The sequence below is a fragment of the Camellia sinensis genome, chromosome 2 (genome assembly GCF_055761805.1).
Source record: "Camellia sinensis isolate YWXY chromosome 2, ASM5576180v1, whole genome shotgun sequence".
Lineage (NCBI taxonomy): Eukaryota > Viridiplantae > Streptophyta > Magnoliopsida > Ericales > Theaceae > Camellia > Camellia sinensis.
Window position 1 is genome coordinate 198,787,126 of NC_138962.1, and position 60,948 is coordinate 198,848,073.

General features: G+C 35.3%; 1 protein-coding gene and 2 long non-coding RNA genes across 7 annotated transcripts; 1 reads left to right on the forward strand and 2 right to left on the reverse strand.

Annotated features, from left to right (window-relative positions):
• Nucleotides 1–33,003: 33,003 nt before the first annotated feature.
• Nucleotides 33,004–37,987, forward strand: LOC114261476 (uncharacterized). 4 transcript variants are annotated; one of them, XR_014362273.1, is made up of 3 exons: nucleotides 33,036–35,806; nucleotides 36,240–37,509; nucleotides 37,703–37,987. It is a non-coding gene; the product is annotated as an uncharacterized LOC114261476 (long non-coding RNA). The 4 variants fall into 4 exon arrangements; XR_014362271.1 differs by having other exon boundaries at nucleotides 33,036–33,414; nucleotides 35,765–37,509; XR_014362272.1 differs by having other exon boundaries at nucleotides 33,004–37,509; nucleotides 37,689–37,987.
• A 4,907-nt stretch (nucleotides 37,988–42,894) lies between these two features.
• On the reverse strand, nucleotides 42,895–56,807 carry LOC114276465 (transcription initiation factor TFIID subunit 1). Of its 2 annotated transcripts, none has more exons than XM_082916555.1 (5): nucleotides 56,346–56,807; nucleotides 48,178–48,513; nucleotides 47,429–47,521; nucleotides 45,837–46,043; nucleotides 42,895–43,151 (listed from the first exon to the last, which is right to left on the reverse strand). In XM_082916555.1, exons 2-5 carry the CDS (start codon nucleotides 48,295–48,297, stop codon nucleotides 43,137–43,139), a joined length of 435 nt encoding a protein of 144 aa, XP_082772681.1. In that variant the 5' UTR covers nucleotides 48,298–48,513; nucleotides 56,346–56,807; the 3' UTR covers nucleotides 42,895–43,136. The 2 variants fall into 2 exon arrangements, with proteins under 2 accessions (XP_082772681.1, XP_082772682.1); XM_082916556.1 differs by having other exon boundaries at nucleotides 47,429–47,589; nucleotides 56,346–56,801.
• On the reverse strand, nucleotides 50,251–56,270 carry LOC145819785 (uncharacterized). Its single transcript, XR_014360559.1, has 7 exons — nucleotides 55,392–56,270; nucleotides 54,983–55,070; nucleotides 54,783–54,897; nucleotides 53,843–54,679; nucleotides 53,655–53,737; nucleotides 53,072–53,198; nucleotides 50,251–50,575 (listed from the first exon to the last, which is right to left on the reverse strand). It is a non-coding gene; the product is annotated as an uncharacterized LOC145819785 (long non-coding RNA).
• Nucleotides 56,808–60,948: the final 4,141 nt, after the last annotated feature.

A 60,948-nucleotide genomic window follows, 5' to 3' on the forward strand; every position in this document is an offset into this window, starting at 1 on the left:
CGAGTCGTGCAATTCGACTCCTCGGCCATCATGCATCGAGATACGTGATTGGTGGCACGAGGATCGAGGACTACACTCCCTGAAGAGTAGTCATGCATACATATATGAAAATACTTTGCTGTGCCCCTTTCTTGCTCGCTGTTACAGCAAATCAGAAATCAGCAGCTTTCTAAAGCCTTGCACAGCATTCCGGCATTAATTGCAAACAGAGGCGAATCGGGGCATCGCAATGGATTTCCGCGCAAGGCAACTCGAACATGCATCATTCATCATTCGGAACAGAGCTGAGGCGGTCCATAGCTTGCATGCTAATTTATCCGCTTTCCTAGTTAAGTTGTTAATTAATTATGATTTTGTACTTATTCAGACTGTAATTATTTATTCGGACCCTCCGAGCGAGGGCACAACTGTAATAAGTGTGTGTGCGTGTGATGTATGTCTTCCAACCCCACGTCTTTCTCCCTTTTATTTGCCAGCTTATGATAGTTAGATTAGGGCATGTTTCAATTAGCATGCTTATGCTTGCATGTTTGCATCATTCATCTATTTTGCATGCACTAGGCTCGGCGCATCATACTAACTGCATTTGTATCTCAATTCCGAGTTGAATACTTGTTAGCTGTAGTATTTCACATGTCATTTTAGAATAGCGGAGCCTATTGTAGTTGCATTTTTGCATGTGTTGCATTTGGCATTTCTGTATAGTTAGGATTCATGCATGATTTCCAATCAGCTTCTGTTTTAGCTTGGAGTACTCGGTAAGTTTTATGCTTTAGCGTCCTTGCATGTGTATGAGTGACTGCCATGATAGCATGCTTACCATGAGGCTATTTGCTTATGTACCTGCCTGAATGCCTGTGGGTGAAGGTTGGATTATCTGAATTGGAATAATGCATTGACTGTGAGTTTTAAGACCACTAGATAGTGGCAAAACCATGTTTTCTAAGCCCACCCAAGGGTGGCAAAATCTGCATATTAAGCCTACTTGCGAGTAGCAAACCACTTTCAAAAATAAACATGAAATGTTTTATTCCAATTCAGGCGATCCGGTCTATACTTGTATGCTGTGAGCATCACATAGTAAATCTAGGCTAATAACTAGTTTAAGAACGCATAATGTTTTCAAAACTAGATATCATGGTTAGTAGAGGCCGATCTTTGATCGGGCGAGCGGGGGTGCTCATGAAGTGACCTTCCCCAATCGTACCCAAGTTCCTGAGCCGAGGCAACTTTGGTGATGACGGACACGTGGCCTCGGGCAACGAGTCAGGGTTTCCTAAATTTTCCAAAAAATAAAATATTTAGGTGGTGACTCTGTATCTGGCAAAGCAATCCATGTTTGGCACTTCTTTCAAAAAAATCTGTTTTCAAAAACAATTTGCCGGATTTGGACTCGTTGATGATTCATCGGTCTTGCATTGCACTCCGCGAGATTAGATACAGGATCGTGACACAAATTGAGTCCGAACTGTAGTGAGGCCCAAGGGCGCGTCTACACTCTTTTCTTTTTCTATGTTTCTATTGCTTTTGTGTCATTTACTCTTGATTTGATACTCAGAAATGTTGGCACTTAGTTTGCTATTAACTAGTCTTCCAGTATAATTGCATGAAATATGTTGATGGGTGTGCTTAACCAAAAGTGACACACAGGAAACAAAATAGTTGATAATTTTGTTAGTGCTTATGTTCCGATGGATTGCAATTCAATTCTATATCTATGGATTTTAATTTGAAACTTCAGTTAGGTACTAATTTGATGGTGAAGTTAGGGTATGTTTGGTTATCTTACAAAAATATTGTACATTGTATATTGCATCTGGACATGCAAAATCATCTTGTAAATGGGGTGTTATCGGAAATTGGAGCCATCACCACAAGTGATGATACAAAATGGATTTATCATGAAATGCAACCTTCAAAACTACGATTTTCTATTGCGGCCTCCCTTTATGATGAGTATTTTGTATTATGTAAATTGTGCATAAATCGCAATGAGGGCAAGTTGTGGTTGGACAAATAGGAAAACCAAAGGAACCTTTGCTTTTCATATGCTTTCAGTCTGCTTTTGGATCTCTGTTTCATAATAATTTTATTAAAAAGGGGAATATAAATAAAAAAAAATGGAAAGTGGAGAAAATAATTGCAAATTAGAGTTTGTTTCTTTTGCAAAGTCAACTTGCAAATTATCTATAAAGATACTCACATATTTACTTCCTTTGCTTTGACAATATCATCCTGGTCAATATAATCAGGCCACGTCAATTCTGAAGCCATTTTTTTTTTATCAGCAAAGAAAATAAACTTTATTGATGAAGAGGAAAATCTAATACATCAATAAAGGAGAAAAAGGAAAAAGATGATGAGTACAAAGAGCATCATAGCGAGCCAAATCAATCCCAACTAAGTTGGCACCAATAAGACTGCCCAATCATATGCTAGCACACCATCAAGGTTGGTGAGAAACCAACCACAAACACCCAAAACAACCTCACCAGACAAACCAAAACTGGCAAACAACACTACAACAGTATAATACAAATCAAAAAAAAAAATACCCAGCATCAAACAATACCCAGCAGCAGCACTCAACAAACTGAATATCAGTTCAGTCCAGCAGCATCTGCAACATCTCCATATCTGTATCCACTACTGCAAACTGCACCAGCTCCTCTGCAGCCGAAAACTACCAACAGTAAGACAACCAGCAACTACACAACGTTCTGTAGACCTGAGCACCATTCAGCAGACCTCAAAGACAACCTGCAGCCACTCAACCATACAGCACCCCAGATCAGTGGAAGCGCATACACCTACACAGCAAACCAGTGCCCAAGGCATCTCCAAATCAATGACGCTCCAACTACAACAACATATATCAACAGCATACAATATGCAGTCCATTATGATCTCCAAATCCACCCTAATGAACCTGGAGTCCAACACCCACTAACCCAATTATCTTCCAAACTACTGCACAATAAACACCAACTCATGCACTGAGTAAAGCAATCTACAAACTCTGTTTAACCCCAGACTACAACTCTTCACAATATCAATACACTCAAACTCTACCAACCTAGAGCACATTCCATAAAACACACACACAAACCTGAACCACCATATAGGCCAATACATCCACAACCCCAATACAGCTGTTTCAAACCAACACACATGCTAACATTTAAACCAAACCAACAACAGCAGCATCAACAACACCAACACAGCAACAACATGGGAGCACACACCAATAACACACCACTACCAGATAACAACATTTCTCCAAACACATACCACCCAAAATCAACACTCCACATACTGCTACATACACTGATAAAACCAACCAAAACCAACAGTAAAGGGAACCACTACCAGCAGCAAGCCTTAGCATCACAAACCATCAGGCAACTACGGATCAAACCCAAATTGGAGATGAAATCATGAAATGAATACATGCTGCCAATATGATGATTCTTAACCCAATATGCCACTCTGACTTTGATTAATTCAGATATAGCCTCCAAATTTGGATGAGCTCCCCTAAATAAACACTCATTCCTAAGACTCCATAAAGACCACACCACAGCAATAGGGATGGCATTCTAGATCCTAGGTTCCTTCTTCCTGAACTTGAACCCAAACCACCAATAAAGCAACTCAATAACAGAACCAAAGGAAACGCATTGAGTTCCCCACCAAGCAATAACATCAGACCAAACCTTCCAAGCAAAATGACAGAGCAACAAGATATGATTAATATTTTCAGGGGCAAAATTACAAAACAGACACAAGGGAATAGAATTACCTCTCAGCACACCAATTCTATGGAGGAAATCAGCAGTCTTAAGTCTACATTTCCACACCAGCCAAAATAGAAATTTGGCTTTTGAATGAGCAATATTATTCCAAATAAATTTTGATAACTCCACAACATGACCCTCATCAGCTTGAAGCCACCTATACAAAGATTTGACTTGAAAAATCCCAGAAGGAGAAACCAATCATCTGATCTGATCCTTACTGTTTGCCCTCAGTTCAGGACCCTCACCTAGAATCTATGTCATTCTAAACAATTCCACCTCTTCCCAAGCACGAAAGGGTCTTCTGAAATTCAAGATCCATCTACCATTGGCAACCTTTTCATCAACATACCACTTTAAAGATCCAAGAGGCTCAATAGAATTGATCCAAGAGGCTCAATTCTGAAGCCATTGATCTAAGATCAAGCATTGTTTAACTTCTATCTTACTAAAATGAGGGAAAACTTGTCTTGAAATTGTTCCATTATGCTTAGATATACTTGGAGTTCTCTTTTATAATCCTTATATAACAGTTCATGGAAAGCACAAAATATGAGTCAACTGTCGATTGTGGATGCCGGATTTTCTGTCATATTTTTCGATCAAGCGTCAAAGTCTCTATAACGGCGGTTGATCTAGTATACGAGTGACCTAAGCAATGTAAGATCTTACTTCAAAAAAAAAATTCCTTTTAGTGTTTCCAGAGTTGGCTAATCTTTCCAAGGATTATTTCTTCATTTTTGATACTCATGAAGTATGCTATGCAGTGGGGCTAACCTGTTCCTTCAGTAACTTTGCCTGATCATATATTTTAAATGCAGGGTTTTGATGAAAGTAGTCAGCAAACTAATGCTGGTATGCTTTTCTTTTTCCCCACAACGTCTATTTCTTTTTGTCGTATTCTATAGGATTTCAACAACACAAAATTAGCATTTTGTCAATGTTATTATGGTTAAGTTTTGTTGACTTTTATTTAGTGGCACCTAACTTTCTGTTTTTAGCTGTTTTACTGCCTCTCCTTACTCTGATACCAATAGTTGGAGCATGGAATGTCTTTTCAAAAGCTAACCCAAGGATTTAGACTAATGCCTTTCTTTCTCCCCTCCGGTTTAATCTAGAAAATGAACAATAAGTAATTGAGATACTATTTTACAAGTGTATACTTATGTATTTTATGTATAAAAATAATTTGTATAATCATGCGTAAATGAGCAAAAAATAAAATTTCACCCTATTAATCCTTTTTATTATTAATTACTACAGATTAAGAAGTGGAATGAGCAATGGGAGAATGAGATTTTCGCAAGGCCTCTTTAATCGAACATCTTCACTTAGCATGGAGTTTTTCAAATAGTATTTTGTGCTTTGTTTGAAGCTAGTTATTTGGTTTTATTTGAAGTTTAATGGATTAATAAGGCTCCTGAGACTCCTCTTAAACATTGACACTAAATTATTGTTTGTGAATGTTACGTTGTTATGTTTCTTGTTGATGCTTAATAGATAGTGTTTTAGCCATTGATATTTCCAGAGTGCTTAACATTACACTTTTATGTTTATTACTTCTTCTTTTTTTAATTTTTTGCGACAGTAATAAGATGGTCGCTAATACATGTATGAAAAATAAGCTTTTACTACATCAGATCAAGAGTGTTATACGATATTAAGATTCCTATTAGATTGAAGGGACAATTTTGTGGGATTGTTACTAGGCTTGTTATGATGTATATTGTATTGAATATTGGTAGTTAAGAAATAACAGGTTTAGTAAACGAAATAAGCTGAAATGAGAATGTTTGGATGGATGAATGGTGTGACAAGAAATGATTCCTCAAGAAATATTTTTATCCCTGAGTCGTTAGTTTTTGTACTTATGTGAAATTTCATTTGTCATGCAGACAAGAAATGCAACAGGGTTAGTTGCTCCAACTATTGCTGCGGGTTTAGGTGCCTTAACACATATATTGGACACCCTCGTCCCTATGATATGAGCAAGTGGATTTGCTACAGCTGCAGCAGCAACTGCTATAGGAACTGTTGTCGGTAGTTTTAGATAATCTCTTAATATAATAGTTGTTGATATGTTTAGAAAGTTAGATATGTATAGTTTTAGATGGTTTAAACTTTTTGTACAGTTTAGAATTTAAAGATATAGTTTTCGAATGTTTAGAATGTATAGACAATTGTTGAATGTTTATAATTTATAGATATAGTTTCTTTTTGATGTTTTAAATAATATTTTGGTGGTTGATTGATGTTTTGTGAATGCTTGTTTGTAATATTTGTTAAATTGTACAAAATTGGTCAAATAGAACCTGCTGAATTAAAAATTAAAAAAAATTGCATATTCTACGGCAGATATAATAAGTCGCTATATTACATATTTTACGACGCGCAATCAACGTCGTTATTTGTCTCACTAATTAACGGCATGCAAAAGTAGTCGTAAAAAAAGTAACAATGACGTACAAAATTTGCCGTTAAATAGATTTTAACGGCGTGCTATAGCATGTCGTAGAAAAAGTAATAACGACGCACGAAATCTGTCGTTAAATAGCTTTTAACGGCGTACGAAGCAAGTCGTTAAAAGTGAATGACTTTCCATGACTGGTCATAATATAACGCGCGCTGCACATCGTAGAAGGGTTTTTACGACATGCATTGCGCACCGTAAAAACGCCTTTTTGTTGTAATGACATTGTAGGCATTTTTTAAAACTTTTTTGCTACAGCAAAATATCAATCGCCATAAGTAGGTTAGGCGGTCCCAAATAGTTTGTGACTATTGTTTTACGGTCCCAAAAAGTATTTTGCCACGACCACATTCGCGACCCTCATTTGTCGTCACATGGGCAATTGCAAAAGGTCTTTTATGACTGTATTTCTATTATTTGTGACAGTTTGTAGCAGTCGCAAAAATACTTTTTTTAGTAGTGTAAATTTTGTTTACCATGAATTATATTTCCACATGTATTACAGGCATGAATACTTTAGGAACATGGTTATTTATTTATTTATTCTGGAGTAAATTACATTGATCTCTCTCAATATTTAAATATATATATATATATATAGTAAGTCTCACAACTTTAACATAATTACACTCTTAAAGTTTTAATTCACATAACACTTGACTCTCTTTTATCAATAATATGTTAGTCGTATGGATAAAAAAAATGATATTGTCATCTTTTTTACACTGAAATATGTATTTTTACTTGTTCATTCTTGTGGCTAATATCATTTTTATTAGTTCTAATCCATTTAGCCTTACTAAAATGAATATTACTCTAATTATATTAAAACTTTATTTTATTTTTACTAAACCTCGAGGGGAGGTTAGTGCAATTTAGCCCTTTTTTTCTTCTATAACATGCTAATTTTTCAAGAACTTGATGCAGATGTAGTTGCCACCGAGTACTTTGATCAATTGTATCGTTGGTGACAGAATGAAATATGTGTTTTGGCCCAACTTTGATGGATTGGACTGGAAAGGTTGATATTTGATTAAAAACGACCCAATGTTTAGGCCCATGTTGGATCAGGTGAATTTTTTGGCAAATTCCTTGATTTAGGTCTCTGAATTCACAATTTTATAAATTCACATTTGCGAGACAAATCCATATCAATTGTGGTGTAGTACTTGAAATATATCAAGGGATATATATTGAGAATCAGGTGATGATATAGTGAACTTCTAAAATCATCAACTACAAAAAGAGTTTAATAATTGTTGAAATCGATTTTATTACTGTGACCTAACAAGCTACATCAGTTGTGAATCAAATCATAAATTAACTTTGATCTAATATATAACTAAATCAGCTAATATTTTCATTTTCATTGATATATCAGGTGTACAAACATCAAGTGACAAAAATCAAGAATGTAGAGTGTCTCTAGTTGTCCACCTCTGTAAATTGGACGATTTAGTTGGACGCATAAGGCTAGCACAACCCCACTTCAATAATCCTATATTTTCATTTAGTACACCTCCATATTAGATCGTTTATGAAATATATCAAATTAATCTAATGATTTCACTAACAATTTTTGCATTAATTTTTTTTTTCAAAAAAAAAAATAGATGGTGAATATAATTTTAGGAATATTTTTTAAAAACCAAATATACTGAAATAGTGTGGCTATAATTAACAAATCAAACCATTTTTTTTATCTGATATTTTATTGAAGGATGTAGAAGAATGAATTGAAGGTGGGGAATATGTGGACTGGACGTCTGTAATTAATAGCCTATTTTGGAAAGGGGCAATGGTAGAGGGCCACAATTTTTGTGGCTCAAATGGCTCAAAATTGTCAAAACGATGTTGTTTTGAGCACAAAACATGTCAAAACGACGTCGTTTTGACAGTTTTGAGCCATTTGAGCCACACAAATTGTGGCTCTCAAACATTATTCTTTGGAAAGTAAGAAAGAAGTTGAATTTTTTTTTTTTTTTAATTTTTTTAAAAATATATATATACAAAAAAAAAATAAAAATATGATGTAAATTAAATAAATCAATAAATTGACTTTTTTTTCTTAATTAACTAAAATAGGCCTAAATATCCTTAATGCCATAATTCGATAGAGAAGTGATTAGTAGCTCGAATTTGAGCCCCCGAATCCCCCTGAATTCAAAAACGACGTCATTTCCGTCATTTTTTATTTTTATTTTTTTTCAGAAGAAGAAAATCAGAAGAATAGAAGACGTCGTTTTCGTCATTTTTGATTTTTTTTTTTTTCAAAAGAATAGAAGGAAGGAGGAGGAAGAAAAGAAGGAGAAAGAAGAAGAACTGGACTAGAGGGGCCATCAAAATCGGGCTGGAGGCGGAGACGGGGCGGAGGCAGAGGCAGGGGGCAGAGGTAGAGGCTACGAGGCAAAAGCGGAGGCGACGGCGAGACTGCGACGAGCTAAGACGAGACAACGGCGGGGCGACGATCGGGCGAAGGCGACGGCGGGCGGAGGGGCTGCCATCTCTTCCCCTCTCTTCCTCCTCTTTCCCTCTCTTCTCTTTTTCTCTTCTCTTCTATCTGATTCGAGGGATGGGGGGGTTCAAATTCGAAAAAAAAAAACATTTTTCAATTAGATACTAATGGACATAATGAAATAGTGTGATTATAAAAACATAAAATATTGTTTAAAAAATTTTAAAAAAAAAGTTAACCCCAACTGCTAGCAATATAGTTATTTTAAAACTGTCTAATTAAAATGACATTTGCCCAAGTTTTTCCCATCACCTCCTTCGTCTTTCGGATGCGTCTGGATCCTCTAGAGTCATTTTCTGAAGTGATCCTCTACAGTGATCTTTTATGGCTCGACACGTGTCCCATTAATGGAACCAATGGCTGAGATAATCCTCGCAAAAACGACGTCGTTTTGGTGGTCAACCCAAAAAAAATTTTTTTTTTTTTTGGCAATTTGCAGGTCGAAAGGGAGGAGGGGAGAGAGCTGAGGAAATAAGATTTTGCAAAGATTGATTTTTTTTTTTTTTTTTGCAGAGATATAATTTTTTGAAATCTCTATGCCCTTTAGTTTTTTTTTTTATCTCTATTCTTCAAAACACTCACTTTAATCTCTATTCTTCAAGAAGGTTCAAGGACATAGAGATTTTGCAGAGATTTTGATGGTTGAGAGATGAAGAAGAAAATAGGTGGATTTGCAGAGAAACCCACATGAAAATGGATTTGGTGTCATCCATGGCCATAAACTTTCTGAGAAGAACTAATTTCATCTGAAATTTTTCACCAAACTTCCTGAGAAGAATATCTCCATCTCCTCCACGGTGTAGAATATCTCAGATGAAAAAAAAAATTCACCAAACTAATTTCATCTGAAATTTTTCACCAAACTTCCTGAAAAAAATTTCAGATGAAAAAACTTCCTGAGAAGAACTTCCTGAAGGTGTCATCCATGGCCATGAACTTCAAATGAAGAACATAAAGAAGAAGAAAAAGAAGATGAGAGTGAAGAGAGGAAGGAGGAGAGAAGGGGGCGACAGTGGGTGGTGTGGGTTTGAGCGATGGAAATCTGAAACTCATCCCTTTTCTCTCTCTCTCTCTTTCTCTTTGAAATGCTTCATATCAGATCTACTGAAATTTTGAATTAAAGTTTTTTTTGTTTTTTTTGAAATTACTAACCAAAACGATGTCATTTTGGTTAGTTTTATTTTGAGCCGTTGGATCACTCACTTCAGAAATCACTTCAGGAAATCCAACTCTAGAAGATCCTGATACCTTTCGGATCCCCATGCTGTCAGTACACCTGCAAACTGTAAGCCCCTTTTTTTTAATTTCTTTTAATTGTAAATAAATAGGATAGTTTTTAAACAATTAAAATATAATTAAATTTTTTTTACAACTAACACACATAAAATAGTTGTACCATACAAAAAGGATACAAAGTACAAACTGCCATAAAAATAAAAAATTAATTTTTTACTATATAGTTGAAATGTGATTTTTTTTTTTTTTTTTTTTTTTTTTTTTTTTTTTTTGTGGAGGGAGGGAGAATTATCATTCAATGTACCTTCAAAAAAACGATTACATATTCATTAAAAAATTATAATTATAATTATTAATATTAATAAAATTTATTACTTATTTATAATTAATTCTTTAAAAATACATTGTTGTGTAAGAAAAATTAAAAAAATTACAAATATACAGGACAGTCACAAAATAATTACACTATAAATGAGATTTTTTTTTTTTTATGTTCAACTTTGACACATAAAAAAAGTTATACTATTATGTACACAGGAGAACTGCACTATCATAAAAATATAAGCTCCGTTTGGTAAAACTTTTTAACTATGATTTGAAAATATTAGTTGTATTTTGAGTTTTTGTATTTTGAAATTATGATTTGAGTGTAGAAAATTTGTTTTGTTACGATTTTTTAATAGAGTGTTGAATTGAGTTTTAAATTCAGTGTGGAATTGAGTTTTGAAAGTTTGATTTGACATGTGAAGTAAGAAAATTTGTTTGGTTATGAGTTTTGAAAAAAAATTTCAAAATTTAATTCAAATTGTTATAACTCATAACAAAATACACTACTTTCGTACTATTGAAAATTCTGATCAACACTTATAACCAAACTCTTTTTAAAATTTAATTAAAAAAATTTATTATTAACAGAAAATAACATTAATCAATTTTTTAATTGAAAATACTACAAAAGAAATATTATTTTTTCAAAATAAATATTCAAAAAATTTAAATCATAAATATTTAAATAATTTAAATAATCTAAAAAATTTAATTAGTAAAAAATTAAAATAAATATTCAAAAAAATTAAATCCTAAAAATTTAAATAATTTAAATATTCAAAAATTTTAAATAATTTAAAATTTTAATATTTTAAATTTAAAAACAACTCTACACTCAAATCGTAACCAAACACATAAAACAAAACTTAATTAAGAAATTATTTTTAAAACTCATAACGAAACACATAACTCGAAACTCCATACTACTTTCACAACTTTACACTCAAATCGTAACCAAATACATAACAAAAAAAATTAAAATATTTAAAAATATTTTTATAAAATAGAGTTTGAATTTATTTTTATAAAATATTTTAAAATTTAAAAAATTAAAATCGTAATATTTAAAAATTAAAATATTCAAAAATATTTAAAAAATTAAAAAAATCGTAACATATTTAAATATTAAAATATTTAAAATCTTAACAAAATTAAAATATTTTTAAAATATTTAAATATGTAAAAAATTAAAATATTGATTTGAATTGAGTTTTGAAAAGAGTTTTAAATTATGTGTTTGGTTATGAGTTTTAAAAAGTAATGATTATATTTTGAATTGAGTTTTGAGAAATAGGTGTAAAATTATGATTTAAAAGTTCAAAACAAATACCACACTTAAATTAATAGGTGAAACTATAATTTAAAAGTCTTACTAAATGGAGTCATAATTTTTTTTTTACTACTCTACTTAAATATAACTTTTTATTTTTATTTTTCTTTTAGCACTGTTCAATCGTATCAAGAAGGACTGATCTAAATGAATCATCAAATCACAGACAGTAGCAATTTCAACGAGGAATTGGGTGTGACAACTGGTGGCACTGATTCCATCATCACTGGGACAATTGCATATTATCGAGGAACAGTGTTACACATTAAAAAATAATTATAAAAAAAAAAAATTGATATGAACCCACCTTAAGAACTCATAATTTACTCCAAATAAATTTGTATGGTAAAAATTAAATTGATTAAATAAATAGTTTATGAGTAAAATAAATTTGAATCATTAATTTCTTTATCTTTTATTTTGGATAAATTATGGGCTGACAAGAATAGATTTGTAGTATTGTTGATAGAAAAATATTTAAGACACTTAATTTATTATCTCTAAAAATCACTCCTAATGATGTGTCTAATAAATGTCAAATTTTAATTTGTTAAACATTTCATCATGTAGAGTCTAATCTCAATGTAACACTATTACGGGTTGTAAATTAAGGGATGTAATGTTGTTGATAATAATAATACTAAGACCCCGTTTGTTTTCAGATATGGAATGGAGGGGATTGATAGTGAGTGGATTAATAGTCAGGGGATTGTTAGTGAGGGTCGTTTGTTTTCAGAGATAGAATGGAGGGGATTGATAGTGAGTGGATTAATAATGAGGGGATTGTTAGTGAGTGGATTGATAGTGAGGGGATTAGTAGTGAGGGGATTGATAGTGATGGGATTAGTAGTGAGGAATTGTTAAATTATTTTTATATAAAATAATAAAACAAATAAAAAAATATAAAAAATTAAAAATTATATTTTAAAAAAAAATTCCAATATATAAAAAATAAAAAAATTTCTAATCCCCTCACTATTTTTCTAATACCATCTCTACCTCCTCACTATGAATCCCCTCCCCGAGGGTATTAGTAAAACCAAGGTATTAGTAATACCCTCCCTATCTCTCAAAACAAATAAGGTATTAGTAATACCAAGGTATTAGTTAGTCCTAAGGTATTAATAGTCCCAAGGCTATCTCTCAAAACAAACACCCCATATACTAATCCCAAGGTACTAATAATCCTAATCCCCTTGCTATAACCCAAAACAAACGGGGCCTAATAGTAATGATATGGTACATACTCTTAAATACACAAGTTATAATATTTGTGAGATTGATTATCACAAATGATATAACTTAATATTATATGAGTCATAATTGACCCCAAAAAAAAAAAAAAAAGCCAATGACACTGGTAATCTCTACATTTTACTTTTTGTGTCATTTTAGTCCCTATACTTTCAATTGATTCAATTTTAACACTTAATTTTAAATTTTGTATCAATTTTATCTAATTGATAATATCCTAAATGTTTTTTTACAAAAAATTATCACTATATTAATTGAGGTTATAGTTTATTGAGCTAACAAGTTTATAATTTTACCTTCAAAAATATATGCGCACGACACTTATGTGCATATTTTTTATGAAAAATGTTAAGAGTTGTAATCAATTAGACTAAGGGCTATTTTAGGAAGTTGGCTTTTAGCCACTTTTTTTGGTTTGTAGCAAAAGCTAAAAGTTGGTTTTTTTGTCTTTTTTTTCATTTGGGAAGTTGGTTTTTAGCCAACAGTGAAATTACAATTTTACCCTCATGGGTCAAAATGTGTTACATAGGTGAAGTTGTAAATATTTTAAATAAATGGGGGTAGTTTGGTAATTTTATTATGATTTGACATCATAAATAAATATTAATCAAAAAAGTCAAAAGTCACTTTTTACCAACTTCCCAAATCATTTGTCTAAAAAAGTCAAAAGCTTGGTTAAAAGCCAAAAAGTCACTTTTTACCATCTTCCCAAAATAAGCCTAAGGCCTCGTTTGTTAACTACACATTTTAGTCAAAAAGTCAAAAAATTACTATAAGTTGTCACATCACTCTCTCTGCTTTTCTACAAATCTTTTTATAAAAAATCAAAAAATTACTAAAAGAGCATGTTCCTAAACGAAGCCTAAATTAAGATAAAGTCATAAATCTAGTATCAAATCGAGTCAATTGAAATTACAAGAATCAAAATAATATAAAGACCAAAGTACAAGAACTACAGTCATAATTTACTAAAATAAAATTGAGTTATAAGTAAATATCACATGATGTATAACCAAACAACTATTAGATCATAACCAAAATAATATTATAACCAACATTGCCTCCGTTTGGTAAGTGGGTTGGCTTTTTGACTTTTTGATTTTTTTGGCTATTTTAGCCTGGGCTTAAAAGCTTGGTTTGGGAAGGGCTTTTGGCTTTTTGACTTTTTTCAGTTTTTTTGTGAGAGAAGAATGTAATGATTATGGGTTGGATGTGATGTTTTGTTTGTTATGGCTAAAATAGCCTATTTTATTTTTTGTGGCTAAAATAGCCAAAAAAGCCTGCAAACCCACTTGCCAAACACAGGCAATGTGTCTTAGGGGTGGTTTGGGATGTCCTAAATAAGTGTACTTTTTGACTTTTTATAAAAAAGTGTGTAAAAAAGTAGAAAGGAGATGTTGATTGATGTGACCCAAAAAAGATAAAAAGATGGACTAAAATAGGTTATGTCAAACAAGGCTTAATAATGCAGCACGTCATAACCAAAAATATAACAATTGTAACTAATGCATTATTTGGCATCCCTTACAAAAGTATATTTTTTATTTTTTTATCTTTTTTGAATCACATCACCTCTCTATTTTTTAAATATATCTTTCTATAAAAAGTCAAAAAATATATTTATTTAAATCATCCGAAACACTCTAAATTGGCATATGGTAGACATCATAAAATTTTCCCAAAAAAATACAAAAATGATACATCCCTTTAATTTGGGAGCTCTAAAACAGCAATAATGATGTGGAAAATCAAAAAAAAAAAAAAAAAAAACCAAGGCCAAAATATCATGTCACATGGGACCCATACACCAATTAAAACTCAACTTGCTTGTTTTCATTTTTCAGAAAACACTTTTCAGAAAATTTTACTTTTATATTTTTCATTTTTTTTTTGTTTTTACTGAATTTTTTTAATATTTTAAGCAATTTTTTTACTTTTTAGACACACCTAACATAATTACACCTAAAAAGTAAAAAAATTATAAAAAAAATCTTTTAAAAATTCACTAAATACCAAAAATATAAAAAATAAAAAAAAATACAAGAATTTAGCACATTTTTTGTATTTCTATGTATTTATTAATTTTTAAAAATATTTTTTCACAAATTTTTTATTTTTTAGATACATCTAACTAAGGTGCATCTAAAAAAGTAAAAAAAAATGTTTAAAATTTAAAAAATATTCACTAAAAACAAAAAAAAAATACGAAAATCAAAAAAATTAATTTTCAAAAAACTTAATATAAAAAACTCAAACCAAACACACTGCTTAGAACTCTTAATTTAGGACTCTCTATCTTTTTTCAAAAAAATATACCAAACAGAAGAAATGACTTCTATTAAACTAACCTTAAGGGTTGGTGAATGAGATTGAAAATTTAGCTCTCATTTGGTAATGGGCTAAAATGAAATTAATGGTTTTCTTAGTCACAAAAAGATAAAATATGGTATAAAATTAATAAGATAAATATTAAATTTAAATCATAATCATTTCATTTTTTCATTTACAAAAGTCAAAAAAAAGTCAATCTAAACGAACTTTTTAACCCCAAATTAAAATAGTCAAAAAGTCAACTCACTTCTCATAATTTGCTCTCTTCAAGATAGGGATGAAATCGGTTCGGTACAGTTGGTATTTAGGTAAAAAATTTCACAGAACTGATAATGTCGATTTTATTATTTTGAGTACCGATACAGACCGCTTCTTCTATCAAACTGCACCAAACCGAACCAAACCGATTAAAAATGTTTGGTTCGGTGTAATTTAATAGATTTAGATCCTTTCAAACTTTAGGACTTGTTTGGTTTGCTTTTGGGAGAGTAGTTCTTAAAAATGTTTTCCAAAATTTTGTTTGGTTTGTGGTTTTTCTCAAAAAAAAATTCAAAATTACTTTCTCTCTCGTACATATCAATCAATCACTTTTTCTCTCTCCTCTCTCCTTCTCAATCATTTTTTCTCTCACATACATCTACTCAATTCCAACAAAATATTAAATCATCTCAAACTCCTAAACTCTAAAATTACTTTCAAAATATACAACCAAGCAATAAATTAGTTATTTATCCACTATTTGTACATATCCAATCCATTTGTTTAATAAGTATTTTTCAATTCTTAAATTAACAAAAATACAAATAAAAAAATAATAATAAATACTAAGACTTTAAAAATAATAAGTTAGACTTAAGATTATATATAATAAAAATTTAATATCTTAGATTATAGAGATGATAAGATTAATTAATTAAAATTAATAATTTATTATACTTATTAATATCATTATATTATTGGATATAAATTATATATATAATATATATTGAAGTAGTCGGTTTCGATTTAATTCAATACACAAAGTACTTAAATCGATATCAAATCACAAATTAAAAAAAATCAACTTAAAAAATTATACAGACCGATTGTTATTATAAAATAAAAATAAAAAAAACCAAATATAATCGATTCGATCCGTCTTAACTGATTTTTTTGATTTCTCTTAATTTTCTACAACAATGTCTTAGATCTAACTTTTTTTAAAAGTTTGTCAGTAAAAGCTCTTGAAGCCACGTACTACAATGAATAAACTCACTCTACATTTCAAAAATAAAAAAACTTCTAGCAAACATAAGACAGATTCTCATTTTTTTTAGTTTCGTGTGCCTCTTGTAGGGATATATTTTTTAAGATACTAACACGTGGAAGGAGACGCCGACGTGTCAGTTAAGGTGTCACGTGTTATGTTTGTGATGTCGAGGTTATCTTGGCATGGCCGAGGTTTCCTCTGAAAATATCAGAATCTGAGATAAACGGATAAGGGACAAGAGTCCTAGAATGAGGAAGGACTTCAGTCTAGATAAAGATAAGACTCTTAGAGAGTTTATCCCAATCCTACTGGGAGTCCAAGATTAGCAGTAATCCTAAGTCAACTGAAGTTAGGCTTCTATTGGGATTAGGTAAGTGATGGCTATAAAAGAGAGGCAACCACATGGATCTAAGGTACGCAATTTGTATTCTGATTAATGAGTTAAGCACTTGATTTATCTTTGAGAGATAACTGACTTAATCGTCGAAGTGCTCCCGGGTAGACGAACCACCGCCGAAATCTTCTCTTTCTGTTGCAGGTCAATCAGGCACCATCTATTCTGCCAGTGCTCTCCGACTGAATACAGAGTTGGCAGTGTGGTCGGAAATTGACACACACAATTTGGCGCCGTCTGTGGGAAAGAAAGGAGAATAGATAGCCAGCGATGGACAGAAGGATAAGGTTGGGGACGAAACCCTTGCTGGGAACGGTAAGCACATTGATCCTAATATGAAGGAAGATGGTCGCAATAAGAAAACTCAGAACCAGAATCATGGCAAGAAAGACGTCAGCCAAGATGGCAACGTGCCAAAGAAACTAGATCGAAGCGGGTACTACAACGAGGACGACCTCCAGGTATGGAAGGATAGATGCCTGCGGAGGGACGAAGAGGTGAAAGAGATGGCAAACAAGTTGGCATACCTGCAATCAGTCGTCAATTTTATGATGCAAAATAATGTCATGTAGCCACCATTTCCGCTGCAGGACACGCCGATTCCAACGGCCAATGCCCAGAAGAAAGGGTAGAAACCAATCCCAATAGCCCCTCAGCACACCAGAAGCAAAAAACACTCTCACCGGCCTTCTAGGGAGGTCGGGCGAGGAGAGTTGAGGAGAGAAGAGTCACGAAGGACACATCGCACTAAAGAAGCAGACCCTAGAGAACATCGACATATTCAAAGGCAGGAGCTGTGCTTCGACACAACTCATGGAGAAAGATCGAAAAGGGCCCACAACGAAACTGAGAGTAGTATACTGAAAAGACTGAAGTTGGGAGATAGCCGAGCTCCTGGGTGGAGCAAAGAAGATTTGAGAGATTACCTCAAAACGAAACAACAGAATGCCGATGCCGAGGTAACTTCTCCTATTAAGCCGAGAACACCATTCTCAGTGGAATTGGACAAGTTTGAGGCTCCTAAGAGATTCAGTATGCTAGGTTCCAAATATACGATGGTAAGTCAGACCTCAACTTTCACATTGGATTATACCTGAACTCAATGGCATTATATAGTGGGAACGAGCCGCTGCTCTGCAAGGTGTTCCCTTCATCCTTCGGGAAGATTGCATCAGATTGGTTTCACAAACTGCCAAAGGAAAGCGTAAAGACCTGGGAAGGCCTGGCCGAGATGTTTGTGGCCAGGTTCGTGACAAACAAGCTGCAGCCATTAAGGGTGGACGCATTGATGGCTCTGAGAATCAGTAAGGATGAAGGCTTTAGGGCCTATGCCAAAAGGTACTGTAAAGTGTTCAACTGAATACCCGAGTGCAACCAAGAGGTGGCGGTCGTGTCTTTCAAGAACGGCCTAAAAGACGACTGTCCACTACAAAAGTCTTTGGCAAAGACATTGCCAAAAAGTATGGAAAAGCTCATGGCCAGAATCGAGAAGTATGCCAGAGCCGAGGAAGACACGTCAGGAACTAAAGAGACAAACCAAGAGAAAGGTAACGGCTCGCCGAAGCGAGGCCGAGGTAACAACAGATCCAACAAAGAGATAGGACTGAGGGCTACACAGGCAGTCACAACTATATTCCGAATCCCAATTCACAAAGTCCTAGACAAAATCCGATCCCAGCCCTATTTCAGAGCACCAGCTAGGGTGCCAGGAGAATTTATGGAAAGAGGCCTTGGTAAGCATTATGCTTACCATAACGAAGATGGGCATATGACTCAGGGTAGAAGACCTGGTAAGGCAAGGCCATTTAAGGGACCTTGTAGATGAGGCCAGGACAAGGGAAGAACAGGCAAGACTGCCTCAGGCACCAGCAGCTCCGCCTCCCCCAGCACAGCAACCACAGGCAGGAGAACCTCGGGTAATTAATGTAATTCACTCGAAGGTCAACGTAAACGAAATAAGGGGGGAGACCCAAAGGGTAAAACACTTGCAGCACGTGTACCAGGTCGGCGAAAAATGACATCGGGCCGAGGTGTACCAAGGACCAGCAGTGTCCTTTACTAAAGCCGACCTTGAGATGGTCCAACATCCCCATAATAATGCCTTGGTAGTATCCTTCCAGGTCGGGGAGTGCCAAGTGAAGCGCATCCTAATCGACCAAGGCAGCTCTTATGACATCATGTACATCAGGTGTTACAAGGAGCTTGGCCTTCACTCAGACAATTTGGAACAATCCAAAGGCCCAATGGTCGGGTTCAATGGAATGCTGACGTGGCCACTAGGAACAACAAGTTTGGAGGTGCGGGCTGGCACCAGGAAGATAAAGACAAAGTTCACCGTAGTCGACACGCCCTCCCCTTACAATGCTATCCTGGGAAGGCCATGGTTGCATGCAATGAGGGTTGTTCCCTCAACGTTGCATCAACTATTGCAGTTCCCAACAAAGCATGGGATAAAAGAAGTCAGAGGAGATCAGCTACAGGCAAAGAATTACTCCATGGTAGCAATGAAATCCACCTACAGCATACGAGAACCAGAGAGGACAGAAATCGAAGACGAAGATGTGAAAGTCCTAGAAAACGTCGGCAAGGAGCCAGCTAAGAAAAGTGAAGGAGCACTGAAGAAAATTCTCGTCCAGGAGGGGGATGATGAAAGCTTCTTCCTTCTCGGCTCGGGCTTAGCCGAAGAAGAAGAAAAAGAGTTTGAGGCTTTCCTGAGAGCAAACATTGAAGTGCTTGCCTGGACGCCTTACAAAATGTCTGGCATTGACCCCGAGGTCACTTGCCATAAACTGAACGTTGACAGGTCGGCCAAACTTGTAATCCAACGAGCAAGAAGACCGACATTGATGCACGTCGAAACAGTGGAGGAAGAAGTAGACAGACTTCTAGAGGTTAGGGCCATTCGAGAGGTAAACTAACCGACATGGCTATCAAACACAGCAGTGGTGAAGAAAAAGAATGGAAAATTAAGGGTCTGCGTAGACTTCACCAGCCTAAACAAGGCCTGTCCCAAAGACAGTTTTGCTCTACCCAAGATTGACCAGCTGGTGGACGCCACATCAGGGCATGGAAGAATGAGCTTCCTGGATGCCTACAGGGGGTACCACCAGATAGCCATGTACCCCCCAGATGAAGAGAAGACTGTGTTTATCACCTTAAAAGAGCTGTATTGCTACAAAGTGATGCCTTTTGGATGGAAAAATGCAGGAGCAACTTACCAAAGATTGGTAACCAAGATGTTCAGACACCTGATTGGTCGAACGGTGGAGGTTTACATCGACGACATGGTCGTGAAGACCAAGGAACCTGAAGGTCATCTGGCCGACCTAAAAGCAGTATTTGAAATCCTTAAGACATATTGGCTCCGACTCAATGCATCGAAATGTGCATTTGGAGTTGGATCTGGTAAGTTCTTAGGATACTTGGTGACCAGAAGGGGCATTGAGGCTAGCCTAGATCAGATCAAGACCATCCTGGAGTTGAAGAGCCCGACGTCGACAAAACAGGTACAAATACTGACTAGAAGGGCCGCAGCCCTGAATAGATTCATATGCAGAAGCTTGGATAAGTGCAAACCTTTCTTCAACTTAGTGAAGAAAGCCACATACTTCTTATGGACCGAGAAGTGTGAAGCCGCCTTGGCCGACTTGAAGAAGTATCTGACCACAACTCCAGTTCTTTCAATCTAGAACCTGGAGAGGAGCTGTTGCTGTACTTGGCAGTTTCAGAACATATGGTAAGTGCAGTGATAATCCGAGAAGAAAAAGGGAAACAAAGGGCTATTTACTATGTAAGCAAAACCCTGGTTGATGCAAAGACTAGGTATTTACCTCTAGAGAAGTTGGCGCTGGCCTTAGTAATGGCTTCAAAGAAGCTAAACCATTACTTTCAAGCCCATAAAAGCCCTGTTTGGTAAGGCTTATTTCCAGCTTATTTTAACTTTTAGCTTAATTTAAGCTATTTTGATATATTTGGTTCAGTTTAACAATACAGCTTATAGCTTTTTGTAAGTCAAAAATCAACTTATTCTTTGAGTGGTGGATGAGAAGCTTAATTTATAAGTTAAAAATCAGCTTATGTTCACAGTTATAAGCTATAAGTTGTTAAGGTATAAGCTATAATCACTTTCCCACAGCTCTACCAAACAGGGCCAAAATTGTGGTGCTCACTGAACATCCATTGAAGTCCTTGTTGTAACAAGGAAACCTGACAGGGAGAATAGCCAGATGGGCAGTGGCATTAGGCCAGTATGACTTAGAGTTCAGACCTAGAACAGCAATCAAAGGCCAAGTTTTGGCCGACTTTGTGGCCGACTTCACACCAGAATCCATCATACATCGAGCTCCGCTGAGCCGAGGTGAACGATGTCATAGCAAGCAAGGAGGAGCCCAGTCAAAGGCAACAGAACAAAAGGAAAGAAGAAAAACTCAGACCCTGCAGCATCTACATCGGCGAATCTTTCTGACTATTTGTCGATGGGAGTTCAAACCGACAAGGAGCGGGAGCGGGAGTAGTACTGGTATCTCTAGATGGACAGATATTGGAACAGTCCATTCATCTGGGGTTCAAGGCCTCAAACAATGAAGCAGAGTATGAAGCATTGATTGTAGGATTGAAGCTGGCAATAGCATCAGAAGCAGATGAGGTAATAGTCTTCTGCGACTCCCAGCTCATAGTCAACCAGACGACAGATGAGTTTGCAGCCAGAGACGAGAGAATGTCGGCCTATGCAAAAAAGGTCAACAGGTTGGTGGCCTTGTTTCAGAATTGCCGACTACTTCAGGTTAGCCAAGATGATAACAGTCACGCTGATGCACTGGCCAACCTGGCTAGTGCAATACAACCTGAAAAAGCAAGGACAATAATGGTTGACTACTTGTCGGGCCTGAGCATCGAACCACTGACCATAGAGCGCGAAGCAATGTGTATGGACATGGGACCAAGTTGGATGGATGCAATAGTAGCATTCCTAAAAGAAGGAAAACTGGCAGATGATTACAAAGAAGCACACAAGATCAGATTGAAGTCGGCAAGATTCAGTCTGACAGCGGAAGGACATCTTTACAAAAGATCCTTCACTGGACCCCTTTTGAGGTGTGTACATCCTTCACAAGTTGAAGATTTTTTGTATGAACTACATGAAAGAATTTGTGGAAGCCACGCAGGGGGCAAATCACTAGCTCATAGGGCCATCACCTAGGGGTATTGGTGGCCCTACATGCAGAAGGATGCAGAGGCCTATGTCAAGAAGTGTGAAAAGTGTCAAAGGTTTGCACCTCTGATACACCAACCAGCAGCAGACCTAAACCCAGTATCCAGTCCTTGGCTGTTTGCCCAATGGGGCATGGATCTCATTGGGCAACAGCCACAAGCAACTGGACAAAGGAAATACCTGCTGGTAGCAACAGATTACTTCACCAAATTGATAGAAACTAAGCCCCTAGCCAAGATCCGAGATGTGGATGTAAAAAGCTTCATATGGAAAAACATAATCACAAGATTTAGGATCCCAAGAGCAATAGTTTCCGACAATGGAACACAATTTGACAGTAAACTAATCAAGAGCTTCTGTGCAAAATTTAAGATCAAGAATTATTTTTCAACACCAAGCTTTCCTCAAAGCAATGGACAAGCAGAAGCATCCAACAAAGTTGTCCTGAATGGGATAAAAAGGAGGCTGCAGGAAGCGAAAGGAAAGTGGGTGGATGAACTGCCAAGTGTACTCTGGGCATATCAGACTACGCCGAGAAGATCAACTGGGGAATCCCCATTTGCTATGGCTTATGGCATAGAAGCAGTCATTCCTCTGGAGGTCGGCATCCCAGGGATCAGAACCCAAGGAGTAGAGAATGGGACCAATGATGTATTATTAGCCCGAGATCTGGATCTACTAGAAAAAAAAAAAGGAGAGAGCTGCAATTCAGCTGGCAGCATACCAGCAGCAGCTTGCCAGGGCTTATAATAAGAAGGTTAACCCAAGGGAGTTCCAAGTAGGCGACCTAGTCTTGAGAAAAGTCGTCGGCAACAAAAAGGATCCCAGAGAGGGTAAGCTTGGCCCAAATTGGGAGGGACCCTATAGAATCACTTTGGTATTGGGTAATGGGGCATATCGACTTGAAGATAATTAAGGCAAAGAGTTGCCAAGACCTTGGAATACTTGTAATTTAAAACTTTTCTATCATTAGACTTTTTTGTTCTTTGTTATTTGCCGAAGTAAATAAATAAAGTTTTAGCTTAACTTCTTACAATTATACGATTCTTGCCGATGTTCCTGGAATGCATGCATAATGAGAACCCAAGTGAAACTTAAGTTCACATTAGGGGGGGCAAAGAGTTGGAAAATGGTTCCTAGAAAAATAGAATATACAAGCTAAAATTAGTCTAACACTTGTTGAAATTTGTGAAAAATTTACAAGTTGAAGTTAGGCCGAGATCATGTCTAACACTTGTTGAAATTTGTGAAAAATTTACAAGTTGAAGTTAAAATGAGGTTATGTCTAACATTTGTTGAAATTTGTGAAAAATTTATAAGTTGAAGTTAGGCCGAGATCATGTTTAACACTTGTTGAAATTTGTGAAAAATTTACAAGTTGAAATTAAACTGAGGTTATATCTAACACTTGTTGAAATTTGTGAAAAATTTATAAGTTGAAGTTAGGCCAAGATCATGTTTAACACTTGTTGAAATTTGTGAAAAATTTACAAATTGAAGTTAAACTGAGGTTATGTCTAACACTTGTTGAAATTTGTGAAAAATTTACAAGTTAAAGTTAGGCCGAGATCATGTTTAACACTTGTTGAAATTTGTGAAAAATTTACAAGTTGAAGTTAAACTGAGATTATGTCTAACACTTGTTGAAATTTGTGAAAAATTTACAAGTTGAAGTTAGGCCGAGATCATGTTTAACACTTATTGAAATTTGTGAAAAATTTACAAGTTGAAGTTAAACTGAGATTATGTCTAACACTTGTTGAAATTTGTGAAAAATTTACAATTTGAAGTTAGGACGAGATCATGTTTAACACTTGTTGAAATTTGTGAAAAATTTACAAGTTAAAGTTAAACTGAGGTTATGTCTAACACTTATTGAAATTCGCAAAAAATTTACAAGTTGAAGTTAGGCCGAGATCATGTTTAACACTTGTTGAAATTTGTGAAAAATTTACAAGTTAAAGTTAAACTGAGGTTATGTCTAACACTTGTTGAAATTTGTGAAAAATTTACATTTGAGGTTAGGCCGAGATCATGTTTAACACTCGTTGAAATTTGTGAAAAATTTACAAGTTGAAGTTAAACTGAGGTTATGTCTAACACTTGTTGAAATTTGCGAAAAATCTACAAGTTGAAGTTAGACCGAGATCATGTTTAACACTTGTTGAAATTTGTGAAAAATTTACAAGTTGAAGTTAGGTCGAGATCATGTTTAACACTCGTTGAAATTTGTGAAAAATTTACAAGTTGAAGTTAAACTGAGGTTATGTCTAACACTTTTTGTGAAAAATTTACAAGTTGAAGTTAGGTCGAGATCATGTTTAGTGCTTGTTGAAATTTGTGAAAAATTTACAAGTTAAAGTTAAACTGAGGTTATGTGCAACATTTGTTGAAATTTGTGAAAAATTTACAAATTACGGCCAAGGTTGTAGTGAACTGAGTACTTATGCATTTGTTGATGTAAACCGTTATTGGCTATGGCCAAAGTGTTTCACCCCGAGAAAATTACACAGATAAAGTGTGTATTGAAGATATGCAAACTGTTCTAAGTATGGAATCATACAAGAGCATTAAAGGGAAGACAAATATGCAAACAAAACAAAGAAGTTGTATTTATAAAGGCACATCGGCCATGTGAAGAGCTTACATTGTTTCAAAGGAGAACCAAAAGTGCAGAATACAGAAGCAAAAGAAAAACATTCAAACTAAGACTCTTCTGCATCTTGAGGAGGTTGGGTTTGAAGTCCAGAAGACTGCTAGGAAAACATCTCAGCAACCTTCTCAGCCGCGAGCTCGGTATCTATTTCATTAAGGGTTTGATCGAGGCTCTTGTCGGCAAGAGGCGCGTCGGATGATGCCTTCTCGGGAGTAACCTCCTTGGGAACCTCCTCACCTTATTCATCTTGAATCAAGTCCAGGACTTGCTCATTCTGAGTAAGGGACTTGGTCCCAATGGCCTCCTTTGACTTCCTTACCAAAGCCTCCTCCTCAGACTCAGAATCGTCGTCGGATTGGCTCGGAGTTTAAAGGAATGGCAGGGGAAGGACGTCGGTGTTCCTGAGTGGGGAGTCCTCGGGAATTTCAAGTTTTTTCAGAAGAGCCATCCAACCAAGGGTAAAACCCTTGTTGCATGTCTGCTTAACCTGTTTTTCGTAGTCGGCCGTGACATCGGCCACCCCCTCAGAGTATGCTTTTTCATCTGTGGCTTTTATTTTGGCCTCTTTCGTGGCCAAGGCTTCTTGTAATTCTTTTTGGGCCTGGGCCATCTTTTTCTCAGCCTCTTTCTTTTCGACCTCAAGAACCTTCTTGATGGCCTCTGCAGAATCTGCCTTCTCTTCGGCATCATCTTTGGCTTTAACAGCAGCCTCGGCTTGGTCTGCCAAAGTCTTTATTTTTTACTGTAAGCTTTTATTGGTCTTCTGCAGACTGGAGACCTCCTTCCTCTTGTCGGCCAGCCCCTTCCGGTTCTCAAAGGCCTGCATTGAGAATGAATAAGCATGATGGATGGCCTGAAAGTGAACAGAGCAGAAGTTATAAAAAAAATTTCTAAGTACAAAAAAGAAAAAAAGATACCAAGTGTGAAGACTTACTTGAACAGAATGCTGGAGCATCAAGGCGAAGTTCTCATGCTCAGTCATCTCGGCGTTGCGGTCAAGATCCCCAGGGAGGAGCAGGGCTGTAGAAAGGGCAACGCCGATGTTGATGTCGTCGGCACTGTCCTCAACATAGACTGGCCTGTTCTCCAAGGTGACAGGTGGAGCCCAGGGGGCACCAGCCTGCATGGAACCTGACGCTGTGGCAGACTCTGACCTCGGCCTCTTAGACCGAGTTGATTGAGATGGTTCGGCCTCGGCAGACCTCTTCTCGGGGACGAAGGTGGTTTTCTCGCTCAAAGCCAATTTTGAAATTGGCAAGGTATCCTCAGTGTCAATCTGAGTTACCGTTGCCTTTGGCTGAGCCTTCTTTATCCTTTTTTGCTTTGGCTTTGCCTGAGATGGCGCAGGTTGGGCGTCTACAGTAGTGGGAATGTTGGCTAAAAGATCTTTAGCAACTGCTTTCTGGCGACCCATCTCGGCAGAAAAAATAGTTCGTTGCCGGCGTTTGCGCTGGGATATTGGGATCAGATATGGAGCCGAAGTTGACGGCTGCTCCGCTGGATCAGACGTCAATCCTTGATCTGGCCGAGATGTGGAGGCAGCTTGAGAAGTTGTGGCGGAAGGAGGAGACATCTTCTTCTTCTTCTTCTTCTTCGGAGCGTCGGAAAGAACAGACTTGTACGTAAGAATGAACTTGAGTACCAAAGGGGCTCTTCTCTTGTGGATTGGCAGATCCAATAGTTTCCTTAAGTCTTTGCTGGGAAAGAAAGACTGGCGGAAGCCCTTTGATGGCTGAGGAAGAACTGTCTAAAAAAGAATAGCGCAGACATTAGATCAAAGTATTGGAGACTTTAGAAAACAAATAAGTGTAAACACTGGGCTCTTACCATTACCCTCTACAAAAATTATTCGATGAAGAGGGTAGAGGTGGAGGTCCTCATCTGGAGTGAACTCCCAGTTCCCGAGGTAATGAAGTAATCATCCCCAGCTCCCTTGTTGGAGTCTGGGAGGTCGGCCACGATTTTATACTCTGTGGACCTCAGCTTGAGGTAATAGATATAACCTTTCTCTTTTAGTGAAAGGCCGCACATAGTATAACAGTACTGGATGTCAGCTAAGGTAACCCTAGCATTCTTTTGTCGGGCTAAGGCTATTATGCCATTGATGACTCAGTAGGAATTGATGGCGAGCTGCATCGGGTTCAACTTATAGTAGTGAAGGACTTCTCAAAAAAGGATGTTGAGTGGGAGCCTAAGACCACACTCAATAAAGGCCACAACAGGGAAAGGCATAGAATCAGCTGTGGGCATGATAGAGTCATCCACCCCAGCCAACCTTAGATGAACGTCAACTGGGATGTCAAATTCTCTCCTAAAGTGCTCTAATTTGGTCGGGGTGTCTACCATATGCTTCCACATACCCATGATATCGGCTTAGCTAGAGGAGTTGGATTTCAGATGAGAGTGTTTTGGAGGGTTTAACGGACCTCGGCTAAAACCCAAAAATACACAGAATCTATGGGGAATTTTTTCAATTCTTCCTAAGATTCATCGGTTCTACAAACAAATCCCAAACCTAGATCTATGGAAACGAAGATTGAAGGCACGAATCTGGAAAAATCACAGAAAACAGAAAAGCAAGAATATGTTTCAAAATCAAGAACAGTGACGAACTATCAAGAACATTGTGCCAGAATTAGTGCAAGGGTATAAGGCCAAGAACAATGGCAAAAGTGCAAAAAGATTGTGAGCAGTGTGTGTATTCAAGACATGGGCAAAAGCAAAGTCATGCAATAAACACACTCAGATACATGATTCATAAATTGAATACTTGAGCAAAACAGCAATGGCAACAAGTAATGAAGCGGAACTTCTTGAAGAGTAACAAGAGATAAAACCAGGAGGAACAGTGGCTTACCAGAAAAAGTGAAGCCGGTGTTGAGATCGCCGAAGTCAGACTAACGGCAGCAACGGAAAAGATTAGCAAAAACCCTCGCCGGAAGGGAGTGAACGAAAGTAGTTACAGAAAGCTTTACGGGATCAACAATGGTGTATTTTGAAGAAGGAAGCTAGAGGGAAAGAGAGTAGAGAGCTTGAGAAAAACAAACGATGTAAAGTGAAAAGACGAAAGAAGAAGGAAGTTTTGTCAAAAACTCGAAACGGCGGCAAAAAGACAATTAATGCGCCTAAAACGACGTATGCGTCAGACGGCGCACGCAGGCGCGAAACGACTTACAGGCGCGTATCAAGTACAATACAGTAAAAGGAAGACGCGTGGCTAAAACGGTTGAGTTATTATGCATGACAGCTAATACGCGTGAAGGAGCTCCTGGAATTCTTGTTCCTTAAAAAAAACATGTCGGCCTGCATGATGATCTCGGCTAAAGGAATTTTAAACCGACGTACTGGAAGGAAGTTCTGATATAGGTTCCATCATCTCAGAATGCCGAGATAATAGAACCTAGCGGGCAGTTGTGGGGATATATTTTATGAGATACTAACACGTGGATGGGGACGCCGATGTGTCAGCCGAGGTGCCACGTGTCCTGTTCGTGATGCCGAGGTTATCTCGGCATGGCCGAGGTTACCTCCGAAGATATCGGAATCTGACATAAGCGAATAAGGGACAAGAGTCCTAGAATGAGGAAGGACTTCAGTCTGGATAAAGATAAGACTCTTAGAGAGTTTATCCCAATCCTATTGGGAGTCCAAGATTAGCAGTAATCCTAAGTCAACTAAAGCTAGGCTTCTATTGGGATTAGGGAAGTGATGGCTATAAAAGAGAGGCACCCCCATGGGTCTAAGGTACGCAATTTCTATTCTGAATAATGAGTTAAGGACTTGATTTATCCTTGAGAGATAACTGACTTAATCGTCGGAGTGTCCCCCAGGTGGACGAACCACCGCTGGAATCTTCTCTTTCTGTTACAGGTCAATCAGGTGCCATCTATTCTGCCAGTGCTCTCCAGTTGAATACTGAGTTGGCAGTGTGGTCGAAAATTGACACCCCCCTTCAATGGTAAACAATTTTTCACACTATTTAGGTTATGATATGAGTTCAATTATTATCAATATTATGAATAATCTCAATATTTAAATCGATAAAACTTAAGATGTAAGTACTACATACATGTACCTTAGGATCATTATAATTTGGATTGGGTTTCATTACAGCTTGGGTTGGACGAGTGTTGTTTACTGTATGCCATGTTTTGACAATTAGAATAATTAATTTTATAAGATCTTTTATATATATATATATATATCATTTGTGAAAAGATAAAGGATATTTTTTTTTAAGGTCCTGTTGTTAGGATTTTATGGAATAAAAGATATGTAATATTTTTATAGTGGTTGACGTTCCTTAACATTTTTTCAGAGAAATTTCAAAACATAGATAAATTTAAATTTCTTTGTGTCTTGAAATTTTTCTGGTTTGCTTAATTTCTCTAATTTTCTTTGTGTTTTCAAATTTTCTCTGTATTTTGAAATTTCTCTGATTTGCTCATAATTTTTATTGTGTTTTGACCAATTTTTTATGATTTACTTATAATTTTCTATGCGTTTTGATCAAACCAAAAAAATTTGTGTTGGTCCAAATTTTGTGTTCCTTCCACCATGTCCTAACCAAGCAACCACTAAAGAGGACTTCATATACATGCTGACAAATGGAGGATACATATAGACCTACAAACACCGCAAGCCATGGGTCGGATGACCCCAAAAATGACTTGAATTGAAATGTGTTTTTGCTCTATTTTTGCCCAAATAATGAGTTGAATTGGAGTTTTCTTGTGTGATACTAGATTAATCTACAGTGATTAGAATGTAAAGTAGAAAATCAGAGAATAGTTCTGATCTGATACAGGAATCGTAGGCTTAAAAAAAAAATATCGTGGACCTCTCATATTACTAAAAGTTAGAGAGAGATGTTAAACTAAATATCTCAATTTAAATTTAAATTTTATCCCACAAATTTTTTGATAAACTATCAATAGATCTTAATAGTTGGACTTAATTCTGATCCAATCCTATTGAAAACAAATCATAATAAAATTGTTGCTAAAAATAATTTTTTGTGACAATTTTTTACATATGTCGTTAAAAATTAACAATTAGTGACTTTCTTTTGTCACAAATTTTTATAAATTATCTCTAAAACTTACAATTAGTGACGTTTTTCTATAATGAATTTTTCAAACTATCGCTGAAAGTTAAAAATTAGTCAATTTTTTGGTGATGATTTTTTAAATTGTTGCTAAAACTTATAATTAATGACTTTTTTGTAACAAAATTTTAAAACTGTTGCTAAAAATTAACAATTAGTAACTTTTTTAATAGTGTTTTATGAAAAATGCCACTAATTTTTATAGGACTTATTGGACAATAAATCCACCTATTAGGACCTACACATAAATCCTCGTAAATTTTTCTCTCTCATTTTCAATATATTTTTTTAATTATTCTATATTTGTTTCATTACAATTTTCCCAAATAACTAATTGATAAAGTTGGAGCAGTTTAACTCATATTCGATGTTAGGTTTTGTAATTGGCAATTCTTTTTGACAATACTCCTTTCAGTTGTAATTTTATTCACTCTTTTGTTTTAGTAAGACTATAAATGTTTAGATGTGAATCCAACCCGAATTATACTATGTAGAGGAGTTTGTACTGATATTCCGTATATTGAGCATTTCTTATTTGCCACTTTGCTAACTATGTATGGGCTCATGGCGAGTCTCAGTGGATTGTTAGGTTTTTATTCTTAGCAATCTCGTTTGACAAAACTCTTTTCAGTTGTATTTGTTTTCGTACTTTTATTTTAGTGAGGTTATGAGTTTTTAGATTTGAGTCCAACCCGAATTGTGCCTTGCAGAGAAGTTTGTGGTGCTAATTCTTTCATAATTGCCACTTCGCTGACTATAACGGGGATCGAGCTGCCCGGTTAGCTCGCAGGGGTCTAGGGAGCAGCACCTCTTCATGGGTCCGGGGCAACGCCATGGCGGGGTCGAGAGGCAGTGCCCCTAAAGCAAAATGAAGCTGTCCGCTCAAGCTGCCATTTGTACGATCGAGCGAAGAATGTTGGGTTCTAGAAGTTTAACCTGTCTGCAAATATACTGTGAGGCGTGCTTTTACGCTCGAGCGCCCATTTCTTCGCTCAAGCGTACATCCTGGTTTGGAACACGCGATATAGAGTTCCCACTCGATCGTCCATTTCCACGCTCGAGCGGACCTCGCGATCTCAACTTCTATAAAATCTCAAGTTGCTTCAAATCTAGGGTTACGCTTCCAGATCTTCTTTTTGGATATTAAGGTTTATATCTGGGGGCTTTTTTTCTAGTTTTCTTTGATGTTTCATTAAGTATTCAACTCATGGTTTAAGAAGTATACATCAAAGGATTGTTTGTTTATTCTACACAAAAGAGAGAGTTGTTCTTTAGTAGATTCTGGGGAATTCGAGCCTGAAGCTTTGATGGATTCCGAAGTGGCTCATCATCGTGATTCGACATCGGCGTTGTGGATTCAACGTTAGGCAAGAAGGTTCCGAGGTGAAGACAGTGGTGGAAGAGGCATATAAGGGTCAGTTTAATTCGGCCGTAGATTCGCTAGGTAATTGAGAGTACACTTGTATAATTCCTTTTGTCTTCTTAGTGGATTGTTTTGTGGCTTTAGCCCGTGGTTTTTTTATCACAATTGGGGGCACTCCAAGGGTGGTTTTTCTACGTTAAAATCATTGTGTCGATTTGTCTTGATTGTTTGATTAGGATTGTTACATATTTCTTAAAATTGATACATAATCACAAATCAATATCTAGGGAATTTCTAGATTTTTTCATGGATCATCTAGTATTTCAGCCTGCATTCAAAACTTCTGAAAAACGTATTTTACCACTTAAGCGGTGAATTGTGCGCTTGAGCAGTCTTCGCAGGCCTATTTTTTTATAAAGTAAGTTGTTTGTTGTTTTTAGGGTTTAACCCATCCAAATTCTCAAAGAGGAGGAAAATAAAAAGTGTTCTACATTGGTGGCTTTTTTCTATGAGTTTCCTTGATGTCTAGAAGATGATCGATTGATCAACGAATTATAGAGTTTCAAACATCAAGGGTTGATTTAGTTCTTTTATTCACATAAAGACAAAGGAGTTCTTCGGTGGATTCTGGGAAAGTTGGGCCTGAAGTTTGGTGGATTCCGGAGTGGCTTATCGTCATGAATTGGACATCAGCATTGTAGATTCAACATTGGGCAAAGTAGTTTCATGGTGAAGACGTTTTTGGAAGAGGCATATTGGGTTTGGTTCAATTTAGTTCAAGCGTGGATTCACTATGTAACTAAGGGTGCTCGTGTGTAATTCTTTTTTATCTTCTTAGTTAATTGTTTTGTGGCTTTAACCCGTAATTTTTTATCACAATTGGTAGGGCTGTTCATGGAAACCACCCACTTAACAAACCTGCCCGAATCGACCGGACCTGACACATAACAAACAGTCAAGAGACAAGGTAGATTAGAGATGCAACTTGGGCAGGCTCAACTCGAGTAACCCGAACCCAGCGAGAATTTTTTTAGGACTTGGACAAAATATTTTCAAATTTGATACGGGCTTGGGCAAAAATTCAAAAGCTCCAATTAAATTTGGGCGGCCTTGGGCAAAGACGTCAAACAACCCGAGCAACCCGAAACCCGAATTATACATATATAAATATATAAAAATATTAAATATACATATAAATTATTAATCATTACATGATATTAAAGTAATTTAGATTATTAAATCATATTGAATATATATTATATGTACAAATAACATAAAATCTTACATTTTTATTTTCACTTATAAATTGTAAAAACTCCTATAGAGGCATCTCTCTTACATTATATAAATTATTTGTTTTGATGGTATTAATGATTTTCTATATAAAAAAAATGTAAATAGAGTCCAATTTTAATAATTTAATAATGTAGCTACCAAAAAAGAAACACTAAAATTCATTTACAATTCGGACAATTCGGGTTTAACTTGGGTCGGATTTGGGGAGGCAATCTCGGATTACAATTCGGGCCTGAGCAAGTCTCAACTTGGGTTGGGCTTGGGCAACCTCCCAACCCTACCGAACCAGCCCGAGTTACACCCTTAAGGTAGATGGTCGGCTGCAGGCCATTTTATTTGATTTTTTCGAATTCACAGTCGGTAGTGGTTTTTGTATTTTTTTCAATCCATTGAAACTAACTCAACCGACTCATAATGTACACATGTCTTGGTTTAATTAGTTTCTGATATTTTATTTGTCTTTTGCTTTTCTCTTTTAACCCACCCACCTACCAAGCATCTCATATACGCTTCACAATTTACAAGGTCTACTCTCTCACACACTTTACAAAGTCCGTTGCTGTCTCTCACACTTCACAAAGCTACTTCAGTGAACTTTTTTTTCAAAGAGAAAAACTGAAAAGGCTCTAACATTTTTCAATGAGACAAATTAAAAAGGCCAAACAAATATATATAGAGTAAGAAAGAGTAGACTGAATCAGAAAAAAGCAAAGCAATCCAACCAAATTCTCTGTTTCTCTTTTGCTCTCTCTCTCTCATGTAACAAATCAAAGCTTCTCCTTGTTTTTCTATCTTTGAAGTTAAATCTGTGACTATCTTTGAGATGTGTGAAGCAAGATCTTTAGCCCTAAAAGAGGGTTATTGTCCAGAGATTGAGGTATTTCTCTTTATTCATTTTGCGGTTTTGATTTTTGATGTTTTGATTTATAATTTGTAGTTTTTTGTTGGTTAATACTTCATATTTTGATTCTCTAATCATGGTTGATTTAGGAGTTTCTAAGTATTTTTCATTTTCTTATTTTGATTTTCTAATTCTCTGTTTCTTATTGTTATGTTTTCATTTAGTGTTTGTAAAATATTTTGATTTGTTCATATTTTGATTTAGGGATTGAAAAATATTATGAGATATGTTCATGTTGTGATTTTGGGTTTAAAAAATATAAATATTTGTTCATGCGCTTGTTGATTGAGGGATTTAAAAATATCATGAGTTTTTCATGTTTTGATTTAAGGATTGAAAAACATTATGATTTTGTTCATGTGTTGATTTAGGTTTTGAAAAATATTATGATTTGTTTATATTTTGATTTAGGGTTTTAAAAAAATTAAGAGTTTATGTTTTGATTTTGGGATAAAATATAAGATTTTGGTTCATGTTTTTATTTAGGGTTTTAAAAATATTATGTTCTGTTTATATTTTGGTTTTAGAAATTATAGTTTTGTTCATGTTTTGATTTAAATATTAAAAGATTTTGGTTCATGTTTTTATTTAGGGTTTTAAAAATATTATGTTCAGTTTATGTTTTGGTTTTAAAAAATTATAGATGTGTTCATGTTCTTATTTAGGGTTTGAAAAATATTAATATTTGTTCATGTGTTGATCGAAGGATTTAAAAATATTATGAGTTGTTTATGTTTTGGTTTAGGGATTGAAAAATATTATGATTTTGTTCATGTTTTTATTTAGGTTTTAAAAAATATTGTGATTTGTAAAGAAAGTAGTTGGGGAAGCAACTACTTTGGGGAGACTAATTGGAATATTTGGAACCATATGAAAAGTTTTGTTAAAAATTGATTTAGTTCAGTAAAGTCGCATGTGATTAAATTAAGCCTTAATCAGAACTGTTTTGGGTTAATTGAGTCATGTGCTAACCGTGATTAATTAAGGCTACTTATGTTTAATTAAGATGATGCATCATTTATGCCTAATATACTCCTATTCATGATCCAAGATGTGATTAAGTGTATGATGTGTTGAGAGATTTTGTAATGTTGAGTGTAGATGATTAAATCCTTGAGTGAGTGTGTGTTGAGAAATATGTGTGAGTGTACTGAGAAATCTGAGTTGGGCATTTGGTGGTATTGAATGTAGAGGATAAATTCTTATGGGTATGCTGGAGTGGTGCATGTGTGTACACGTGTTATTTGTTCAAATTGTTAGAGTATGCGTGTGTGTGTATCTGCTGAAATGTGAGGGAATGTAGGCAACATTCCTTTTGTTCTTTCTATTTCTTTGAGAAGAGAGTTCATCCTAGAGAGAGAAAGAGAGAGAATGTGTGATGGAGATAGCTCATTCTAGAGAGAGAAGCCCATTTTGTGCTAAAGATTGAAGAAACTAGGAAGATTCATCTCACATTTATGAAATTAAAGCTTTGGGTAAGAATTCTATGACTAATTTCTATTGTAAATCCTCCATGCATTATGAGTTCATCAAGTTATTAAGCTAATTTCGTGATATTTGTAAGGAAATGGGTCTTTGAACATGTAGATGGCTTGTATGTACATTCACGGTAGATCATCTTTAATTTTATCATTTTGAGTTTGAGTTTTAAAGTCCTTGCATGTATGTGAGTTTAAATCATGTCCATTGTTTCAAAAATTCATGAGTTTGTTGATCACCATTTGCATGCTATGAAAAACCATGAGAAGAGTTGAAAAATCTTGCATAAAAGAGTTTTGGTTCAAATATTTCAAGAATTGATGTTTTTTTAATAAAAGATGTTTTAAGGGTCTTGTATTGGAGTTTTATAAAGCTATTTTATGTGTTTTGATCAAATCATGCAAGACCCCAAGTTTTGAAGATTGTTTGGAAGCCATTTTTGTTAAGCTTGGTGCCCAAAAATTCACAGCTAGCTTGAGCGATCAAGTGGTGGCTCAAGCAAGCTTAGTTTTTGCCTTTAGCTGGCTCTAGCGACGAAAAGCTGGCTCTATTCAATAACTTATTTTCAGCATGTTTTCAAAAGATGTTTTAGGTACATATCTTCGCTTCTATCTCCTTTCGAGAATTCTTAGGCATAATTTATGAGCCATTAAGGATTAAGAAGCTAAGAAACATCATACGTAAATGAATTAGAAAATATGTGTTAAATCCAAGTATGTAGTTCAGTATGAACAAGTTATGTGACATGGAATGAATAAGAAGTTAAAGAAAGAAAGCTAAGCCATGTATGGCCATATGGATGAGTAATGATGAAACATGTTTGTCTTGTGTACTTTTGTGTTTGTAGGTCAACGTTTGAAGATTGATTCACCGTTTCCGGAAGTCCACTGTGAGTAACGTTATTGTAAAGATATGTTCATATGCATTATGTTCCAAATGTGATTTGATAATTATGATTTCTGAAATGATAATTGTTTACGTGAACGAATGTCCTATGTTTGAAATCTATTATGGCATCCATAGATAGTCCCAAGTCATGGGGGACAGCATGTTAATATGGGTCCATGACATATATGTGATTATAAGATCTCGTTAGCCACTTGTCAAAGTGGTGATGTGTTTAATCGCTATCCGAAACCAATTACTCTAGTCGGATGACAATGTGATATGTTCTATTGGATGTACCATTATTATGTTTGGCTATAAGAATGATTAGGTTATGATCTGTTTTACGATTATGATATGTTCAAAATTCGTTCACTAACCTCTTTACCTTAATATTATTCACTAGGCTATAGCTCACTATTTGTATATATATGTAGGTGAGTAAGTGCAAGATTAGGCCTGAGGGCTTCTGTCTAGTTCTGTTTTGTCAAGCCAACCATTATGCCTTACAAGGAGGTTCCTGGAAAGATGTGTTATGATCAAGTCTTAAACTCGTTTTGTCTTTTGTTTATTTTATTTACATGGCTAAGTCCCTTTTTGTTTCATATGTATATGGTTAGTGTAAGAATGATGTTGATGATGATGATTATATGTATAACGTTTAAATTTGTTTTGTCCTATATAAGTCAGCACAGCTCATTAGATGATTATATTATATTTATGTATTTGTTTTCGCCAGCCCCTTATTTTGTTAATCTGTTTTGGAGGCCATAGGTAATCCTAGGATTACTAGACGATTCCGACGCTAAACCTATAGGAGTGGGTTTGGGTCATGACACAAAGGGACCACCCAATGAGGCTGTTTGGAATAATTGTAGGGTCTTTTTAAATTTTTGAGACTCTTTATAATGCCACAAAAAGGTTTTCAGGGTCATTGTATATCACTTCAAATTGCTTCTATGATGAGATGTTTGTCATTCAAAACAAAATTGAGCAATTAATGAAGAAAAATGACACACTTTTATCTAATGACAGTTAATATGAAACCAAAATTTGATAAGTATTGGGGTGATGGGGATAAGATAAATCTTCTTTTGTATGTTGCTGTGGTACTTGACCTTAGGAAAAAATTGAAGTATTTAAATTTTTGTTTCTCACAAATTCTTATTGAGAAAGTGGTGAATGAGGTGACAGGCAATGTGAAGGATTGTTTGACTCGTCTATACGAGCATTATGCTTCACATGATTCAAAGAGTGGGCAAGAGCCTAATGTGAGTGCAACTTCATAAATGGAGGTAGATGATGATTGTGATGATCCACACATGCTCATTGCTCCTCAGTTTAATTCATATTTAGAGGAGGAGTATTCTGTTGTGTGTAAATCAAAGATGGATAAGTACTTTGCTGATTTTTGTAAGGGTTCTAAAGATGAAAATTTTGATATATTGGGATGGTAGAAGTCTAATTCTTCAAAGTATAAAGTTTTGTCGCAGGTGGCACGTGATGTTTTGGTATTACTAGTCTCTACAGTTGCTTCAGAATCAGCATTTAGTACAGAAGAACGTACACTCAATCCTTTTCATAGTTCGCTTTCTCCCATGATGGTTGAGGCCCTTATATGCACACAAAATTGGCTTTAATCCACTATCCCAATTTCTCTTCGAAAGTCCATGGATGATGTTGAACAATATGAACAATATGAGTCAGGTACTATTCATTTATTGCACATATATTAAATTTAAATTGAAGTTTATTTCTATAATTGATTAATAATTTTTCTTTCTTTCTTTTTTTAGCAATTTCTGGTGCAAACCCAATAATAAGACTTGTACATTCATATTTATTTATTTATTTATCCTTATAAGCTTTATATTTTGTAATTTCAGTTACTTCTTTGCAGGATATGAGGAAGCAAAAAGAATAATGTGCCAACAACTTCTAGTTTTTGTGAATATGTTTCTTGTTTTTAATTTTTAGTTTAATGGTGGAATAGCAGTAGTAATGAAGTTTAACAATGACTTCCTTTTTGTGGCTACAACAAACATGTTTTTGAGATGTAATTATATTTTTCAGATATGTGTGTGCATTGTGCAACATAGAAGTTTTTGAGGGGTATGTTTGCACTGTGCAACATAGAAGTTTTGGGGGGATGTACATGCTAAATACTGTTAGTTTAGTTTTTCTAGCATCTTGTGCAGACTACATAAACAATGTGGTGTACTTAATTGCTTAGGTTTATTTTATTATAAGATGTTTTGGAGGATTATTTTAGTATAGAAACAATGTAATCCCTAAACTGTTTTGGAAAGTTATTTTATTAATTTTAATTTTTAATGCCATGTTTTTATATGGTGTGTATGGCAACTTTTAAAGTGCAAGATTATATATTGTGACAAGTTTTACTTGTGAAGTGTACAAAATTATAAAGTTTAATTTATCATTATGTTAATTTCAATGGGCTAACTTTTGTTGTAATTAATGGAGTAATTTTAATTTTGAATTGGGCGGAAAGAAATTTTATTCCCTTAATTTTGGAAAAAAATGATAAATAAAAAATCTATAAAAAATAATTTTAAAAAAAAAAGCCCAATATGTCATCAGCCCAATCTGTCCAAACCGACCACATCCGATCCGACAACCCGAATATCAATTCAGTCGAATTCAACAAGTGATTGGTTCGGAAACGGTTGGGTTGAATGTCAATTCGAACTAATCCGGTCGGCTGACGGGTATGTATCCAACCCAACCCTGACCGACCTGTGAATAGCCCTAACAATTGGAGGTGCTCCAATTGTGTTTTTTCATATTAAATCATTGTTCCGATTTGTTATTAATTATTTGATTGAGATTGATATTCACTGTCTAAAATTGAAACATAATCACGAATGAATATCTCGTGGGCTATTTAGATTTTTTTAACTCGAAATTTATCTCTCACATCATCAAAATGATTTTGTTAAAAATATATGATTTTTTTTGCACTTACCAAATATGATAGATCCTATTAATTTTTTTTCAACTATCAATTAAACAAATTAAAATCAAAAGCAAAAATGTTTTTGATAGCTAAAACATGATTTGCTAGAACCAAATAGAAATAAACTTTTTTTTTTCTATTAAAAGTTATAGTTGGTGAAAATTTATGTTTATATTTACAATTCGAGCTTCGAATTGCTCAAGCTGTTTGGTATCTTTGTCAAAGTCTGCTTCAATTTAATTCAGGTTTTTGAATTTAAACCCAAATTGTCACCAAATAAAATATATATATATATATATATACGTTACTCAATACTTAAAAAATTTAGGGTTGAAATTGGATTGTTCGAGTTTAGTCCACCCAAATTTGCAACTCTAGCAAGGGGTTTGAACATTATACTTTTGATTTTATAATAAATCAAAAGTCAACACATAAATTACATGTTATTATAATAAAATTGTAAGACTTAAATTATGGGTCTCAAGTTTTTTTCATTTTTGTAATTTATATACAAAATTCTAACCATTATATTATTTTATGGGTAAATTATGCAAATGATCCCTATAATTTACACTATGTGTTAATCTGATCCCTGTTATTTTAATTTGTTAGTTTTTACCCTTTAATTTAACGGATTGTGTCATATTGGTCCAATAAATAACGGCCGTTAGGTTTGGTGAACGGAAACTCAAACGATGTGTCAATTTGGTCCTTGTAGTTTACACGATGTATGATAACCCTGTTCCGTATTATACTAATTAATCTTAATTATGATTGCGATTATGTATTTAATGTGATTTTGGGTGCCATCTACGTGATTATATGTGGTTTTGAATTTCTATCTGTCCACCGTAGGAATATCTGTCCAACTTACTGCCATGAACTGAAAATTGAAGGCCTTATCGACCACAGAAACCGAAATTGACCACACCATTGTAATTGGTGTAATTTTTGGAGCTTATGGTAAAATTTAATTGAAAATTTATTCGGAACAAAATAATTAGATTCAGAACGATTAATTAAGCACCACTGATTAGCCTTAATCAAAATTTGATTAGGCCATCCTATATAAGGGCCTATATAATTACATATTATGGTTTTGAGCTCATTTTTGTTGAGATTACACTCTAGACAGAGAGAGTGTGCCGGTTAGAGAGAGAGGCAGCCCAAGTTGGAGAATTGCTCAAGAAGCTTGAAGATCTCGGAGTTTAACTCAAGGATTAACTAGAATTTGGAAGACTTGAACTTCTAGGTGAGTAAATTTATGAGTTTGAGTTTGTGATTTTGTGAGTTCAAGGTTTAAAGGTAATCAAGAACATGAATGGTGTTGATTATGATGAAATTGAGGTTTATATGCACATGCATGCAAAGAACTACCATGAATTGCCATGAATTTGTATAATCTAGCACGTAGCTTATTAATTATGAAAATTTGAGTGTTGAATCATACATGCAAGCATGGTTTTGTTGAGTTTCATGAGTATAAACATCACTTGTACCATTTGGAAAGGTATTGGAGCCTATAGTACACATGCATGTATAATCCAAGGAGTTTATGGAGTTTAATTATATGTATATTGAAGTTCAATTTTGAAGCTGTGTGTTTTGTTGAGATGAATTGAGAATTGGATCATGATTTTGAGCAATTGGCCTCACATTGCCTATAAACTAATGATATATAATGTGTTTCCACATTTTTGAACTAAGAACATGACTTTTGGGCCTTTGAATGTTGAGTTTGAGCTTCAAGATCAGTTCTGGAAATTCCAGAATTCGGCATGTCCGCTCAAGCAGGGTAATGGCCGCTCTAGCGTGAAATGCTAGCTCCCAGAACTTTTGCTGACATGGATGTCCGCTCGAGTGGAGAGATTCACGCTCGAGCGTCAAGCCATGTAGTTCGACATTCAGCTCGAGCATCCGAAGTCACGCTCGAGTGTAAGAATGAGGTAACCAGTACTTTTGCAGACCAAAGGGGTCCGCTCGAGCGGAGAAACCTACACTCGAGCGGGGAGCCCTGTTTCAGAAATCTTGTAAAGATGTTTTGTGTTTCATTTTCCGTTCTCTTTTATTTCTAAGCACTCTTAGGCATGCATTAAACATTGTAAATGGATTAAAAAGATAAGAATGAAGCCTAAGAGGGATATATGAATTAAGAACGAATTGAATCGTTTGTAACCCATTATGTTCATGAAATGTGTAGAGTCAAGCACAAGAGCAAATCCACCGGCAGATCACTGTGAGTAATATCTTAGTAAAGATATTTTGAAGTATATTATTTGTCCTATTGCTTCTTCCTATAAAAGTCTTGTAAGCTTGTTAATTCGAATTATGGACAAATATCTATTATGTGATCGATCGGGCCAAAGGCCATTTGACATGAATGATTGGGCCAAAGGCCGTTTGACATGAATGATAGTTGGATATGAATGAATGGGCCAAAGGCCGTTGGATACGAATAAATGGGCCAAAGGCCGTTGGATATGAATGAATAGGCCAAAGGCCGTTGGATATGAATGAATGGGCCAAAGACCGTTGGATACAAATAAATTGGCCAAAGGCCGTTGGATATGAATGATTGGGCCAAAAGCCATCGGATATGAATGATTGGGCCAAAGGCCGTCAGACATGAATGAATGGGCCGAAGGCCGTCGGAAATGAATGGATTAGGCCCGAGGCCGTTTGATATGTCTAAATCTGTAGTCACTTGATACACTAAGTAGAAATATGAATTAGGCCCGAGGCCGTTTGATGTATTTGTTTCAAACTCCGTTCATGTACCTTCTTTATTTGATATTATTCACTGGGCTTTCGCTCACTTTCATTCATATGTCTGTAGGTGAGTCAAGAAACGTCCAAACTCAGCCTTAGTGAAGTATATGAGAGACAGTCAGAGTTTTAAAGAGTCAGCCCTCATGTCTCACGCACGAGACTTGTTTTCGCCCTTTTGTCCTTTTGTATATTCTTGTTATGATCGGCGAAAACCTTGAATTACTTTTGTATATAAGTTTTGTTTGGCTAACCGTATAACTGAAAGTTCCTGGACATAGATTAACTCTATGGGTTCGTGATGTGTGAGTTATTATAAAATATTTTTGGAATGATTTTGCTATATCACGTAAGCACAGCTCTATGGACAAAATTTTTAAGTTGCTTCCGTTTGACCCCTTAACTCTGATGGAGTATACATTTATAGCTGTTTGAGGCCATATGGCCAGTTATGACCTTAATCCATAGGGGCGGGTTCGGGTCATGACACGATGTGTCAATTTGGTCCATGTTGTTTTAATTTGTTCGATTTTGACAGAGATCAATTTGACACATCCTGTAAACTAAAGAAACCAAATTAACACATCATTTGAGTTTCCGCCCACCAAACCTAACGGCTATTACTTATTGGACCAATACGACATAATCCGTTAAATTAAGGGGCAAAATCGAACAAATTAAAATAACATAGACTAAATTGACACATCGTGTAAATTATAGAGATCATTTGTATAATTTACTCTTATTTTATATAAAAATACGTTATTAATTTTTTTACATCTAGTACATAACACAAATGGGTTCGTTTGGGAAGTGGCACTACAAAAAAATTAACTTTTTGCGACGGCAAAACGCCGTCGCAAATATTCAAAATGCCGTCTCAAAAAGGATTTTGCGACGACAAATGACTTTTAGCAACGGCAAGTGGGGGGTCGCAACAAAAGGGATCACAAAAAAATTTTAGCGACAGCACGTTGTCGTCACTTTTTTTTTTTGCGACGAAAAAATTGCCTTTTTGCGACGGCATTTTTCCGTCGCCTTTAATATGAAAAAATCTAAAATTTTTTGAGACGACACTATGTTGCCGTCGCTAAAGAATTTTTATTGCGACGGGAGACCTGCCGTCACTAAAAAATATTTGAGAGAGCACGATGCACCGCCGCTAAAGAATATTGGCGACGACAAAGAGTACCGTCGCAAAAAGTTGTCTCAAAAAAATACCTGTCTCATTTGAGAAAAAAAATTATTATTATTATTATTATTAAAAATATGAAAATTACCTGTATTAGATGAAAAATAATTGAAAAAAAAAAAACAATAATTGCATAATAATATAAAAATTCCAATACAAAAATAACAATTCATCCATAATAAAAATATTCTTGCATTCATTCATTACAACACATTAACAAAATTATCCCACTACATAATATTGCATAATACATACACAATGTTTAAATACATAATGATGTTCACAATTCAAAATAACGTAAATCAAAAACAAAAGTTTCCCTCATGATTCTTCAGTGGATGACAAAAACAAAAGTAAATCGCAATCTTCACACGCCTGTATTCCACAAGAAGCAAATTGCTACTTGGGAAATATCTGAAAACAAAAAATAAAAATAATTAATGACAATATAATTATGTGTTAATATTTTAATTACAAAAAAACATAAAAAATTAACTACTATATAATTACAAAGATAATTAAGTAAATAATTTTGGCTAGACAGAAATCCGGCTCTAACTCTCAAATTGGGAACCTGATTGGAGTCCCGTCTTCTTCTACAAGTCTCTCGTGCCTAGGCAGTCGTGTGTGCCAAGTTTCATGCCAATTCGACGCCGTTTGGAGATTTTTCAGGCATCAACCCCTCCAATTCAAATTTCTTAATGAACTAGTTTGCCTAGAGTGAAATTTGACTCTAACTCCCAAATCGAAAACCTGATTGGAGTCCCGTCTTCTCCTACAAGTCTCTCGTGCCTAGGCGGTCGTGTGTGCCAAGTTTCGTGCTAAACTGACGCAATTTGGTGATTTTAGGGCGTCAACACCTCCAATTCAAGTTTCTTAAGGAACTAGTTTGCCTATAGTGAAATCCGGCTCTAACTCCCAAACCAGAAACCCGATTGGAATCCAATCTTCTCCCATAACTCTCTCGTGCCTAGGCGGTCGTGTGTGCCAAGTTTCATGCTAAACCGACGCCATTTGGTGATTTTGGGGCATCAACACCTCCAATTCAAGTTTCTTAAAGAACTTGTTTGCTTATAGTGAAATTCGGCTCTAACTCTCAAACCGGAAACCCGATTGGAGTCCCGTCTTCTCCCACAACTCTCTCATGCCTAGGCGGTCGTGTATACCAAGTTTCGTGCTAAACCGACGCCGTTTGGTGATTTTGGAGCGTCAACACCTACAATTCAAATTTCTTAAAGAACTAGTTTGCCTAGAATGATATCCGATTCTAACTCCCAAACCGAGAACCCGATTGGAGTCACGTCTTCTCCCACAACTCTATCGTGCCTAGACGGTCTTGTGTGCCAAGTTTCGTACTAAACTAACGCCGTTTGGTGATTTTGGGACGTCAACACCTCGAATTCAAGTTTCTTAAAGAACTAAGTTGTCTATAGTGAAATCCAGCTCTAACTCCCAACACGAGAACCCGATTAGAGTCCCGTCTTCTCTCATAAGTCTCTCGTGCCTAGACGGTCGTCTATGCCAAGTTTCGTGTTAAACCGACGCCTTTTGGTGATTTTGGGGCGTCAACACCTCGAATTCAAGTTTCTTAAGGAACTAGTTTGCCTAGAGTGATATCCGGCTCTAACTCCCAAATCGGGAACCCGATCGAAGTCCTGTCTTCTCTTACAAGTCTCTCGTGCCTAGACGGTCGTGTGTACCACCAAGTTTCGTGCTAAACCAACGCCATTTGGTAATTTTGGGGCATCAACACCTCAAATGCAAGTTTCTTAAGAAACTAATTTGCCTAGACGGAAATCCGACTCTAACTCCCAAACCGGGAACCCGATTGGAGTCCCATCTTCTCCCATAACTCTCTCGTGCCTAGACGGTCGTGTGTGCCAAGTTTCATGCTAAATCGACACCGTTTGGTGATTTGGGGGCATCAACACCTTGAATTCAAGTTTCTTAAAGAACTAGTTTGCCTAGAGTAATATCCGGCTCTAACTCCCAAACCGAGAACCCGATTGGAGTCCCGTCTTCTCCCACAACTCTCTCATGCCTAGACGTTCATGTGTGCCAAATTTCGTGCTAAACCGACGCCATTTGGTGATTTTGGGGCGTCAACACTTCGAATTCAAGTTTCTCAAGGAACTAGTTTGCCTAGAGTGATATCCGACTCTAACTCCCAAACCGAGAACCCGATTGGAGTCTCATCTTCTCCCATAAGTCTCTCGTGTCTAGACGATCGTGTGTGCCAAGTTTCGTGCTAAACCGACGCCGTTTGGTGATTTTGGGATGTCAACACCTCGAATTCAAGTTTCTTAATGAACTAGTTTGCCTAGACCGAAATTCGACTCTAACTCCCAAACCGAGAACCCGATTGGAGTCTCGTCTTCTCCCACAAGTCTCTCGTGCCTAGACAGTTGTGTGTGCCAAGTTTCGTGCTAAACCGACACCGTTTGGTGATTTTAGGGGGTCAACACCTCGAATTCAAGTTTCTTAAGGAACCGGTTTGCCTAAAGTGATATCCGGCTCTAACTCCCAAACCGGGAACCCGATTGGAGTCCCGTCTTCTCCTACAAATCTCTCGTGTCTAGACGGTCGTGTATGCCAAGTTTCGTGATAAACCGACGCCGTTTGGTGATTTTGAGGCGTCAACACCTCGAATTCAAATTTCTTAAAGAACTAGTTTGCCTAGAGTGATATCCGGCTCTAACTCCCAAACCGAGAACCCGATTGGCACAAGTCTCTCATGCCTAGGTGGTCATGTGTGCCAAGTTTCATGCTAATCCAATGCCATTTGGTGATTTTGGGGCGTTAACCCCTCGAATTTAAGTTTCTTAAAGGTCAGAAAAAGGATGAGAACAGCTAAAGGTTTGATTCCAAGTTTAAGATTAATGTTGAGGCTATTATTGTCAAAGCTCGTGACTACCCATAACTTAAGCACCTAGGCAACTCGAACAAGAGGCAGTTATGCAGTAATAAACTCCCACAACAACAAAACCACACAATTCTGAAGCCCATACAAGTATTTGCACAATCACCACATCAGCAGCAGAAGTGCTGAGAATACATGGAAGTGCTGAGAATACATGGAATAAGAGTGAAATAGTTAACCTGACTAGTACAGGCAACAATGTTACTACTCAAGCTCCATGGAGTTATTTGCAGTTCCCTCTCATTGTGTGATGCAGCAGCTAAAGCAATAGCTTCATCAGGGAGTTGATTCATTGCAGACGAGAGGCCATTGGAATTAGTCAGCCATGTAATTCCTAACCATTTGAGCTTGTACAGTCCAGCTAGCATGCTTTCATAGGCACAAACCTAAGCAAAAAAAAATAAAGATAATAAATTAACCAATGTGTTAAATAAATTTTCTTTTATCTGTAATTTCCAATTCGCAACCATTTGAAAGGGAAGCATATCCTCCAAGAACTATCTACTGTTTCTCAAGTCAAATATTTGGAGTAATGACTAGCATGCATGTTCTCTGTTAAAATCCTTCTGGCTGAAAATTTGGAGTAGACTGATCTAATACATGGACAAGTTAAGCACTCAAACTATTCAGAGTGTTCAGACCAATGTAATATCATTTTCCCCAAACGTCAGGCGACTATTCCCCAAACTATTGAAGGTTCTTAATAAAAAAAATTTAAATAAATATCCTGTTCAATTTTATATCACCTAGTGCTTCCCATTTCCCACAATATTTTTAAAGCGGATAGTATGATGGGGACAAACATTTGAATATGCATATGACGAGATGCAAGAAAAAAGGAGAATACTGATACAAGGCAACAAATTTTAAAAACTATCTCGCTCTAAAGGGCTAATGCATCTTTTCATATTTGTCATTGTTAATAATAATAAACTGATAAATTCACTTGTTGTAAATATAAGTCACTTGAGGAATGCTTCATTAAGCAACATAAGAATTCACACATGACTGATACATTAAATCAACACATCTCCAGCTTCCTCCCTCTTTGATGAGGAAAAGCCTTCCATTAAAAATTGACATTTTGTAAGAAATGAAAAATAAGTCTCAGCTCCATCTTTCCTAACTCTGCTCTTCATACTAGTTTAGGAAAGGCAGCCACAATGGAATGACTGTCCAGCTCACAAAATAAACTCATTATTCGGAGATATGATACTTAAGTCTCATAAAGGACTTAAATTCTTTGATCACGAAGGCGTTTGAATTAGTAAGATAGTTACAAAAGTGTTCCACCAACCATACAGTGTGTTTGGTTTTAATTTTTTTAAAATTGAGTTTTTTGTTTTTCATGTTTTTTTGTTTTTAATAAATATTTTTAAAATTTTAAGCTTGTTTTTTTATTTTTTTAGATGCACTTAACTTAGATGTATCTAAAAAATAAAATATTTGTGAAAAAATTAATAAATACACAAAAATACGAACTATATACTAAATTTTTGTTTTTGTTTTTTTTTTGTATTTTTGGTATTTAGTGAATTTTTTTAAGATTTTTTTCACGAAAATTATACTTGCTAAGTGTATTTATGTTAAGTGTGTCTAAAAATTAAAAAAATTGTTTAAAATATTCAAAAAATTCAGTAAAAACAAAAAAAAAAATACGAAAAATAAAAAAGTAGAATTTTCTGAAAAGTGTTTTTAGAAAACCCAAACCAAGCAAAGTGATGGTATTTATAACAAAAAACAAAGGAAAAAATTGTATAGTACAACTCACATTCTCTGGCATCACCATCCTTCTCAATTCCTCCTCCAATGGAATGCGGAAATTACGTCTCATGATCCAATACAGCTGTCCACTTGATCCTCTCTGGTAGGTTGCATATACACAATAATCATCCAGATTATTGGAGAACACAAACATTCCTCATGACAAAGCTAGTGGCAAACATTTGCGTTACCACATTAAATTAACTCTTTATTTTCAAAATTGATGTGGATCTTATGAGGAGAACACAATAGGACTTTCGACAAAAAGAAACAGCCTTTAGCATGAAAAGTAGAATTTTGTTTTTTCTTCAAAATAGTTGATTCTCAGGCACAATGATGCATCCTTAAACCAATTTTTCAATTTTGAAGTCTTTTGAGTAAATTTTGATAGATGGGTGATACGGTAATTATCCATATTTTGTACATGAGCTGCACCTGTCCTTAGTGCCTTCTGTAATACAATCCGTATCCCCAAAAAACAAAAAACTAATTTCCACTTCTTATACTAATGAATACATAACATCAATCCATATCAGGGACACCATCTAAATGTCGGTTCATATACAGAACACACTTTAATCACACAATAACTGCCTAGAGCCTTCCATTCGAAGGACACCAAATGCCTAGACATAATAATTCAAGAAGTCCCCTGCACCTGATACTGCATTCACATGTAGATATAGTACAAGGAAAGAAAAACTAGTGTGCACATAAAACAAAACAAATAATTGGCTACAGATATACCAATGTTACCTGTTGTCCAACAACATCAAGCCTGTCAATCCGTCTTATTGAAAGCTTTCCCTTTGCAGAACGAACCAACAAATAGTCAGTTGATGACACCTTATGAGGAAATATAGGAGCCCTATACATGTTAGTTTCAAGACATGATTGGCTGCAGCCAGCTTTTATATCTCCAAGGAAAGGAGATTTATCGGCAGGATCAAGTATGAGGACACTCCCCAAATTGTGTTTCCATTACGCAACAAGTTCCCAGTTTGGTCGCCTGGGGTAGATTTCTGATAATAAGTGCATAGTCTAGCACAAATACCAACATTCCCAAGGAGTAGAGGCCTTTCTTCGCAGTACCTACAAATAAAACAATAGAACTGAGAATTGCTGAAAAATTCAATTCCAAAAGGAAAATAGTTAACTTGAAAACAAATCACAAAACAAACCAAACCAAACCAAACCAAACTAAGCCCAACACTCTTTTTAAGTGTATTTTGTTCAATACAGACCATCAAATTGAACAAGGTCCATGTAAGGCAAAGACATGCAAAAGCATCAGTGGCACAAAATCCAATAATTACCTTACATGAGAGATACAAGTGCACCGCTACATAGGATAGAGGCTTAATCTTATCATCATGTCATGAAAATAATTACAGGAAGTAAGACATAAATAAGTAAAAGAGATAGTAAATGAATAAAAATAGAATACATACAACCAACATGGCTTGCATTGCATCAAAAATGGAATTATGTAAAGGAATGAAAATGTCCTGTTTTTTTTTTTTTTGATCAGCAAAAAGAAGCTTTATTGATGTAAAAATAGCACAAGGTACAATAATAATACACCAATAAAGAGAGTTGGTGAGAAACCAACAAGGAAGAAGGAAACCAAAAGCAAAGAGGAAAAAGGGCACCAGCTGCAAACTCCACCAACTAACATTGCCTGCTGCTGCTAGCACCATCTCCTAGCGATGTCTTCTCTCAGAAACAACCATACCACAGAGAGCATAAGACTCCAAAACAGGACAAAGACCAGCAAACAGGACAAAAACCAGCAGCAGACCACTGGGCCATTCCTAATGCAAAATTACACTGCAGAAACATTGATCCACATCTTGACAGCCCAAACACCAAACCAGGACAGGTTCATCTTGATACACATCAGGTACTGTGACTAATAGTTAACATGACTATCATATGGTCTGTCTATCTTTGTGTTGGTTAGCATTAGCAGTAGATGCACCCCCCACAATACATGTACCAGCAGCCTACGAAGGTTTGAAGCAAATCGGAAGGCAGTGCCTTAATAATCAAACAAATAGTCAACCTAGCCCCTAATATGAAAATGTCCTGTTTGATAAGATCAATGGAAGAAATTATATATAGGTTGTTTCAAAAATTAAATTCTACAAATAATTTATTTTTAAGCAAAAGGATGAGAACAGCTAAATGTGTACCGTTATTATGATATATGTATATTATACACATTTTTAATCAACTAAACCTAATATCCCTAAATCATTTTCCCTAATTGAGAAAATAAACCTTTATAGCAGTGTAAAAGAAAAATATCCAAAATAAGTTGACAACTAAAAATCATCCGAAGAACCTAAACAAGCAGTCACACATACAGGTCATGTATATATATAGAACCAAAACAATGAACTCAATATCAGAGAGAACACATAGCCACGTATATATATATATATCAAATAGAATTTGTGTATTGTTCACCCATGAGCGAGATCTGTTCTATAAGTTACAAATCTGAGCGAGATCTGGATGTTGTACCCATGAGTTTGTTTAATATATATATACTAGTGTATGCCCGTGCCTAAAGGCACGGTGTAAATAATGTTCTGTTTGAATAATTTTCATTTATCATTCTCTCTTAAGCTAGGAACATTGAGAATCAAGTATATTTAAAGTTCTGTTTTCCCATGACATACAAAAAATGAATAGATAACATACATTTTATCAAGAGGATCCCCTTTATTATAAACACAACTTCAAATAAGAGGAACGACAAAATGGTGTTCTCTCTTTGGAGCACACCATGCCAATACAAAAATGGTATTCTTGATCAAAATCTAAATAACAAACACCTCCAAATGTCTACCTCTAAATAACCAAACCAACTCTATATAAGTTTACACAGCATCAACCTGTAAATAATCTTTAACTTTATACAACGTCAATCATTTTCAAAGTTTGTTAACGATGAAACCAAAAATAGTGTAAATTCTACTCTCAAGATTGCCACTCTTCCAACACTCATCAATCAAAGAAGTGCACGTTTAGTTCACATAACAACAAATACAAAATCATTAAAGAGATAAGAAAAAATTAAGCTTAAAAAAATGTAGACCTGTAAAAAGGGAGTCAATATTGCCATTCGCTTCTAGTCTTCATCCACCTGTAAAATACAGAAAAAAAAAAAGCCAATATAATAATTAAAAGAGACTACCTAATTCAAAACAAACACATGTATTGTCACACTAATGAAAGGTTTTTTTCATAGACCACCCAATTCAAACTATACATAAACATTGTTGCAAAATAATAATTAGTTAACCAATACAAACACTATGAACAAACACAGCACATTGTCAACACATATAAAAATTAATGACTGATAAAAACATTAATTTACACAAATCAATCAATATTTTCTTTGGGTTTTATTTTTTTTCAATTTTTTCTTTTTGGAATTTCCTTTAATTGATCACATAAGGTTAGAGGAAAAATTTTAAAAAGAATTTAATTAAATAAAATTCAAAAAGCAAACTCTTCGCTTGGTAATTTAACAACAAACTCTAACTAACTTAATTCCCCCATCATTTACAAATCAACACAGCCTAAAAAACCCCATTTATTTTGTCCAAAAGCCCAAAGCCATTTATTATATCAGTTTAGTCCCATCAGTTTTGTGTATACAGCACCTTCTTCAATCTTCACCTACACCCATTCATATTCATTTTGCTTCCAACCTTAAATACATTTTGAATATTTGTTAAGCAATACATGACCATAAGTAAAACTCAAAACTCAAATAAAATAACAACTCCTCCCAGCCTTGATGCAAATTAAGAAACAAACATATAAGATTTATAATGTTCACTAAAATGATCATTCCGTTTAATCAAAACAGAAACAGCCAAGTGATATCAGATTTTGGTAACCACCATTAAGAAATCATTATACTATTTACCCCAATCTATCAAACATCTAGATTATCATAACAGAAAATGGAATAAACAAACAACCATTGTCTATTTAATTAAAAACAGAACCAGTCAAGTGATATTATACTTTGGTAACCACCATTAAGAAATCATTATATGCCTTTAATCGAAAAAAATGTAACTAAAAAAAAAAAATTACAACAGGAATCATTGCAACACTGTAAAATGGTCATTCTATTTAATCAAAAACAGAACCAGCCAAGTGATATTATATTTTGGTAACCACCATTAAGAAATCATTATACTATTTACCTCAATCTATCAAACATCTAGATTATCATAACAGAAAATGGCATAGGCAAACAACCGTTGTCTATTTAATCAAAAACAGAACCAACCAAGTGATGTTCTATCTAAGTCATTTTTGGTCTAAAATAACCTGTTTGAATATCAAGCCAACAATTATGAAGGAGAGAGGCAGAAATCAACACAACAATTCTGAACCAGGAAAAAGACTGAAACAATTAGCAATCTTATCAGAACAGAAAATGGCATAGGCAAACAACCATTGTCTATTTAATCAAAAACAAAACCAGCCAAGTGATATTTTATTTTGATAACCACCACTAAGAAATCATTAGTAAGAAATACAAAACCCAACCTAGAAAGCGGATCATTAGATTCATCCTTTCCCTATACAATTCACAATCAAAATCAAAATTCAAGTGAGGACCTCTATTTGAGAACAAATTCAAAGCATAAAAACTGTGAAAATCGAATTGAAAAATATCTAAAGATGCAAACCTATCAAACATTTAGATTACCTGAAATGTACCTGCTTTATTAATCACTTCAATAATTAATTAGTAGCAGTGATATAAAGCATCAATAAGTCACTATATATATGCATGCTCACATATCATCATCTGGACCAACTATTCAATTAATGATAAATATTCATGAAATGATAAAAATTGAATGTGAGCATGAAATGATAAAAATTCACTTAATTGAATATTTATCTAATGATAAAAATTGTCTCTCATAACATCTAAATTCATGCTCACATCCATATATATTATTGGAAAAACATATTGAGCAGAATTTTTGTAAAAACATAAAAATTATCTCTCATAACAGTAAACACATTGAGCAGAATTTTTGTCTCTCATCACTAATTTAAACAGTTGATAGTAATAAAAAATAGAATTTTTAATTACAGTAATAAAAACATTGAGCAGAATTTTTGGTGATTTTTGTGATAAAAAACAGAGCCAACTGATTTTGGTGATAAAAAATATAGCCTTTGCAACTACTCTTTAACAAAAGAAAAAAACAGTTTTTTAACAAAGCAACAAAGAGATAAAAAACAAAGCAGATGGCTTAATATCAACTATTTTTTCTTTAACAAAGCAACTATTTTCTTTAACAAAGCAGCCATGATATAGTCTAAATCATAGCAACCATGGTATAGTCACTTTGTTAACAGAGCAGCAATATTTTCTTTAACAAAGCAACTATTTTCTTTAACAAAACAGAGCAGTTGGCTCAATAACAAAAGAAAAAAAATCACCCGAGAGCAGCAATTGGCTCAATATCAAAGCAAAGCAATAACAAAAGAAATAACAAAAGCTGAGAGAGGAAAAAGAGTGATGTCGAGCAGCCAAACGTTACCAAAGCATTGAGCAGCCGAGCAGAAAAAAAACAGCCAAAGTGAATAAACTAACCGAGCAGCCGAGCAGGATGTCGAGCAGCCGAAGTGAATAGCCGAGCAGCCAAAGTGATGTCACAGCTGGAGTGAACAACAGTGAGAGTGGTCAGAGTGATCCACAGAAGCTCTGATGAAGGCAAAAGCTGAGAGAGGGAAAAAAAAATTCAAGAAGAAGAACAATTACCCGAATCAATGAGAGAATACTAAAGTCATGTTTTCAATTAAGATAAAAATGAGAGAATACTGAAGTCATGTTTTCAATTACCCGAATACAAAATCCAAATATTGGTCTGTGCAGAATTTGTCTGAATATAAATACTATAGATTTGTCTGAATTTCTTTGCAGAATTGGTTAAAGTCTGTGCAGAATTTCTTTTCCATATATCTATATCATCCAAATCTGTTGCATGGTGTATCATTCAAATATCATTCAAAAATTCACTTAATTGAATATTCATCTAATGATAAAAATTGTCTCTCATAACATCTAAATTCATGCTCACATCCATAAATATTATTGGAAAAACATATTGAGCAGAATTTTTGGAAAAACATAAAAATTGTCTCTTATAACAGTAAACATAAAACATAAAACATACCTCCTCGTAATCATAATCTCGGTCACTTCCTTCCCACGGATACCGTGATTGCAAGACAATGCCTTCCCCTTCTTCATCCTCACCTACACAATTTAGAGGATGAAAAATAAGGTTATCTCTAGAACAATGTCTGACACATTTGAAGTAGAATAATATGCTATAAACACAAATGCATATCAATCCAACACCTTAAATACATCTAAGTAACTCTTATCCAGCAGTCGAACATCAAATTCTTCAGAGAACACATCACGGGAATCATGGAGAAGTTTCTTGAGTGTTCTGGCAGACATCCCACCTCTAAATCCCCACAAGAAAACCAAATCCTTACTATCAACTTTACTTCTGTTGTCTGTCCAAACCGAGACATCCTCATCAATAGTGTGGTCTTGGGAACTTGTGGAGCAAGGATTGAAAATGTTTGTATAGTCTTCAAGTACAGAAGGCAAATGGCCATTTTCATCCTCGTGAGTTACAGGGGCAATTTTCAGAATAGTGCACAGTTTAGCAAACAATTCACTTATCCTCAGAACATCGTGGCCATGGATATTGCTCTCGCTTGCATCATCTGAAAGATTGAAACTTGGCCAGTTAATGGAACATTAAATTACTGTTTACCTCGTGAAACATCAAATACAATTAATTAGCAGCAATTTCAATTCTCCAAAGATGACAGAAACTATATTGGCAAATACCCTGGTTTTCCATGTCACTGAGAGAACCAATCATGAAGGCATTTTCCAATCAATATACTACTTAAAACAGATCATGCTGTGAGCATGAGAGGCAAGTATGTAAGAGTGACTTGCCTTGGTGAGAAATCTTCATATCAATAGGCGCAAAGAACCGTCTTTTTAAATACGAAATAGCTGCAGGTAAGTTGGTCACCTTTTTCATAAGGCCAATTTCCTTCATCAGATGGCTGACATCAAGTATGTGGGGGAAAACCAAACGCACAGAACACCTGAACTCATCCATGCTAGAAGGTAGTGAGGAAAGGAATTTTGAATAAATGAATGTAAAATCTGCACCAAGGAAAAAATAGGAGTGGAAAATCAATAAATGTATGGAAATAGGTTGGCCAGTATAGTTTAAATTGACTGAAAGCTGTTCATTCAAGAGACAGACCACTAAGTGAGTTGTGGCCAACAACAGGTTTCTAAGAAGTAGAAATCAAATCGATCACCTCTCGAAAGCCACGAACACGGTTATTTTGTTCATCTTCCAGATTTTGAAGCTCCCTCTATCAATTAAATAAAACTATGATTACATAGACCAATTGAAGGTTGAGCATGCATTATCACCAATGATTATGGTTTGCTGTATACCTCAAAAGTTTCCTTTTCATTTATATCCACACGGAGTTTACTGAATTTGAAATTCTGGGAAATGGGTAGACAAAAACACACTGCCAACCTGAAATTAATGGCATTAGGCATCTCTTTAGAAAGTGATTCATTAATTACTTAGCTCTCAATCTTATCCCAAAAACAAAAGATTACCGAGCTCAACTATGTCCTTATTATTGAGTTATGTAGCCTCCAACATAAGTAAGAGTGAATTTCGCAAACAATTGAAATTTGTCAAAATGAGCTAATTAAAAAACATTCAAATTCCCAGAAGCATTTGGAATGATATAGACAGATATATAAGTAAAGTGGAGTGTATTGAACTACAAATTGATAAATAAAATTGAACAAAAAGGTATGAGAGAGAGAGAGAGAGAGATTTATTGACCTGATCTCAAAATGGTGTCCAAAACCTTGAAAGCTTGTTCTTCAGTGAGAGGCCTAGTCTGAGTAGGGCCAGTGCAGACCTTGGCTCGAGCTTCCAACACCGTCTGATTGGGTTTCCGAAACTTGGAGCTTCGATGCGAAGTCGAAACTGCCGGATTTCGGAAATCGGATTCCAGAATCCCTAGTTGATCAATCGTGGCCGAATCAATCACAGATTTCGCAGTGAACCGAGCTTTCCGTCGAATCAAACGGTGGTGGTGGTTATCTTTTGGAGAGAAGTGAAGAGAGGTTTGGATTTTCGGTTAAGTGAAGTTTCGAGGATTGATGGGAGAGATGGTAGTTGAGTCCGAATTAAGCAGAGCTTTCATGGCGATTTCTGTGTTTCCGTCGAATCAAACGGTGGTGGTGGTTATCTTTTGGAGAGAAGTGAAGAGAGGTTTGGATCTTCGGTTGAGTGAAGTTTTGAGGATTGATGGGGGAGATGGTAGTTGAGTCCGAATTAAGCAGAGCTTTCATGGCGATTTCTGTGTCGCTCTCTGTGTCGCTCTCCGGCTATGGTGATGATGAGCAGCAGCGAAGGACAAAAAGGGAGAAGCGGAAAGAAGAAGAACAGAGAGGGAGAAAGAGATAAAGAAGGAAGGCTGAGAGAGACGTCGGTAGGTGGAAGGCTAAGGGAGAGAGACGTGGGTGAGAACAGAAAGGGAGAGAGAGACGTGGATAGGCAGAAGGCTGAGGGAGAGAGATATTTGAGCGGGAATATATCTCACATTTTCAAAAATCTTTGTCCTTTATTGTGATCTGTACCGTTAATATATTCTTAGAATTGATCTCAGCCATTGGATCAAAATGTATCTCACATACATTTTGATACATTTTTCAAAAACCTTTATACCTTATTATATAGATATATATATATATATATATATATATATATATATATGTAATAAAAACTTACAAATCTGAGCGATTGATTGAGAGTGAGGGTTTCCGAGCTTCAAATCGAATGGGTTTCTGAGCGAGGGAGAGAGAGAGAGACAGAGGGCGGTAATGGAGGTGATGGCGGTGGCGCGGTAGTCACAGTGGCAGTAGCGGTGGCGTCGGAGGCAGAGGGGAGAGAGAGAGGAAGTGTAACCGTGTATGGTTTAGACCATATATGATGTGGAAGATTGGATTGAGTGTGGAGCAGTCTGTGGAGGTTTGATCTGTTCATGATGATTAGGGTTTCTGGTTCTGGGGTTGAAGTGTTGTATCGTCGAGAGAGATACAGGGAGGAAGAGGGAGAGAGATACAGGAAGGATTGATCGATGATATGGCTCGACGCCGTCGTCTGCCTTGCTTACAGTCAAGACAGAGAGAGACGAGAGAGATGGGGATTTTTATGGTTCAAAAATTAGGGATTTGAGATTTGGGGATTTTTGGTTGAGGGGGGAAAAAATGAGCGCCAATCAGATTTTGAGTTTTTTTTTTTCTTTTTTTTTGCGACATCAAGTATAACTGTCAGAAATAAAAATTTAAGGTAACATTTGATAACATTTACATTTTTTGTTTATGTTTACAAAAATGTTATAAATTGGTTTTTGTTTATTTTTAAAAAAACATAAATTACAAACGCGTTTGATTTGAACAAAACATTTTAAAAAATTTAAAAACATAAACTAAAAAACATGTTTGTCTAGGCCTAAAATATTTATACTTATTTTTTTATTATTTATGACGACGGATCATACACTTTATAATTGAAAAAATATATATTTGAAAAGAGATGAGAGAGATAAAAAAGATAGATCAGTGAGAAAGATATAGAGAAAGTGAGAGGGAGAAGAAAGAAAAGCAAGAGAGATAGAGAAATGAGATGGAGTGGTAATGGTAAAGGAGATGGAGTGGCGGTGGTAGAGGAAAGATAATAGTAGTAGTAGTAGTAGTGGTAGTAGTGGTGGTAATGGTAGTCGTAGAGATGGAGTGGCAATAATGGTAATAATGGTGGTAGTGGAATAACATTTGCAGTAGTGGTGAAGGTGGTAGAAGAGATGGCTGGTGAGAGAGAGATAAGTGAGAGACAGATAGAGAAAGAGAGACAAAGACAGAGATAGAGGCAAAGTGATGAGCGAGAGAGAGACAAGTGGTCGCTAAAAGTGTATTTTCTTGTAGTGGAGAGCTCAGTAAATAGAGAAGAGGTGAGGGAAAGAGTGGGCAAGGTAAACACAATGGGGGAGAGAGACAGACAGAAAGACAGACAGATAGACACAAAGAGAGAACAGTGAGAGACAGATAGACAGGCACAGAGACAGAAAGAGAGAAATAAGAGTGATGAGTGAAAGAGAGATAGAGAGAGAAAGAAAGAGATAGAGAAAGATAGACAAAGAGAGAAAGAGTTAGAGAGACAGACAGACAGACAGAAAAAGAAAGAGAAGCAAGAGATGAGCGAGAGATAAACAAAGAGAGAGATAGAGAAAGAGAGCAACAAGAGATAATCGAGAGAAAGACATAGAGAGAGAAAGAGAGAGAAGAAAGATGGGCGAGAGAGAGAGATAAAGAGAAGAGAGATGAGAGAGATAAAGAGATGAGCAAGATAGAGAGAAGAGAGATGAGAGAAAGAGAGACAGAGACAGAGACAAAGACAGACAGACAGCGAAGAGTGATGAGTGAGAGAAAGAGAAAAAGAAGAGAGAGAGAGAGAGAAAAAAAGATATAGAGAATGGGAGACAGAAAAAAAGACACAGAGAGAAGAGAGATGAACAAGAGAGATAGAGAGAGAAATAGAGAGAAGAGTGATGAGCGAAAGAGACATAGAGAGAAAAGAGATGAACGAGAGAGACACAGAGAGAGATAAAGAGAAGAGAGATGAGCGAGAGAGACACGGAGAGAGATGGAGAGATGAGAGATGAGTGAGAGAGATAGAGAGAGATGAGATAAAGATAGAGAGAAGAGACATGAGCGAGAGAGACAAAGAGAGATAAAGAGAAGAGAGATGAGCAAAAGAGACAGAGAGAGAAAAGAGATGAAAGAAGAGATAGATGAGTGAGAGACAGAGAGAGAGAGATAGACAAACAGACAGAGAGAGAAGAGTGATGAGTGGGAGAGAGAAAAAGAAAGAGAAGAGAGAGAGAAATATGAAAAAATGGGTGAAAAGAGAGAGAGAGAGAGAGAGTGAGTGAGTGAGTGAAAAGAGATAAACGAGAAAGAGACAAAGAGAGATGAGCAGGAGAGATAAAGAGAAGAGAGACAGAGAGAGAAGAGAGATGGAGAGAAGAGAGATGGGCGAGAGACAGACAGACAGAGAAGAGTGATGAGTGAGAAAGAGAAAGAGAAGAGAGACAGAGACACATAGAGAAAGAGATACAAACAAATAGAGAAGAGTGATAAGTGAGAGAGAGAAAGAGAAGAGAGATAGAGACAGAGAGATAGGAAAATGAAAAAATGGGTGAAAAGAGAAATGTTCAAAAGAGTATAACGATGTCGTTTTTTTTTATATATTTTTTTTTTGTGACAGAAAAATATCGTTGCATTTATTTAAACAATTTTGTGACTATATATATATGAAGTCGTCTCAAAGCCACAATATATATATATTTTTTACTTTTTTTTTTGAAACGGTACCTATTACAATCGCAAAAAACGCTCTCTTTTTTTTTTTCTTTTTTTTTTTTTGCGACTGCAGCCTGTGCCGTCGCAAAAACTCTATTTTTTGTGACAGCAATCTTTACCGTCGCAAATACTCTATTTTTGTTTTGCGACGGTAATTTATGCCATCACAAATACTCTCCTTTTTCGCTACAGCATTTTATGCCGTCGCAAATATTCTATTTTTTTGCGACGGCAAGTTGTGCCGTCTCAAAAAGTCACATTTTTTGGCGACGGCAAGTTGTACCGTCTCAAAAAGCCACATTTTTTGCGGCGGCAAATTGTGCTGTCTCAAAAAGTCACATTTTTTGTGACGGCAAGTTGTACCATCGCAAAAAATTCCGTCTTTTAAGCCCCATTTTCTTGTAGTGTGGGTTAACTTTTTAAATTTTTAATTTTTTGATTTTTTAGCTATTTTAGCCTGAGGCTAAAAAGTCTCGTTTGAGAATGATTTTTTAACTTTTTTGTGAGAGAAAGAAAATAATGATTATGAGTTAGATGTGATTTTTTATCTTATTAAATTAAAAAAAAATCTATTTTACCATTTTGTAACTAAAATAGCCCCCAACCCAACCCATCTTCCCAAAGGCATATTTGCCAAAGAATTTAACTATCCATTGGAGAGATGCTGTCAAGTCACAGGGGCCTCAAATGAAAGTGTCAAAGCAAATGTGCAAAGTAAGTCTATTTGCACCTGAATTATAATTTAGCACGACCAACTAAAAGTCCTAATATATTTTAATTTAAATTTATTAATAAAAATAATATATATTAAATTTTAAAATAATATATGTTATTTGTATTCTCATGATACACCCAAATCACTTATAGGTATTCTTTATATTTCACTATCTTTATCTTCTTTCATAAGTTTCAATTAGTTTCTCTCCATCTTATTTTCTCGTTCCAAAACTCCAATCTATCCAATTAAAATTCATCATTATCATCAATATTATTATTATATAGGTATTTTTCTTTTGTCATTTTCGGTTATTGTATTCACGACTTAAGTTGATGAATTTTGACAAAAGTATCTCACTTTACATCCTATGTCATCTAAGAAACAACCATCTTCTTTTTATTTATTTATTGAGAAACATAAACTTCATATATATATATATATATATATATATATTTTTGTTGTAAAGATTCAAATGGAACATCAAAATTAGCAACCCCGCAACAGGGCAGCTTTAGCCACATCATGTGCGGGTTGAACAACATCAGGATGCACTTTTGCAATCCAAACATACTCCATTGACTTACATATAGTATTACATATATCACCTATTATATTTTGAGAATACCAGTCCACAGTCTTACCCTATTTGAAATCAAACCTTGGCAATCAGTTAGAACCTTCACTGTTTTAAAGTTTTTGTAATTTAGGATTTTTGATTTGTTTATTATTTGGATATATCTTGAAGGGTAATTTAGAAAATATATATATATATATATATAAAGTACATTGGAAGTAAATTATAATCCTAAACAATTTAATACAATGTATTGAGAATTTAAGCGCAATTAATTATTTTTTTGATGCAAATAAAATCTCCGTAAAAAATTATGGCATATTTCTTTTTTCTTTTTTTGAACTGTATTTTGGAAAGTAAGTTAAAACTTGACTTTTTGATATTTTTAAACTTTTTTTGAAAATAAATATTAAAAAAAATAGAGAGATGATATGAATTAAAAATTAAAAAAGTGACTTTTAATCATGTTGCAAAAATAGGCTATTTTGATACAATTAACTTTGGAACTTCTTGTTAGTTGGGTTTGAACAAATCAAGACATGTGTCTTCCCATTGAATCAGCATTGTGTGATCATTCTATGGTACAAGTTTTTATTGGAAAAGTCTGAATCATGAAAGAGTAAAAGTAAATGCTCCAAAATTTGAAATGAAATGTGTAGATTTAATCTTCTCTTTGTACGA

Bases quoted from the DNA above. Each gene is read 5' to 3' on its own strand.
- LOC114276465 (XM_082916555.1), bottom strand. From the start codon at position 48,297: ATGTATAGGGCTCCTATATTTCCTCATAAGGTGTCATCAACTGACTAT. The intron at 47,522-48,177 runs GTAACATTGGTA...GCAACCTACCAG, and splicing joins TTGATGTTGTTGGACAACAG to AGAGGATCAAGTGGACAGCT. The intron at 46,044-47,428 runs GTGAGTTGTACT...TTTTTTGCTTAG, and splicing joins GGATGGTGATGCCAGAGAAT to GTTTGTGCCTATGAAAGCAT.